A 57,650-nucleotide genomic window follows, 5' to 3' on the forward strand; every position below is an offset into this window, starting at 1 on the left:
CTACTCAATAGTCATCATTGTTCATCATGAGATAACCCTCCCAATGCCCAATTCTTAACCAGTGTATAAGGGTATTTTATAATAATGAAGTGTGAGGTACTGGTAAAAAGGATGTGTTGAGAAAGGCACACATGACACAGCATGTCACATGGTATTACTGACATGTAATGCAAATGCCGCTAAATGTCATCTGAAGTGCGCAATTTGATTGACTCCTCAGTGGAGCAGCTCTGGAGGCCTGCAGCCTGACTCTACTGAAGTTGCTAAGCTGAGATACCAAGAAGTGCATGACATCAGAGGTATATAGGTATAAAGATTAGCATTGGTACTTTACATCTACATTTATTTGCTTAGTGGACATTTTTATCCAAAGTGACTTACAAAAGAGGTCAACACAATTGAGTAAACATCTGTCTGGTGGATTGTGAGGGAACAAGGGTTACAGGGCAAGGTTACAAAAGTGATCTCCACAAGCGAAGAGCTCAGAACAACATACAAGCGAGTTACAATCTCTAAACTAGAAAAACCTAACAGATAGAAATTCATGAAACAGTCAGAATTTTGAAAGGAGATGGGCAGGCTTGTTCCACCAGCCAGGAGCTACACATGAAAATAGTATGGACTGATACAGACTCACTGTGGCATCACCAGACGCCATTCAACAGTAGACCTGAGTGGGACCTCACAAGAGTCTCCATATATTCATAGGAGCTGACTAATTGACTACTCTGTAGGCAAGCATCAAGGATCTGGACTTAATACGTGTTGCTACAAGGAGCCAATGTAGTGATCTAAAGAGAGGAATGACATGTATCCACCACATGGGTACTCCCGTTTATCTGAGTTTGTGGACAGAAACCTTAACAGTGACGTGAGCATTTTATTTATAAGACTTTCTGGTTATGGCTTAAACCTTTGATTTTCCTTTGACTGTGATTTTGGAATGTACATTGGCTTGACGACAAACCAGTTTTAAATTTTTCTGGTTAACGAGCCCTGCTAGGCTTTTACCTATGTTTCACCTCTGGATCCTTTTTCATTAAAGAATGGCTCATCTTGTCTGTAGCAGTACACATGAAATATTGAAAATTTGGTTTAAGTACCTTGGAATAAACGAGCATCAGTTGTTGCAAGAACTTCCAAGCAGGTATGCATTGCCCATCTTATTGAAAATACAAATAAAGCAGTAAAATGTTTACAGATGATCTCTGGCTATCTTGGTTATTTGTTATTTCAGACAGAGTGTTTACCAATTTGCTTTGTCCCCTGCAGAAAGATGATGACTACATAGCCTAAGTTGTTTTGTGGCAGACACTTACAGTTTAGGGATTGATGATATAGAGGTGTTATATGCCGAAAATATTTACTTTCCATCTAAAATTAGGAGGAGATAATGATGTTTTTCTTCTTATTGCTTTGCAACTGAGATTGTTTGCTCATATATTGTCTGATGAGCTTCATACTTTCTCAAGCCCTTGCATCCATATTATACCCCTAAACCTGGCTCTCTCTAGCATGACAAAACATTGATCTATGAGTGGAATTATGGTTAAAAGCAAATGGGAGTGATTTTCCCGTGTAGCAGTAGGGGGTGCTAGTGCTCCCTTGAACCCTCAGATACCACTCCAAAAACTGGGTAAAACTCCAATACTTATTTATTTTATAATTATAATGTGCACAAAGCACCCTCCACTCCACACTACTCATACAAATCAATAACCAATACAATAAACCAATCCTCCTCCCCCAGATGTGTTGCCACCCTTCCACCCAGCTCAGCTCACTCCTCTGGGGTTTCCCAGAGTCCTTTATAGTCCCTGACCTGGAAGTGGTTCCATCCAAACAATCCATAAGTCCTCATCACTTCCGGGTCAGATTAAAAGTCCTTTTCTTCAACCCGGAAGCACGTCGTTCCTTCCGATCATGTGATCATGATGCACTTCTGGGTTATAGGACACGTAGCACTCTGTGAGCCTCCCTACAGTGGCTCCTGGTGGTCCCCATGGTATCCAGCAGGGTTGTTTATAAAAACTCCAATGTCCATCACGCCCTGCTGGAATTTGGGGACCATCCCTGCTGCTGGGAGGGCTCCATCTGGCGGCCAGGAGGTGTGGACCGGAATATTTAGCTGGCCATCCCTCACACCTGGTAAATCCATTTCAACAGCAGTAATCACAATAATTATACATCACCTAAATTCAAGCATTTTCATATTTTGTAAAAGAGAGAATAAAATAGTCATTAACATCCTTAAAACTCAATAAATGTTTTTGCAAATTCACACATCTTTGATATTCTCTTTTGAAATTAGTGGCCTTTCACAGGTATGTTATGATCAGAATTTATAGTAATTACCAGAAGCTGAACTATAGCTTAGCTGACTATTTTTGCAAGTGATTAAGCAAAGATTAATATTTTTTCTGGAAGTAGAACAGTATTCATAGAAACTAAGAATGCTTACATGGTTGGGTATGTTTCAGATTGCCACAGAGGATGATTGCTGTAAGCTGAGTCTGATTCCCCAAGAGCAGATGGGCGATGTCACACACCCCTGCGAAGGCCAGCACCGTCACACTAGTGACAAGTCTACTGAAGATGAGCCCAGCAGGAAAGGTTAGGTTAGAATGCACAATTTCTGAACAAGCAATACAGAACAAAGTTAAAGGATGAATTTGGTATTTTTCAAGTTGAAGTCATTTCTTCACAGTCATGGTGTATAGTAATTTGCCATATGAAACTGCATTCTAAAGTGAAGCATATTTTATAAATTTAAAAAATGACTAGCCTGTTCTTGCATTTCATAATGGAGCTAATATTACTGAGAACTGATCCGCATCTTTGCAAATATTGCAAGACAGTCATTTTAAAAAGGAAGAAAGCAAAAAAGCAAAACATGTTTATGAGAGTCCACCATTTTAATAGGGGTCTGGTTGTGTACTTCACTTCACTGTTTGTCTTTGTGCCGAAGTGTGTAAGGCATCTATCGCAAGATTAGCGAGCCAGAGAAGGAGCAGGGTATTTTTAAAAACAGTACAGCTCAGACCTTATGAGTGTAGGTGTGTGCAGGTGAAACGGGCAGCTGCTTATCGCCTAATGGGGGCATTGCCTGGTTAGTCATTCACATGCTGGAGAGCAATCGGCAGAGCTATCCCTCATTGGTACTCCATTGACTGTTCAGTGTACCTACACTACTGGCCATTTTTGAACCCAGAACTGAACTTTCGGATTGCCAGTACCTTGTAACTCAAGTGAACAGAATAACAGGTTTCAGTAGTGCTAATGAAGTTACAAAGGGTTCTCTAATAACGGAGTAATGTGTAAACATGACTAATTAAGGATTAGCTAAAGAAGTTTACCATTAGGAGATGAAGGAGTTGCTCCTGAAAATGGGGCTTTGCACCCATATGCGAAGAATAAATAAAAAATTTGCCATTTTAAGCAGCAACTGCTATTAGAAACACTAGTAATGCCTTGGCTATATTTTGTAATCAATTTAATGGTATGTTGATAATAAAAGGTATCAATTTCTATCAAAAATGTGAAAATTTCATGGTCACCCCAAATTTTTGAATGGTAGTGTACAGTCACAGGAATAGTAAAGATCTGAGTTAGGATAGGAAAGTGCAGATTGAGATTGTAAATGAATGGAAGAAAAAAATGAGAGAGTGAAGAAAAGGGAGAGGATGAAAAAAAGTTGAGGAGGAAAGAACTGAGTAGAAGAGAACAGAATAGAGTTGGAGCCAGTGCAGATGGTCGGAGGTGAGTAGTTGGGGAAGCCCCACAGAGGAGCACAGGCAGATGCTTTCTAGGGGTGGATCACTTCCTGTTGAGATTACAACTAGGAGCCATTAGGGACTCTTTTGGACACTCATGGAGGTGGCAGGATGAGCGAGTCAGTCTTGGAGCATCCCGATTGGTTGGCTAGGACAGGAATCGTTATGTGGTCTGCATTTGTTTTAACTATTTATGGGAGTTTAATATTTATTGGATTTTAATATACTCACCCCAATACAATATTTTTATGCATTTTTTATTAATGACTCTTGATGCACTGCATTTTAGTTGTAGACATTGTGATTGTTTGCATAAAAGTAATTTGCACTCTTTGCACCATTAACTGTTGTTATGCCCTCATTCGCCCTAGTTCATCTTCAATTATGACTAGCAGTGTCCTGGAAAATGGTCGAGGTACATGGCTGCAAGCACCTGGGGAATCACAGCCTTCCTCCATGGCAAACTTTAGGGCCAAGGATGTGGACTCATTTCCGAAAGTTCTCACCAAGTGCCATCATTGACATGTTCGAATGTTAAAGCCCAGATGTGAATTGATCATGTTCATGTTCTGTAGATAACTAGGCAACGATAACCAAAAAAAATCAGACTTACAGTTGTTCACATTCTTTAACTATAAAGAAGCTTATTTTGTTATTTATCAAAGATATTGCCTGCTGCTATTGGTATTTTAATGTATGCTTGTGCTTCAGTGGCCTAGCAAGAGAAAAATTGACCATGCACCTAACATGCAATCAAGGGACAAGAACTGAACAAACATTATAGGTTCACATTTAGTGCTAATCTGGTTCACGCCTGGTAAGTTTAGCACAGATGTTTTAAGTAGTAATGCGGAGTTGTCATTCCTGTCTCACAATGCCAGGTTCTGCTTAGAGTTTGTATGTTCTCTGTATATTTACAGATTGATTGGTTTCAGCGAGTGTCAGTGAGTTTACTCATTTATAAGTGTTGATCTCAGTTCTTTTATTACCATATTCCTGGCAAGAGCAACTCATCAGGCAATAAAAAATTTCAAAGCAGTATTTGGCACTTGAATCTGCATCACACATGCTGCCCTTTTTTTCATTTTCAGAGTATTTTTTTTATCATGTGTGTGCATGGCGTGCCATGGACTTTGTGACATGCAGGTCTAAGGCTTTTATTAAAAACAGAGTGCAGTGTCATTAGTTCAGTTTAGATTTATTGCTTTTTGTACAAAGTACAATGAAACTCTTTATATGCATGTGACTCCCGTGTGACTGTTGATCTGTAGGCGATATAAAACAACATCACAGGATGTGACAGAAGAAAAATAGGTACTGTTTAGGTAAAAATGATCATATCATTTGAACACACATCTGTCTGTTGTTACAAGCCATGGCAGAACATAACAACTCTAACCACAATAATAATAAGTTTTATTTATGTAGCACATTTCATACACTCAAGGACACTTTACAATTCAACACAAACACATTAACAAGACAGTAGAAGTTACATACAAGAAAAAAAAAGAAAAATATTCAATGAAATGATGTGTTTTTAACAGGAGTTTGAAATGAATAATAGATTTTTCCTCGTGAAGACTGAGACGAAGAGCATTCAAAATTTTAGAGGTCATCATACTGAAAGCTCTGGAACCCATAGTTACTAACCTGTATTTAGGTACAGTGAATAAGTTAGCATCCGATGATCTTAATGCATGGGCAGGAGTGTGAGGAAGCAGTAGCTCAGACAGATAATGAGGGGCTAAACCATGAAGGGCTTTAAAGGTGAGAAGAATAATTTTATATTTGATTCTTGAAGAAACTAGTAACCAATGCAAATCATAGAGGACAGGAGTGATATGAGCAGATTTTTTAGTGTGTGTAAGTAAATGAGCAGCAGAATTCTGAACATATTGTAGTCTATTGATATATTTAGTCAGGAGGCCATAAAACAATGCATTGCAATAGTCCAGACGGTTAGTGATGAAAGTGTGAATGAGTGTTTCAGTATCTTTCACACTGAGAAAAGAATGCAGATGAGCAATGTTGTGAAGCTTAAAAAAATGCTGTCTGTACTACTGAGCTAATGTGTGATTGGAAGGTAAGGAGCTGATCAAAGATGACACCCAAATTATGGACTGATACTGAGGGTTCAACCAGGATCCCATCGACATCAATTTTTAGCCCAAGAAGGGTAGAGAGGACAGATTTGTTACCAACCAATAGGATTTCTGTTTTATCAAGATCAAGTTATAAAAAAATTATCTTCCATCCAACGATTGATTTCCCAAATGCAATCAATCAGTGCAACTAGTGAAGATGTTTCAGTTGCATCAACATCTATATAAAGTTGTGTGTCATCGGCATAGGAGTCATTCAATAGAATTGTACAAGAAAAAGTGGGCTTATAAACAGAATATAGCTTGATGAAGTGTGGAGGACATTGTCATAACTGCACCCATAATGGCTGCTGTGAGCAGATAAGCGAGCAGGAGACATACCTCGAGAAAATAGTACCTAAAATCTGTAATAAAATGTATTATTTTCAGTTTACTTTTGTTGTCACAAGCATACTTCAGAAACACGGAAGGCACTTTTGAATGGAAACCTTTGCTATTTCTAAGTAGTCATATTTAGTAAAATTTAAGGCTTTCCTTCACAATGGGTCCGGTAACCATTATCTCCATTATATAACGCAAGAGCACGCTCCTTATTTTTTAAAACAAATAAATTATGCTTCACTTTAGAATGTGGTTTCATGTGGCTAATTAATATAATACCATGATTGTGAAGAAATAACTTCAAAAGCACCAAACGTATTCTTGAAGCAATTAGTTAATCAAAGGTTTTTGTTGCTTTACAGAGTACAATGAAGTAACTGGCTTTAGTAGATTCATTTTATCTGCTTTGAATATTGTTATGACTTATTTGTTTTATTTATTATTATTACATTATTTTTACAGTATGGCCACTATGGCTTCTTGGAATCTTGTACTGGAATAAGTGGATTTAAGAAATGAATGAATAAATGAATGAAAGGATTTTGCTATACTGATCAATATGTATATTTGACACAATGTGTCACAATGTATATTCTTCTCAAAACTGTGAATAAATGTATATAATAACTGCGTAAAAATCAAGATTTTATGCTTGAAATATTTAGTAATACTACTTCTTCTATAGTCACTTTTCTGCTGTTTTGACCGTGGACCATATATTTTAATGATGGATCTGGAAGTTCAACATGAATTCATATCAGTTTCTATTCATTTTGCTACAGAATCCACTTGTACAGTTGCAGCTCCTGTGGATGTCCTTCTGACAAGCAACCCATATTGTAAAGTCAAAAAGAGACATGTGAGTAACTAATGGAGACTGTACCAGTCCGCAAACTTTATATGATGAAGTTTTCCTGATTTTCTGTCTGTCCTGCTTATGATTCTTACAGTGTGTGAGTAAGGAGGGACCAGGTGAGCTCTCTTGGACTCGTCAGCAGCCTCGGTTGTGTAAGCAGGCATGGGTCTCAGGAGAAACAGAGCAGACTGGAGGGACTTCTCTTACTCTTGGAGAGCAGGCAGATAATATCAAGGAGACTACTGCACAAGGTAAGCTTCACTTGCAGAGGTCCCATAAATGGGGTAGAAAATTGCAAAAAAAACGTATTGGAAGCATAATAATGCAGCTGGTTTTGGCTCCAGACAATTTGCAGCTTATTCTAGTATCCTTTTTTTGTGATGCATACAATATCAACTTCATATAAGGATCCCCCTAGGAATCCAGCATAGCCATGGACAAGTCAACTGACTATTACAGTAATATTAGCAGTTGGATGTTGAGAAATCTCCTGTAACTCAGTAACAGCAAAGTGGAACTGTTTGTGCTGGCTTGCCACAACAACAAAGAAAATCATGCATGAACTTGGCCTCCAATAGTTTTGCTTATTTAAATGAATGAACACATTGCAAACAGTTTAAATGCTTAAATGCAGTCCTGTGCATAGAGTCCTGATTATTACATTATCTTCAAAACTCTGCTACCAACTAACATAGCTCTTAATTCCAACATCTCAGACTTTCTGTCACCATTACAAATACCAAAAAAATCGGCAAGATGCCACAGGTCCTCTGAGGAGCGCATTCTTAAAGGCCATGGCTTGCAATCCCTGGTGAAGGCTCATTTAGCTTTGTCACTCCTACTCTTTACTAACCTCCCTTAGTTGGTTGGTAAGACTCTGTAAGTTATCAGTGCTGTTGACCAGCAAAATTTGACAAAGCATTTTTTGCAGCAAAAATGCTGTTTGCTGGTGATTTGTTTTGCCAAATATTTTCCTGGAAATTTGCCACATGGCCGTCTTAGACAGTCTTTTTTTCCCAGTGCCCCATGATTCTTGCAAGGCCAGCGTGACATCACAGAGCTGTAGCACCCAACATTTAAAGGGACAGCCGCCCCCCCAATTGTATAACATTTAACCTAGTAGTGGGGTAAAAATTAGTGCAAAACTTGCAAATATGTTCAAACACAATATGTGCAACCCATTGCCTTTAAACAGTATGGTATCCAAAGTCAAAGTTGAATTACCATATATACTCACGTTTAAGTTCTCTCACAGATAAGTCAGGGCTTGATTTTACTGTACAATTTCCAGTATTTTATAATGTTGGTTGTATAAATCGAATGCGAAAAGCCATGCTAAGAGATTATGATATGCTAACGCCCACCTGAGAGAGAGAGTGACCACGGCGCACACGGCCTTTTTTTCTATGTATTGTGCCTACATGACCACATGGTAATACCTGAACTATTCTGAAGCGATGTTTGCACTGTTTTGTGTTTTTTGTATCTCACACTCTCATACACCTTTATCGTAAGAGCATCCCTTATCTACAATGGAGTGTTCAATCAGAAGAAAACATGAAGCTGGTTTTAAATTAAAAGTCGTTGAAGTGGCGAAAAAAATTGGTAACTGCACTGCTTCAACAAAATTCGATGTGTCTGAGAAACTGGTGCGAGATTGGAAGAAGCAAGAAGATGTAAAAAAAAAATTAAGTGTCGTATTTTTGAATAGGCGTATAAGTCGGGGTCTGATTTTATGATTGATTTTTTTGGGTTTCAAGACCCGGCTTATACGCGAGTATATACGGTATATTACTGTGCAACATGAAGCATATTTTATTAATTTTTAAAAATAACTAGCCTACTTCTGTATTTAATAATGGACATTAAGGATACCAGGCTCCCATATACTGTATTAATCCGCATCTTGAGATTTTAAAAGGAGACCAGGTATGTGTTTCACTTCACTGCTTCTCTTCCTCTCTGGCATCCTTTCAGCCCCAAGGGTATGAAGTCATCACCAAGTGTCATTATTGGCATTGAATGATGATGCCCAGATGTGAATTACTGTTTCTGTTCTGTAGGCAACCAGACAATAATAACCAAAAAAAAAGTCACAGTTAATGATCGCATGAAATTCTTTCACTATATGGAAGCTTATTTCTCTATTTTGAAAAGGTGTTGCCTGCTACCACTGGTAATAATGTCTGTGTGTACTTCAGTGAGAGTTAATATTGAGCATGTAGGTGCTGCAATCAAGTGACAAGAACTGAACGGACATTATAGACATCCATCCATCTGTCTTTCTAACCCTGCAGCTGCAAACAGACAAGCGAGAGAGACATGTTATCCTTACCTTGACAAAAACTCTCACATATACTTTGAATAAAACTAGGGGGCTTTGCCCCCTGCTCACTTTGCTCACCCCCCCCCCCCCCCCAGGGGGCACGCTATGCGCCAGCCACTTTGTGTCTCTGATGCTCGTGTTCTGAAGAGGGGGGCTGAACACACGCTAAGGATATGCGGTCGGATCAACTGTTGGCTTGCTGCTGCCATGCTGCGTGATCTGCATGTCAGTCAGCGCTTCGAACATTTAAAAGCCTGTACAGCAGCTGTCCTTTTGTCTCACTGCCTTGTCTCGCGGGATGTTAAAGTGTCTCCGAGAAAATCACGTCTCATCTCCTTCCAAGATTTTTTTTCATAATAGAGAGATGTGTTTTTTCCAGTTTACTTTTTCATAAGCATACCTCAGAAACATGGAAGGCACATTTTCTTAAACCAAAACCTTTGCTTCTTCAAATTGGAAATATTTGGTAAGTTTTAAGGCTATTTCTTTGGAATAGTAATCCAATACGCATTTGCTCAATTATAAAATGCCAGTGTGGGCTAGCTATTTTTTAAACTTTATAAAGTTTGCTTCACATTTATATGGCAAATAAAAATGCTATGATTGCAAAGAAATAACTTTGACTTAAAGAACACCTTTTTCTTTAAAGAACCATGTAACACATGCTCTCACTTCATCAGTTTTACAGGAATGCATCCATAGTGACACAACATTGAAAAAAACAAAACAGTAAATATCTGAAACATAAAAAAATTAAACATTTCAAACTTAGCCATAAAGAAAGGCAATTATCACCTTATGTCACAGTCATAAATTTATCTATTTTTCATTTGAACAGCCATAGTGTTGAACTCTCTACTGATGCTCATTCAGTTTGAACATTCTAATGAACCATGAACACCTAATTCTGCTTTGCTGTGTCGGAAATTTCCATTCATGCTTCCATTTATTATCTACACCTGCTTTGTCCCTTTCAATGTCACAGGGGCTGGGGCTTGTCACAGTTCTAGACTTTTCGCTCACCCATCAGAGGTCACACTCATTGAACAAACCCACACTTACTCACATTGGTCCACATTAATGTTGCAAATTAATCTGATATACATGTTTTTAGGATGTGAAGAGAAAATTTGAGTACCTGGACAAAAACCACAAGACACAAGGAAAGTGGGCAAACTCTGCAACGAGAACAACCTGAAAGAGGGTTCAAACAAGGACCTCTTTCACTATGCTGCATTTTGAGCCTGGCTTCCACAATTGCAGTGTTACATAATACATTATATAAACTCAATTCTGTGCTTAAAAAGCTAGTTGCTCAATTAATTTTGAACTTAACATCTAAATATTGTCTTTCACATTTTATTATGATTAATATGATCACTGTATGAATACATACCATTTAATACAATAAAGTGTCTTGTAATTTTGTTTGCATCAAGAGGTTGTTTGTTATGATGAAAAATGATAATTAAAAAAGACTGACTCACTTTGTAATTCTGTTATTTGCTTTTTTAAGGGGTTGTCCCTCACTAGGAAATGCACTATATGACATTAAGATTGATTGATAGAGACATTCTTTCTAATCTATGTGTCAAGAGTAAGAAATACTCAACAGTATGTGCATTATTTGTTAAAAATACAAAGACGTACATTGTTGTCTTGTTAAACAGAAATGGATTTGTTCTCCACGTCTTCCATATTTATACATTATTACTGTATATGACTCAGTTTTCCCACTTGTTTCTTTAAATAATTAAGCAGCTAGTTAACAAAAGCTTTTAATTTAACAAAGACAGTAAGACCATAATATTTGCAATGTTGTGATGGTGTTATGGTATTTACGACGATGTTGTATATTGTGCTGTTTAATTGTGTTTACCTTCTTATGTGTATTGATGTAACATCGAGAGGAGTTCCTAGCAACTGCATTTCATGGAAATAAAGTTTAAGTTCATATGTGTTTAGAAAATTTAATTAAAATTGCCTTCATGTTCCCAAGAGTAAAGAATCTCAAATACTAGTGAGAGTTTTTTGTGATTGCAGAAACTTCTCTATTGAAAAGCCACAGGTAAAATGTTTTACCATTTTATTTTTAGATCAAAATCGGAATAATCCATACTGGGTGAAGTGTTGGGGTCTCCAGGGAGGTTCCCTTTAATTGCAATAATACAAATAAAAAAATGCAAAAGAAATTAACACAATTGTTCACTGATTGTTAACGATCACGGACGAGTTGTTCCTATGGGAAGTCAGTCTCTCACATTCGTGTCTACATTCTTCAGATTGGTCTTTTTCTTTTATGCCCAACGACCTGTCATCATCAGGTTTCAGAGGGCTGCTTCTTCAATCTAGGACTAGAAGTGGTAGAGAGGTTAGCACTGCTATTTGTCCCTCAGTTTATGCCATGAGCTGGGCCTTCTACATGATCCCATAGTGCGCTTGTGTGAGCAGCATTCGTTATTACAATAATACATAATAAATATTGATTAGAAAGTTAGAAATGTAATGGTGCTAAATAGGTAAATTTCTTGTATTTGTTTTTTGAAATTTTTAAAATAAAGCCACTATGCCACTGTAATAGACATTGTGCTAGAAATGTTTGACTGTAAAGCTTAAGGTTTTGATTTCAATCACACCATAGCTGCTTTGCCTCAGCTCCAATGATACAAATGTACTGTAAACAATTTGACCACTGTGATTTGTTAAGATGTTTTGAGTAAATTCATACTTTCATTCATTTTCTATCCTTACTTAGCACCTTTCTGCACGGTGATGCAGTGGTTAGTAGTGACACCTCACAGATCAATAATCCTGGGTTGGAATCTCATACCTGCTTGTTGTCTTTGTGGATTTTCTACTGTATACTCAGGTCTTTCTCCCACATCCCCAAAAATCTACCAATTAGGTGATTTATTGATTAGAAACTGGCCCTTTTCAGGACTGCTTTCCTCCCTTCTGTCCAATGCTGCTGAAAGAGGCCCCTGGCCCTCATGACCATTGATTGGATTAAGTGGATGTGAAAGTGTTATGCTGTTACTTAATGCTAAATTTGCTATGCTTTTAATGGTATGCTATTTGATGTAATTTAATGCTATGCTATGTTATTTAATTTTCTGGATTTTTCTGTTAGCTAAATCAATTCATGACCATAAATATAGAATGACGTGCAAAAAAGTATTCAATATCCTTGAATGTCATCATAATTTTCTGCATGACAAAAGATTTACACAATTTCAGAATTACTAGATGCTATGAACTCACTTCAGAGAGAGAAAACAGCAGGCCCTGATGGTAACCCTGCTGAATTTTATAAAAAATTCTCAAATAAGTTATCTCCCTTTTTATTAGCAACATTTACAGAAGCTAATGACAATACAATTGTACCTCAAACTTTTTTCTCATACAGACCAATCTCACTTCTGTATAACGATGTTAAGATACTCTCCAAAGTCCTTGCAAGTAGGATTGACAAAGTTCTTCCTTTGAGAATATCACAAGACCAAACTGGATTTATTAAAGGCAGAGAACGTAGCTTCCAATCTTTGTCACCTGTTTAACGTAATATATTCACCCACAAAGTATAACAGCCCGGAGATATTATTATTGTTGGACGCATTTGATATGGTTGAATGGAACGTTTTCACCAAATTGGAAAAATTTGGGTTTGGCCCGAACATATGTGCATGGATTAAACTGCTATACACCAGTCCAGAAGCTTCAGTTTGTACTAACTACATTATTTCAGACTACTTCAAACTAGAACATGATACTAGAAAAGGATGCCCCTTGTCACCACTGCTTTTCGCAATTGCCATAGAGCCACTGGCAGTTCACTGTCAAAATGCTTATGAGATAAAGGGGATTACCAGAGAAGGACTTGAACAAAAAATTTCTGTATATGCAGATGATATGATACTATATATATATCGGCTCCACAAAATACTGTGTCTGCAATCCTAACAGCACGAATTTCAAAAGATTTCCAGTCTCAGAATGAATTTGAATAAAAGTGTGCTCTTTCCAGTGAACTTTCCAGCACACAATATTAGATTGGACACCTTCCCTTTTATCATTGCAGATCAGTTTAAATACCTAGGGGTAAACATCACAAGTAAACATAAAGCACTTTATTAACAAAATTGATAAGCTTCTTTTTCAATTCAAAGCATTCCCATATACTGTACATTAACAAATATTTTTTAAGAAGTTATTCAATCATAACCTCATTTATTTGGAATTCAAAATATTCACAAATTCAAAGTAAACATAAAGGTCTTTATCAACAAAATTGTGCTGCCTGCTTGGAAAAATGTAAGCAAGACTTGCATAAATGGTCCACCCTTCATCTCACTATAGCTGGAAGAATTAACATTGTCAAGATAAATATCCTTCCTAAGCTTCTTTTTCTATTTCAAAACATTCCAATATACATCAACAAATTGTTTTTAAGAAGTTAGATTCAATGATAACCTCATTTATTTGGAATTCAAAACATCCATGCATCCAAAGGGCGAAACTACAAAGACCTAAGGCAGAAGGTGGCATGGCTCTACCTAACTTTCAGTTTTATTACTGGGCAGCAAATATACAAGCTATAAAAACCTGGACAGTGACACAAATAGATGAACACACACAGGCCTGGTCCTCAATAGAAATAAAATCCTGCAGCACTTTTTATATTCCTTGCATTGTACCCCACTAAATATGAGTTATCGTCAATATACAGTACTAATAACCCAATTGTTTTTCATTCACTCAGAATATGGAACCAATGTAGGAAGTACTTCAAAACAGAGAAGCTTTTATCTTATTTTCACCTCTGCATGATAACCACCTTTTTCCACCCTCTCAAATGTACACATTTTTTAATGTTTGGAAAACATCCAGGATTAAATCACTTAGAAATTTGTACATAGATAACATCTTTGCATCCTGTGAACAATCACTCTCCATTTTTAACTTTCCATCAACACAATTCTTCCACTACTTCCAAATTATTAACTTTGATAAACAAAATCTGCCCAATTTTCCTCACTTCCTACTTACTTCTATTCCGGAAGAAATATTGATCAGTCTTGAGGATTCAGATAGCATTTCTGTAATAAATAAAATCATTTTAATGCTCCTTCCTTTCAAAGATCTCAGAGCACAGTGGGAAAATTATCTCTTACTCAACATTTCAGAAAAGGAGTGAAAGGCAGCCATGCACATAATTCACTCAAGCTCCATATGCGCAAAGCATACAATTATTGAACTTAAAATCTTTTATCGAGCACATCTGTCTCATTTAAAATTGTCCAAAACGTTTCCAGGGCAAGATTCAACCTGTGAACGTTGCAACTGGGCTACAGCCTCACTGGGCCACATGTTTTGGGGATTTTTTCTCCTTTAGTTAAATATCTACAGAAAATGGTCTATTTTGACTTTGAAAATGTATTGTTACAGCACAAGAGTCAGTCAGTCATTGTCCAACCTGCTATATCCTAACACAGTGTCATGGGGGTCTGCTGGAGCCAATCCCAGCCAGCACAGGGCGGAAGGCAGGAACAAACCCTGGGCAGGGTGCCAGCCTACCGCAGAGCATACATACACCCACACACCAAGCACACACACTAGGGATAATTTAGGATCACCAATGCACCTAACCTGCATGTCTTTGGACTGTGGGAGGAAACTGGAACACCCGGAGGAAACCCACACAGACACGGGGAGAATACTTTTCCACACCACTGTAAGTTCAACTAGAAACACGTGGACCTCTGTTCCTCCTAAGAACAAGGCTCCAGTCCCAGTAGCTTATGAGTACAGTAGGTTGCAGTCACTGGATTCTGGGCCTGTCATTCTTCTTACTCTTATCACATAATTGGCTTCCGCAATTTGCTCCACATTCAGGAGATATCGCTGTTTTCCTTTCCCTCTTTTCCATGTCACCTTCTTGATCAGTTTGCCTATGCAGTTTGCTGTAACAAAGTCACAAACCCCAACAACCTAATCTATTGCGGTTACACATTATTTGCTTCACCAGTGTGCTATCATGTCATTCATTTTCAATTAAGGCTACGATCAAGGTTCTAGCTCTGATGGTTTGCAAGTAACTGCATGACAGACAGGCACAATCTCTTTAGCATTTTATATAAGTAGTTTGAGATCAGTTTGAGAATATTATTCCTAGTTATAATAAATTGATTAATACAAGTAGTTCTAAATAAATGTCTTCTAGAATGCAGTGTACAGGTGATGACCCCTTTGGAAGTGCTATCAGAATGCGGTGGCAACTCTGAAGGGAAACAACAGCAGGTATGAGCTGGAACAGGTGTTTTAAATAATATTTTTCAATATAGGATAAACAAGTTCATTATTAAAGTAATTAATTAGAATGTTTTCAATTGTCAATTACAATGAAATAGCCAGTGCAAAAATGGAAAGGTATGCAGAGTTGTACTATCCATTTATGAACATTACAGCATTGATATCTCTCAGGTTATTGAGGAGGAGTTATCTGAGCCCAAGAGGATTACTAACTACTGGCAAGACATGTGTGGAAGGTTGAAGAATGTTCTGCATCAGAAGGACAAACACATAGAGCGGTACTTTAATATTTCTAAATATATGCAAGCCTATGATACACATGATACGCATGCATTGTACGAGTCACACTCCCCCAAATACAATGTAAGCAGCGATTCAGTATATTAAAGTTAAGTTGTATGTTTGGCAGTCTGCAGGTTCACACAGCTAGATTGCCTTCTTTGTGGAATTTACTTGTTCTCTTTCTTCCTCCTTGAATTTTATCCCATATCACAAAGACACACTCTCAGCTGTGCAGCCCTTTATAATGAATAGGCAACTCATTAATTCCAATACAGCGAAACTGAAAAAAATGTACATTGTAATTTTTTTTTGTGCAGGCTTTATATTAAAAATGAAAGACTTGGAGCAAAACTGAGAAAGCAGGAATCGGAAATAAAACAGCTCCTAAAAGAAATTTCAAAATTTGCATCGGTAAGACCTAGTTGTTCATCCCATTGACTTTGTATATAGTGAACCTACAAATAAATAATAAAAAATGTAGACTGGTAAAACCTGTCACTGTTGATTACATCAATCTCAAATAATAAAATAAGAAATGATTGTAGAGGTTTTGGACCCAAATTAATGAATGCTCTGTGTTATATGAATTTTGGTTTGGAGTTATTCAGTTGATTTACTCAGCTCCTACAAATGACCCTTTTCTGGTGATTTTCAGTTTTGTACAAATAATCTGCAAATATGTTATGTGGAAGGTATAAAGAACGTTTATTAGTAATGGATATAGTGAAATCTATGAAAACACAAAAATCCTAATGCAACATAGTCGTACACCTGCGATATTATTCAAAACTGTATGCTTCATTTTTAAGGTGACTGGATTTTCAGTGTATATTATAATAGGATTTTTCTGTCTACTTTTACTTCTACTTCAGTACATCTTTAAATACAAATAGTTACTTTAATTCTGGTAAATTTTGATAAACTTACAGTATTTGCTACTTCAAGACTAAGGCTGGGCAAGTTAACACTTTATTATTGCGTTAAAGCATTAATTAATTAACACAGACAATTATTTTATCGCATGTTAATGCAATTTTTGTTATTATTTTGAAATCCTCAGTCTCGCTAGCGATTGATAGAGATCAGTGATCTTCTTGTTACAGCGCTTTTCAAAACATTTTTGCTAGAAGGAAAGTTAGCTTTGTTGATTTGACCTCGATTCCCTGCGCCGTGCATGAGTAGAAAAGAGCAAACAGCTTCTAAAATGGTAAGTGGAGGGATACCAAAGTGAATGCTCAATGCAAAATAATCCATGGATGACTTTTTTCATATTATCACTGAATCGGACTTGGATTTGTCGTACTCCGATTTTGATGCAAGTGACCTGGAGATGTAGATCGAAAATGAAAGTGAAGTACAGTACCAACATCAGCTGATCAGTCCCCAACTGATCATGGTGCTGAAAACGTTCGTGTGCCTGATGCACCTATGGCAGCTTTTGCCTGCAAGGACAGACCATATTGCATCTCACTGCAATTGCCACCCCCGTGCACCTGTCTCACAAAGACAGTCAGGCAGCCAGCCCACTGTGCAAACAGACGTTTTATGTTGATTTATGTGTGAAACATTTGCTTTGCGGTGGTGCAGTGGTAGCGCTGCTGCCTCGTGGTAAGGAGACCCGGATTCACTTCCCAGGTCCTCCCTGTGTGGAGTTTGCATGTTCTCCCTGTGTCTGCGTGGGTTTCCTCTGGGTGCTCCGGTTTCCTCCCAAAGTCCAGGTTAGATGTATTGGCGATCCCAAATTGTCCCTAGTGTGTCTGCTTGGTGTGTGTGTGTGTCCTGTGGTGGGTTGGTGCCCTGTGTTGGCTCCTGTGTTTGCTCCAGCAGACACCCGTGACCCTGCGTTAGGATATAGCGGGTTGGAGAATGACTGACTGAACTTTGCTTTGTGAGCTTTTCAGGAAACTGAGTTTTTTGGAAAAAATATTAGCCCTCAAAGAGTTGCTACTGAACCTAGACTGTTTATGCTGCTTGCTGCCTAATAAAATAAAATGTTTCTTCTGGTATCTGTTCAGGTAAAAAAGAAAACAGATTTAGAAATGTTAACCTGCTGTTGCTCGGAAGATGTTCCATAAAAACATTCCTGTGGGTATCTCTGGTAAATGTTTATATGACCTCGAATTGCAAGAAGGGTGATTTAGCTGTGTTTTGATGAAGGATTTCAAATAGTTAAAAAATATCTATCAGATAAATATTACATATATTCCGGCACTAGCATGACTCGCCATGCAAAAAATACTCCACGGTCCAAGTGTCTTCATTTTTTAAAGATTTTAGTGAAATTCAAAGCAAACAGGTCACACACAAAAATGGGAAAAAAGTTGATAATACACGCAAAAAAGAGGAACTTATGATATTCTGCTTAAATATCTAGTTGCATACAGTATATATATTTATATATATATATGATCGTTCATGTTTCTTTCTAGTTGTCTAACTTCAATCTATGGGCTATTCTCTCGCACAGAGTTAAGATTATGAACATTCCGAATCTTAATTTATAGAAAGTATGACTGAATCTTCCATTATCTACAGTATGTTAAGCTATGTTATATTCAAGTTCAAGCTAAGCAGACTAGAGAAAATGTACCATTAACATTTATTTAAAGGTTCTGGCTCTTACAGGTACAATTCCATGGTTTAAAATAATACTATGTCCAATTAAGGACAAATTACCCTTATAGCTGATAAAGTTCTGAAAGTGAAGGCTGACAATGTGAATGAAATTTCCTCAAAGGCCGTTCCACAGAAACCGCTGAACTTTGCGATCAAAAATATAGTATTGCATATTTTTATTTGTATTTTTTGTTTCATTGTCAATATGGAATTATTATTTTTATATATTTTTATGTATTTTTTATTATATTTGTGATTGTGTTCTGTGACTTTAAATGTGCCGCCATGTTCTGTGCTTTGTGGCTGGAGCCCCAGGAGGTGGGGCCACCCTGACTTCATTCCCGCGGGGTCCTCCTTCTGGCTTTATTTTGAGCCAAGAAGGAGAGATTCAGCAACAGAACACTGAAGTTATTTGGAGTTTTTGTGAGTAATATCATTTCTTTGTTATTGCTGATTCTTTGATCTTTAATCTCTATATATTGGATTCTGTTTTCTGGATTTGTATGCTGGGCCTTGTTTATCTTTTGGCAGCTACTTTTTTGTCTTTTGTATTTTTGATTTTTTTTTTGGAAAATCAACCCTCTCATTTATAATTTTCTTTTTGTCCTTGCTATTCACAAGGTGGGGATTTCGGTCATTCTCCTCTTGTAGGGTTTTGGATATATTTTTGGGCCAGCGATTCCTGACACAGACCAGTGAGCTGGGGTTAAGCCTGTTGGGGTGAGACTGTTTTCGGGCAGGTTAATAAGGCCTGGCTAGAGAAGCTTTTTGGAGACCTAACACCAATTTATGTTAAATTTGAGGCTCTATTCTATGACTCTGATTGTCTCTCTTCTGACCTCCAAAAAGCCTCCATTCTCCTTAGGGACCATATAATGATGCCCCAAAATGTGCTAAAAGAGGTGACTGTCTCTCATTGAACTCCCCATGACCATCTGAATGGCTCCACTTCTACTGATCTTTCATGCCATTTTTTAAGCACACCTCTTTATTGACCATTTTGGGACTGTTCAATGTTTCTAATCTTTTTTTTCTCCTACTAGATATCTAGAATTGGGACTACTTGTCTTGTGCTCTATTTAACTGGTGCATTTTGCTTTTTAACAGTGGCATTTTCTGTATGTAAAGATTTCTGTTGTAGATTGCAAAGGATAAAAGCATCTTCTAAATAAAAACATAAATATATTTTGATGAATTTCTTTTAAAAAGGAAAAGAGAGAGTTAGAAAGCAGATTACAGAGGATAATTGACCCAAAAGAATATTTGAAGACCACAGTTGAAGACTTGTTTAAAAATAACAATGAAGTAATAAAGGAGGTAAGAAGTCATTTGTATCATTCTATGTGTGAGTGTGCAGCAGTGCAAAACATTTCAGGGCTGTAATGTGAAGTCACGCAGGTCATGTCCAGCCCAAAAACGATATACTGGGGTCTTTAGATATTTCATTGAGCTCTCCTATGAATTCTAGCATGTATGAAGTATGTTTTTAAGATTCCAACATTTTTATGCTGTCTCATTAGGAAAACCATCAGCTTTCACACCAACTAACCTTTCTCACTGCGCCTAATTTTTGCATGCATGTACTGACTTCAGTAAATAAATCCTTAGCGGTTGTTTGTCCCTTTCACTGACTGCATAAAAGTCTTTCATTATTCCTTTTACAATGATCAGCAGCTGTGCTGTGTCACTAACATCACAACTCTCATCCAAGGGCAAGAAGAAAAAGTCATCATTTTCCACCATGCGTTTCAGCTGTAGTAGCAGATTTTCTGCAATTTCCTCAATTTCCTCAATCCGTCTTGTAGCCATTTGGCAATTTTGTGAGCTGATATAGAGCTGTTTTTACTGTTTGATTCTTTGCTGTATGAAGCTTTGTAAAAAGTACTCACTGTTTTTGCTGTTTAGCTAACAAGTCCTCTTCAGACCTCACCTTCTCCTCTTCAGATGTCTTTCCGAAATTTTTCAGGGTGCTTGTTCTCGATGTGATGGCTCAAGTTGTAGTCTTTAAATGCAGCAAGGTGCTATTTGCATACAAAACAGATTGCTTTACCACTGTGAAAAAATACTTAAGAGTCCATTATGTGTGGAATGATCTGTTTCCTGCATCAACTTTTCATTTTTTACCACTCATTTTTGTTATGTCTTTGCACAAAATGTAGATGTTATACAGAGCTTCCTTTATTCAATGTAACATGAACAATCACCCCTTTCTCTAATGCAATCCCTCGCAGTTTCCCATACAAATTTTGAGCTTTGTCTGCACGGTCACATTTAGCTGTGCCGCTGACTGACACAGCCAGGTAAGTACTGCTATCTGCACCATCCATGGGTCAGACAGAACTAGACCATGGGCCGTATTCGGCCTGCGGGCCATACAAAGCCTAGGTCTGCTGTATTGGCCTAAATTTTGTGTGCAACTGCCCATTTCACCTATATGAGGCTTTTGGTCATCCCATTCCAAAGCCATGGGCATTAATATGGAGTTGCCCCCAATTTGTAGCTTTAACAACTGTTCTGGTAGGGCTTTTCACAAAATTTTGCAGTTTGTCTGTAAGAATTTGTGCCCGTTCGGCCAAAAGAGCACCTGTGATGTCTGATACTGATGTTGAATGAGAAGACCTGGCTCACAATCAGTGTTCCAATTACTACACTACTACACTTGATCTTAGCCAAAAGGCTGTTCATCCCAATGGTGTTTAGTAAGGTTGAGGTCAGGGCTCTGTGCAGGCCACTTGTGTTCCTCCTTGTATTTTTGGACTTGGCTTTGTACACAGGGGTACAGTACTGAAGGAGCAGAAGTGGGCCTTCTCCAAACTGTTGCTACAAAGATGGGAGTGTACAACTGCCAAAAATGTCTTTTCCTGCTGTAGTATTAACAGTACCCTTCACTGGAACCATGGAGCCTAGCCCAAATCTGGAAAATAGCCATCGACCATTATCTCTCCTCCACTACACTTTACAGTGGGAACTATGCAGTTTGGAAGTGAGCATTCTCCTGGCATCTACCAGACTTTCAGACTTCCAAAAAGCGAAGCATGATCACTCCAGAGATCACATTTCCACTGCTCCAGAGTACAATGGTGACTTGCTTTAACCTACTTCAGCCATACTCCACTTCAGCTGACTTTTGGCATTGCACATAGTGATCTTAGGCTTATTTGCATCTGCTTGGTCGTGAAAATCCATTTCATGAAGGTCCTGATGCAAAGTTCTTGTGCTGATGTTACTTCCAGAACTCTTGTTGTGAGTGATGTGACAGAGGATAGGTGATTTTTACACACTGTGCATTTCAACACTTGGTTGTCCCACTCTGTGAGTTTGCATGGTCTGTATACTTTGTGGCTGAGCTGTTGTTTCTCCTAGAAGCTTCCATTTCACAACAGTTGACTAAGCAAATCTTGCAGAGTGGAAATTTCATGTACTAACTTGTTGCGAAGGTTGCATGTCAATGAGTTCTTCAGTGTGACCCAAATCTACTGCCAATGTTTGTCACTGGACATTTATTTCATGGTCATATGATTGATTACATGCACCTATTAACAAACAATGTGGTTGAAACATCTGAACTCAGTCATTTGAGGGGTGTCCACATTGTTTTGGCCATATAATGTACCTTTCTTGAGTGAGTGTTAAAGGAATTGTTTTTAAAGAGATCATTCATTTCAGGTTTTATTTGTGCTAACTACAAAATTTGAATTTGACTGATATAAGGGTGGATGTCTTAATAATAATAACAATACATTTATATGGTGCCGTATTCAAAACAATATTAAAGACTCATTTCTATTCACTTGCATTCCATGACCTTCAGTAATACTGATGGTTTCCTCTTTGTGATTATATTACATTACTTTTATTTTTATGTATATAACATTACTTCTATTTATAATGTATTTTTTTTTATGTTCATATATTTCATTTCTATTTGTTTTGTTAATTATTTTGTTTTTCTTTTATTCTATTATTGTAAAGCACTTTGGCCACAGCATTACTATGTTGTTTTAAATGTGCTATATAAATAAATTGACATTGACATTGACATTGTATTACATATTCATCAGTGTGTCCCATGGTGGAGAGATATCTGTTTAGACTAAACAAGTTCAGAAAATAGCACAACAGAACAATAAATTACTGAATTTAAAATTTTTAAAATACAAATTATATTAACTTTTAAGGTTTCTCTTCTGTTATTCCAAATCATAATATGAATTCTTGATCAAAGAAACATGTGGGGTGCATAGTAGAAATATGTTTAAGTAGGCAAAATTTGATCTTAAACACCAACAGCTGTATGTGTTTATAAAAATGATAGTCTACTGTAGATGGAGTTTATATTTTTCACAAAAATTGCTTTATCAAGACTGATTGTTCTTTTCTGAATATTCCAGATTGTAGAGCAGAAGCTATTTGAGCAGAGGCAGCATCTTGACCAAATAGAAATAAAGCACAGCTGCAAGTGTGCTGAAATAAAAAATATATTGGATCAGAAACACAGGTAGGTTACTTATCATCAGTTGTCCTGCCCAGTGATATTCTATGGACTATGAATATAGTTGATTACTATGTTGATTTAAGATGCTGTATATATCAGCAGCCTTAGCCAGACTTGAAGCTCGACCGTACAATAATTTACTGAAATTAACAGCAAAAGTAACGGAAGTAACGGTCGGTCAGGTGGAGACTCTTAAAGTATGAGAAAAACAGATTAAACCAGAATGAAACAAGAGGTTGTACTGCAGCCGGCCACTCTTTCAAACAGTGCTCAGTAGAATCAGTAAACTTGATTCTGTTTAGTCAGTGAGCCAGTAAGACAAGAACATGACCTCCTCATCTCTCCGTTAAAGAACAGTATGGGTGTAATGGCCCCAGTCAGCACTGAAATTGCACCAACAGAATTTCCCAAGACATTTTTATTTCAGGGTCACAACAAGAGCTTCAGACTCAACTCACGGAAAGTATCCGACAGAGACATACATTTCAAACTTATTCAAATGTATCTTTTCTCAGTAAATAAACATGTAAGTACATTCACTAACAAAAAATCTGCAGTCATTTTGCTTATTCTCATGATTCCTTGAACCTTATTCAAAATTCTTCACAAAAGGATTTTATTCAGTCATTGCGTTAAGTCTTGTGGAATTTAAAGCATTATATCTGTCTGTTGTCCTGCAGTGAACAAGAGGTGTTTCTTCCATACATCCGATTCAGTTATACAGAAGAACCATCATATCTTAAACTTTATTTTTAGAATTGGAAGTTTAGCAGTTTACCTGTATGAAAGTTGCAACAGTAAGGAAAATGCTAATAAAAACAAAAAAGATTGATTTGTAAATTGTATTCACCCTTTACTATATTGAAAATCCTACACCTACACATTATTTAATGTTTTACCTTGAAAATGTAATTGTTTTTTTCAGAATATGCACTCATGTCATATCTGATGACTGCAACATGCTCCAAAAAAGTTGGATGAGTCAAGTGTAACTTCACCATTTCTTTTAATAACACTCATTGAGAGTATGGACACTGAAGACACAAGTTGGTTTAGTTTAGCAAGTGAGGTTTTCCCCCCTCATCCATTATGTAGGTGTTCATCTGAGAAACTGTATGGGCCCTTTGTTGCCATGTTTTGCTCTTCATAATGTGCCACACATTCTCAGTCGGAGACTGGTCAGGACTATAGGCAGGCCAATTGAGCAACCACACACTTTCTACTTACGCAGCCATGTACTTTTAATCCGGACAGAACGTGGTTTGCCATTGTCCTGCTGGAAAATGCAGGTATGTCCCTGCATGGAAGCATATGTTTATACAGTACATATCTTTCTGCATTAATGGTGCCCTCACAGATTAGCAAGTTACCCAATGCCAAGGACGCTGACACATCCCCATACCAACACAGCATACACAACACAACTGGCTTTTTGACTTGATGCTGGTAACAGCTTAAGCGGTCCTTTACCTCTTTAGCCTGAAAAACACAACTGCTGTTTTTTTTTCTAAAAACTGTTTGAAATATTGACTCGTTGGACCATAAAATACGATTCCGCTGTGCTACTTTAAATTTTTTAGAAAATGTTGCAAGCATCAATTTCTGTGTAAATGTACATATTCAAAAATAATAGGTTTAACATGAAATACCTTGTCTAAATACTGCTTTTGATTGAATAAAAATTAAAGTTAATTTAAAAATCACTCCTTTTTTGTTTTTATTAGCATTTTCCATAGTCCCCCAACCCTTTTATAACCGGGCTTGTATAAACTGTATATAAATAAGACCCCAAAAAATCTTTTATTCATCACGCGGGATCATAGATATGGTGTAGAGTGGGGTCTTAATCTAAAATACTGCTAGGAATAGAATGAGAAGTGCATCAGTTTGGTAAAGAATGATACAGTACATTTAAAATTCAATTTAATATTTCAGAATAGACCAAAACTATAAAACAAGCTGTATATCCTACTTGCCAGAGGAATAAAAAGTACACATGTGGACTATTAAATAAGTATGTTTTGTTTGCAATGTTTGCATAAACCAAATTTGTAATAACAAAGGACTTCATAAGTCAACAATCATAACAAAGCAAGTCCAAAATGAAGTTTCATCATCCTCAAATTTGGATTTAGAGACGGAAATGTTTTTGTGATTTCCTTTCTTCTTGTTTACAGACATCATATTAAATTAATTCATGAGAAGGACAAGGACATAAAACAACTCCATAAAAAAATACTGAGGCACTCTTTGGTAAGATTCTTTTTTTTTTCCTTTTGCAAATAAATTAAATATTACCTCTGAATATTTTAGAATTTTTCAGAAGTTCTATTGCATTTCACACTTCAGTGGTCAGATTGTTAGTTATTTATTGTTTCTGCAGTACTGTCAACATTTAAAAGTAAAAGGCTCATTCTGTGTGTTTGTTCCTAAAAGGTAACTAAAGAGTTACAATGCAAACTTCAGATGGCAAAGAAGTTGGCAAAATTCCATCACAAAAAGTTTAGAGAGTTGCTCAAAAAGAACAAACAGCTGATGAAAGAGGTAAGTAACCAGCCCCACACAGAATATGTATTGTTGAAAAATAATGTGTATGGGCATACAGTGTATTTCAGCTATGACTCCATTATTATACAAAAAGCTGTATATACCAGGGTGGCAGCCAATTGCAGAGTGAGCACATATATACAGACTAGGGCCAACTTAACCAGAACAGGAGCAGTTTACCTAACCTGGATGTATTTGGACTGTGGGAGGAAATCCATATAGACCTGGGGAGAACATGCAAGCTTTACAGAGGGTCATAGGGTCCAGTGGCTGTGGGGCATCTTTTGGTGAAGAAAGATTCACTGAATCTTGACTTTGCTGATGATATTGGAGTCAATGGAGGCTCGGATCAGGGCTCTCGAGAGACTGAGTGAGGAGTCTGAGTGTCTGAGCTTGCGAGTGTCCTGGATAAAAACCAAGATCCAGGCTTTTAGTGACCTCTTGGGCACAGCCATCAGCAGTGTGAGTGTCTGCGGAGAGAGTGTCGACCAAGGTGAGAGGTTTACTTACTTTGCAGCAACATTCAGTGCTCTGGTGACACTTCCTATGAAGTCAGTAGATGGATTGGCAAAGCATGGGAGATCACGAGGTCGCTGGAAAGGAGTGTGTGGCACTCCTGATATCTTTGCAAAAGAACGAAGGTCTGTGTCTTTAGAGTTCTACTGCTCCCCATTTTACTTTATGGTTCCGAGACATGGATGCTATCCTGTGACCTGACACGAAGACTGGACTTCTTTTGTACTGTGTCTCTTTGGAGAATCCTTGGGTACTGCTGGTTTGACTTTGTGTTGAATGAGCAGTTGCTTATCGAGTCCCGAATGAGGCACATTACCTGCATTATGAGGCAGTGTCAGTTGTGGCACCATAGCCATGTAGCACGATTACCCAAGAGTGATCTGGCTTGCAGGATCCTCATTGTTGAGGACCCGAGTGGCTGGACCAGGCCAAGGGTATTCCCACGTATTACCTGGCAGTAGCAGATGGATGGTCATTTCCAGAGTGTGGGACTTCACTGTGTGTCTGCCTGGGGAGTTGCCAACCACATTCTTGAGCTGTCTCGTTGTGCGGCAACACGCTGTACAAGTTCATGCTCCCCAGACTGACCTGACCTTTCTGTAACAGTAGGAGGAGCTTTAAAATACTGGCATAACCATAAAGTACAGTAGTTACCCAACTAACATTTGTTAACTAGTTTTGGCATTCATAAATATTTACATTTAATGCAAGTCCTATATTTAATTTGATAGACATTTGGATTTATCCAGTGTAACAACAAATGAAAGGGAATGTTATAATCTTGAGGAGATTTCAGCATAGGGTTTATAAAGGATGATATCACCATGGACTATATGATCTACTGTATCTTAAAATGTGCATATTCCAAATTTTTGTATTTGACATTTTTTCTCCAGTAACTGAAAAACACTGTTTAAAATCAACATTTTAAATAAATGTTAACACATTATTACTACTGCTGAATTAGTGAATTTCAAGATACAGTATTTTAATTTAAACAAACATTCCGAAACTGTTTTCATAAGAACATGCTTTTAACATCTGTTTGGTCAGAGAATCCCTTTGTTAGGTTTGTAACATTTGCTGTTGTAATATTTATATTTGCATCATTATCTAGTAAAAAATGTAAAAAGTGTAAAAACCTGGTGCTTTCATTTTCCAAATCTCCCCCTCCTTTTTTTGCATTTTCTTAATTGTTAATTTCCTGTCTGAAATCAAACATATTAGTTTAGCATTAATCAATTGTTTCAGAACTGATAGTGCTGTTTTTAAGGTAACGTTTATGACTGCTCAGACTTTGTTATTGCAGTCTGTGTATTAATCCAGAATCTACAGCGCCTTCAGAAAGTATTCAACCCCCTTCACTTTTTTCACATTTTGGCACGCTGCAAACTTATGCTAAAATAATTTAAATTGATTTATTTCCCCAAACAGTCAAATAACACTCATTACCCCATTATGAAAAAGCTAAAACAGTACTTTAGAAGTTTTAGCAAATTATTTCAAAATGAAAAACCTGAAATATCATATTAACACAAGTATTCAGATCTTCTGCTTAGTACTTCATTGAAGCCCCTTTTGGCAGCTATTACAGCGTGGGTCTTCTTGGGTCTGACACGAGAAGTTTCACACACCTGGGTTTGTGGATTTTTTGCCATTCTTCTCTGCAGATCCTCTCAAGCCCTGTCGGGTTGGATGGAGACCAGTGTTGGACGACCATTTTCAGGTCCCACCAGAGATGTTTGATTGGATTCAAGTCTGGGCTGCAGCTGGCAACTTAAGAACATTCCCAGAGTTGTTCCTAAGCCACTCATGTGTGGTCTTTCCTTTGTGCCTAGGTTCATTGATTGCCCTGTTGGAAGGAAAACCTTTGGCCCAGTTTGAGGTTCAGAACAGTGTGGAACTTGTTTCCATTAAGGATATCTAAGTGCTTTGCTCTGTTCAGCTTGACCTTGACTAGCATCCCAGTTCCTGCCTCTGAAAAGCAATGGCATAGTGTGATGCTGCCACCACCATGTGTCACTGCTGGAATGGTATTACACATGAGCAGTGCCTGGTTTTCTCCAAGTACAAGACTCTATATATTTCTTGGTTTCATCACACCAGAGAATCTTGTTTGTCACAGTCTGAAAGTCCTTTAGGTCCCTTTTTTTAACTGAGCTTCCATATTTATGTCATGTCACTCTGTCATAAAGCAAAGATTGATGGAGGGTTGCAGAGATGGTTGTCCTTCTAGAAGTTTCTCCCATTTTAATAAAGGTTGTCTGGTGCTCAGCCAGAGTGATTATCATTTTTTTTGGTCATCTCTCTTACCAGGGCCCTTCCCCTATGATTACTTGGTTTGGCTAGCTCTAGGATGAGTCATCGTTCCAAAATTTCTTCAATTTAAGAATTATGTTGGTCACTGTTTTCATAGGAACCTTTAATACTCCTAGATCTGCCCCTATGCTCTGCAGGCAGTTCCTTCAGCCTCATGTCTTGGTTTTTGCTCTGACAGACATTGTCAGTTTTGGGTGCCTCATATATAGGCAGGTGTGTGCCTTTTCTATTCATGTTCAGCCAATTGAATTGACTACAGGTGAACTCCAAACAAGGGATAAAAACATCTCAGCGATGATCAATAGAATGGGATGCACCTGAGCCAAATTTCAAGTGGTAAGGGTCTGAATACTTGTGTCAGTGTGAAATTTCAATTTTTAATTTTTAATAAATTTGCAAAAATGTCTAAAATCCTGTTTTTGCTTTGCCATTCTAATATAGTGAGTGCTGTTTGCTGATGGGAAAATTAATGTAAATGGTTTATCACAAAGGCTGCAACATAACAAAATGTAAAAAAGTGAAGGGCTGTGAATACCTTTTGAATATAATGTACATTTTAAAAGTGGTAAATATGAGCAAACACATTAAACTAAACTCAAAACTGTTGCCACATTTCTAAAAAAAACAAATGGCTAATTATTTCCAGTTGGTCTAATAAGAAATAGCTAAACATAGTAATTACATGTATAATTAAGCTATAAATAAAGACAGCCGATTTATACATTGGTTGAAAGAAACACCAAAAGAGATGTGAGTCTCTCATACTTTATTCTGGAATCCCTTGTATTACACTTTCAATATATCTAATCACATTATAATTAACCTAAAATTAAATATTATTGCCAGAAAGAAAAAGAAGCTATGGATGAGAAGAATAATGAAGAATCTTATTATCCTACTATTTCTGAGATGAAGGAAGACCCTGGTATGTCATGCCACACTAACTTGACTACAAGTTTGTGTAAATCAGTCTGCTGAAGTGATCATTTATGACTGGTTTTGTCTTTTAGACCTTAAGCTGGTGTGTGAGAAATACAATCTTCTGGATATTTTTGGAGATGGGCGCTATAGTCAGGTTATGCGTGCTAACCGAAAGTCAGATGATGTTGCAGTAAGTGAATTCCTATTTTTTTCTAATACTTTTAATATTTAGCATGTTAATCTTTTTTGAATATTGAATATCATGTACTGAGAAAATGTGTTATTTCATAGAGTGCTGACCAAGCCTAGTAAAGATGAAACTTTCTGATCCTCCTTCAATTCTGTCTTTGCTGTAGGTTGCCATTAAAATGATTGCACTGCTTCCAGACAGCATGTGGTTAGAAGTGGTAAGTACATTTCAAGACACTTAATTGAATTTTTGTAGTAGATCTTGACCTTTTAATAGGGATCTAGCCCATTATGGACCTCTAGAAGAGTGTGAAAAATGACACATTTCTATTACAATTGAGAATTTTTAGATTTTAATCATTTAAATTGAACCCACTTTTTAATTAATATTTCAAATACTTGATGCAACTATTCTTGTTTATTATGTGTGTACCTCATGAAATAAATCTTTAAATTTCTTATAAACACACTGAATTAGGGCAGCATATGCTAATTGAGACTTTTTTTTTGTTACCAAATTTTAATGAAATAAAATGCAAATACGTTTTACAGCAAATCAAACATAACCATGAAAACATCGACACATGCAATTTAAGATTAAGGCCCCCATAGGCCCCTGGGTGATTTGGCTTCTTGACGGAGTGTTGATAATACTTTTAACAATACAGCAAGCAGACACCGGGTCATTTAACGCAGCAGGGTATTTTTTTTTATTTCATTACAAGGGTTGATGACTTTATTGGCATCACCATGGGTTTGGGGGATGAGAGTCACCATGGCATTTTGGAGTTCACCCTTGGTCCTTGTGACTTGTGGATACTCAACTGTTTCATCAAGTAGGGCAAAGAAATTGGTGAAAAGGCCGCTTGCCCTCACTGGCCCCAGAACGCCCTGATGGTATACATAAAAAAAAACACCCTCCCCATACCACACTTCCCCTCATCTCCATAATCATAGAGGAAAAAAGGCACAGCAGCACACATAAAAAAACAGAAGACAAAGCTATGTGGACATTAAGTCAACACTCTCATCCAAGTGATCTTAAACAACTTGTATATGGGATTGCCACTTGGAAGTATCTGAGCCAGGTGCGCCATTGATGCTAGCAGCAGACAGCCCAAGAACCATAGGGTTGCAGACATGGGATTTTCAGAAATAAAAAATAGTGAGTCGGGAGATTTACAACTTATACGTAGCTAAGGCTAAATTTGTAGAAATTGTGCCCAAAAAGAACACTCATTGCTGGTTAGAGCAAAATGAAAGACCAGTGGGGAGTGAAATACAGGCATGTTGATAATTGGGATTTCTAGAAGCAAAAGTGGTCTTACAATTCAGGTCCCAATCATGATCCCAAACTGACTCGATGAGCAAGGGCTTAAGGGCAGCCTTTGTGTAAAAAAGTGTTATTAACATAGAAACATTTCATCTTAGTGGATACAGAATGACAGGGAGTTAAAGGAGGATGAGAGGACAGCAGAGAAGACAAATACCACAAGACCTGATTGAAAACTACTGTGTTTATTTACATTGAAATTTACTTATTTGGCTGACACCTTTATTCAAGGCAACTTACAAAATTTACTGTACATTACAATTGGTTACATCACTTACGGTTTTCCAAATGGAGTACAGGCAGGTCAAGTGACTTGCTCAGGGTCTCACAGTGTCAGTAGTGGGATTTGAACCCACAACCTTAACAACCTTAAGTTTTGAGTTTGATTTTGGGTTCTCCTAACCTTGGCTAGCCCTCTGACTATTCCTTTTGTATATTCCTCTTAAACTACTTTCATTTTCTAGTCGTTTATAATTCATTTAGTCCATTTTGACTTTCAACATCACCAAACAACAATTCACAAAATTATTGTGGTAAATGGTTTTGAGTTTTCTTCACATCTGCTTTTCTCACCTTTTGTTACCAGCAAAACGAAGAAAAGCAAGTTCCCTATGAGGTGGGCCTCCTGCTGCAGGTTTGTGCTGAACCAAAGTGCCCAAATATTGTTCACATGTTGGATTACATCATAACAACCTCATTCAGCTTCATTATAATGGAACGACCAGAGTCTTACATTAACTTGAGTGACTTCATGAGTGATGAAATGGGACCCATGAAAGAAGAACAAGTACGAGGTGTCATCCGTCAGGTTGTGGAGGCAGTTCTGCACTGCCATTCTCGGGGGGTATTTCACAATGACATTAGGCCAGGAAACATCCTTTATGAGCCTGTAACTGGCCAGATAAAACTGATCGATTTTGACTCTGGGGATGTGCTACAGGAGAACATGCATTATACATTTCCTCCTGGTAAGTTATAGAGTGTCTTTAAGCAGATGTGTTTGGCCATGGCTGCTTGGAGACACATCTGCACTGATTATCTTTATAACTCTAGGGGCACCAGAATGTTATCCCCCAGAGTGGAAATTCTACAAGAAGTACAAAGCAGAACCAGCCACTGTGTGGTCACTGGGTAAAATGATGTTTCAGATGTTATCTGGGATTATAGAATTTGACGATGAAAAGGAATCTATCATGAATAGATTGAACTCTATATCCCCAGTCTCCAAAGGTCAGAGTCCCATAAATAAGCATTTAAAGAACATTTTTACTACCACAAAATTTGTCAATCACTGCTTTTTTCTTCTTTGAGCAGAAGGCATGGATCTAATTTTGAAATGTCTCAGCATACATCCCAAAGATCGCCCCTTTCTTAAGGACATCCAGATGCACTCCTGGCTCCAAGAGCCAGACAAGGCCATTAATTACTCATATTATGTGTAAGAGTTGGTATGTATGTGCAGAACAATGGAATCGACGAGTGCTAATGCAGATATGCAGGTGGGTTCCAACACTAGCTATTCTTGGAGATTAATAGAAAAATGAGTTCATCACCCTTTTAAAGACCATTGTATGTGGGCAAATGTATTTTTAAAGTTAGGTAAGAATTTTCAAATTTCAGTTATACAAATAGATACAAGATGGAGGCAGATAACACCACATCGGTGTGGAGAATCCAAATATAATCTACGTTTAACTCAGTATGCCACCTTATTCACTGTTGTCCCGTTCAGGAGGTACTCGGTTAAAGAATCAGGTTGTAGAACACCATTTATGTGGGATGAAATGGCTCTTCTGTAAATTGCTGATTAATAAGAAGACTTTATTTAATGTACAAATAGATTATTTTGTATTTTGACATTTTTGGTGTGCACTGAACAAAGCTAGACAAAACTCTCAGAAAGCTAAACCTGAAAAAAGAATGCTGAACGAAAATCCTTATGTTGAATGAAAACACAAACACTTAAAACTGATTGTTCATAAATTGTCCAGTCTGTAAATATTCCTTTGTAAGTTAGCCAGTGTTTAATGAAGTAACCTAAGCTCATTTCAGGCATTCTGATGATGGGAAGCCTAGAGCAGGGTTAAGGAAAACCCCTCCTGATGTGCCATAATGGCATGGCTTCATTTCAACCAGTTTTCTATTGGATTTGATGACTTGATCCTGGTTTTGTCCTGCCATGTAAGAAATTACTGCCATAGTATATTTTAATTTCTTGGGAATAACAACAAGATGCTCTGTGGGCCAGAGTGAATGGAATACTCTTAATCCATGATATTTCCCTCATTTGTTTGTAAAGAATGAAATAAGTTATCACATGGTAAACAGAGGTACACATAGTACCAAGTTAGGTGTTTGGCTGTTTGTTATCTTTATGTTTACACCTCTGTTAGCAAAAAAAAAGCAAAAAAGCTACCATTAAGGACTCACAAGCTTTCCAAGATAGTGACTTAAAATGGATCATAAGCTGGAAAATACTTACCAACGTTATGTAAAAATGAGCTAAAAACTTCAGCTGACAACATAGACTGGATTCATGTGAGTAAGTCAATTTGATTTTAAACCTTCAACCACTGGGGTACTTTACAACTAAATTGCCTTCAGGAAGTATTCAGACCCTAAACTTTTTTCTATTTTGTTTCACATGTTGCAGCCTTGTGCTAAATCATTTAAATTATTTTTTCCCGCATCAAACAACTTTAAAACTTGAGAATGACAATGGCAAAAACAAGGCAAAAAACAGAAATTTGCGCAAATTTATTAAAAATAACAAAACTGAAATGGTGACAACCTCTGTACTCCTGGATTTGGGCATTTGAAACACCTTACTTATCCTGAAAGAAACCCAGAGTTATTTTATGTCCACAGATAGTCAGGACCTTAGTTTTAAGTCTCTAACTGAGATAATGTTTTGCAATTCTATTCTGCAGATTATCCAAAGCTGTGTCAGGTGGGATGGAGTCTGTCAGTGGATAGCTATTTTCAGGTCCCACCAGAGATTTTTGATTAGGTTCAAGTCCGGGTTCTAGCTGGGCAACTTAAGAACATTCCAAGAGTGTTCCCTAAGCCACTCCTGTGCTGACTTTCCTTTGTGCTTACTTAAGTTCATTGTCCTATTGGTGCACCTTTGGTACAGTCAAAGGTACAGAGCCCTCCGTATGGATCAGGTTGTCTTTAAAGAAATCTCTGTACCTCCCTCTGTTCAGATTTTCCTCAACTCTTGTCTAGTCTCCTATTCCTAAAAATACCATAGCATGATGCTGCCATTACCATGCTTCACAGATGGAATTGTATTGTACAAGTATGAGCGATGCCTGGATTTCTCAAGACATGATCTTGGTTTCATCAAACCAGAGAAACTTATTTCTCACAGTCAGGGAGTCTTTTAGGCGCCTTTTTACAAACTCAAAGTGCATTTGCACTTATTATTTATTGAGGAGAAACTTCTGTCTAGTCATTCTGTTATATAAAGCCCAGATTGAAGGAATGTACTGGTCGTTGTCCTTATGGAAGTTTCTCCCATCCATTCAGAGGTTCTCTGGAATTCATCTAGAGGAACTTTTGGGTTCTTGGTCACCTCTCTTACCAAGGTCTTTCTTCCCCAATTTCTCAGTTTGGCCATAGAGCCAGCTCTAGGAAGAGCCATTTTTGATCCATACTTACTCCATTTAAGAATTATGGAAGCCACTATGCTCTTGGGAACCTTCACTGCTGCAGGAATTTTGTATAGACTTCCTTAGGTTTCTGTCTTGAAACAATCCACATTGCCAGTTGAGGGACCTTCTATAAACATGTGTGCACCTTTCCCAATCATGTCCAATCACTTAAAGGGTAGAAGGTGTAGATACATCTCAATCAAGGTCAATAGAATAGGATGCAGTGGAGCCAAATTTCAAGTGTCATAGCAAAAGGTCTGAATATTGGTGTCAATGTGACTTTTCAGTTTTTTAATACTTTTGCAAGAATTCCTACAATCCCGTTTTTGCTTCTCTCTCTGGTGTATTGAGTGCTGCTTGATGGGGAAAATGAAATGTAAATAATTTTACCACAAGGCTACATATTAGTCATACATAGCAAAATGTAAAAAAAAGTGAAGGAGTCAGAATTTATTGTATACCTTTGCAAGGGAGTCTGTTTTCCATTAATCTTATGGAGTTTTCCAAATGCTAACAACTTAACTCTTTCTACCATGTCTACATTTTTTAAAAGAGATTTAGCATTGCGTACTTCTTAAACACTCTTAGATAGTGATTGGAAATTAAATCTATACAGAGTTAACAAAAGGAAAAAAATGTAAAGATTATTCCCTGTTGAAAAAGAAGAGAAGATAAGAGACTTAATATTTTGGCTGTATAGCCTTCATCAGCCAAAACTTTGTGTGTGTTACCTTCATCTTGAGAATAACCTATTTTTTACCCTTGTAGATGCATGCTGATGCAGCTCTTCTCTAACGGCCCCTAAACGTTACACATTAATTTAACTTTTCACTAGCTGTGCTACCCATCCAAAGTGATTTCAAATCTAAAGTATTCAATCTAGGCCTCAGCATTAGTGTTTGCAGTGCACCATCAAAATACATGTATTTTGCAACGCATGTAGTAATAAAATACTTTGCCTTTTGTCATTCCAACAGATGCCGCATCACATACATTTTTAGTGAAAAAATGTATTGCTGCAAATGTTCGTGATGCGCCATCTGTTGGAAAGTCAGAGGTAGATCTACTGGACGGACACACAGATGCACAGACACACATAGACTTGTCCTTTTATTATGGTGGATAAGATGATTTCTGTCTGTTTGGCAGGTGCTCGATGTTGGATGTATTCAGTGTTAGTGTTTGCAATGCTGTGTGTCCATCTGGTTGCTATGTCTCTGTTACATTCCATTTGGTACAGGATTCGTAAAAGCAGTGCTAATGTTTGTGATGCACCTTCTTTGAATAACAGAGACATAGCAACCACACAAACTCAAAGACACTTATCCTTTTATTAAGGTGGATTATTTTTCTTGTTGACGCTACAAACCCTAATGCCTGTTCTTTCCCATCCCTTCCTTATTGTGTTCTGTGAGCATCTTGGCAGCAAATAGTAAGCTTACATCATTTATTGTTTCCATAAGCAGCCTGTGTATCTGTGAAGATCTAAGCAGATTCTAGTAACTATTGTTTATTTTTCTGACATCTTTATCCAAGACAACCTGCAATATCAGCATACATTTTAACTGTTTACAGATATTTTTTGCAGTTGGAGAGCAGGCAGGTTAGGTGGCTTATGCATAAGGCTCACAGTGAGGCAGAGACAAAAATTAAACATGTAGTCTTATTTAATAAAATCTTAATAGCGAATACACCACACTTCCTAGAAAGCAATCCATATTTTCCAGACCTTTTGTGTTTCTCACACACAGTCTACATGTAGGCACAAGGTAGTAAAAAACGCCTTCATCATTAGAGACAGTCAGACTCCCCTCTCACTTGTTCATGCTGAGACACTTTAGAATCTTCAGTGAATCTTGGATGCACATTACATTGGACAACAGAGATTTTGCTTCTTGAACACTTTTGAGTATTTTATGGATATTGGGATCCTGATCACAAGAATCACCATTACACTTTACTGTCACATATGGCTCTGTTGCAATTCACCTGTTTTTGTGATATACAGTGCAACAATTACAGCTGTAACATCTAAACGTGTGGGCACTGCAGCTGGGATATACAAAGTACTTTTGTTTCACTTACGAATGTACTGCTGAACTGCAGAGTCTCATTACATTTGAAAGAACTGGCTGCTTTGTAAGCATTCAGTACCAGCACTGTAAAATGTGGCCCATAAACCACTTGTTGATCCAACAAAGATAATTTTGCCTCCTCCTCATGTACTGTAAAACTTGGACAGATAAAAAAATTTGTGAAAGTTATGAACAAGGAAAGTGAAGGATTTTGATATCTGAGGCTCGTTTCCACAAATAATTGATACCAAGATAAAGGAAGACATTTTCTGTTAGTCCAAAATCTGACACATCAATGTCAAACAGTTTGAAGATCTACTAGTAGGGAGAGAGGAAATCGCATGGAAGGCATTCAAAGATGATGCTGAGAATTTGCTTGGCAACTACAGAGCACCAAACTACGTCCAGCTGGTTGGCATCATGTCTCAAGCATATACGACCATGAAGTGCAACGTGTTTCTGGAAATTCATTTTCTGCATTCACATTTGGACTTCCTTCCTGTTAATCTTGATGTATTCAGTGACGAGAATGGAGAAAGCTTTCATCAGGACACAGCAACAATGGAAAAGTGTCACCAGGACAAGTGAAATCCATCAATTCTGGTAAACTATAAACTATACCTACAAAAAATAAGAAATACAATTTCAACTTAGTTGAATGAATGCAATGTGTATGCATCATTGAGAGATTAAAACATGCTAACTTCAATAAAAGTTAGTTCCATGTTTCCCCAAATTCAGATGTAATACAGCCAATCTGAGATGATATTTATGTTCAGTTTGAATCACAAAAACCTTTTCCAGAAGCAACAATGTTGTTGTCCAGTGGAAATTGAAGGAAAATAGAGTACTTAAAAAAACTGTTGTAGATACCGGAAATACAATAATAATAATAATTATTTGCATTTATATAGAGCTTTTCTCACTACTCAAAACGCTTAGCAATTGCAGGTTAAGGGCCTTGCTCAAGGGCCCAACAGAGCAGAGTCCCTATTGGCATTTATGGGATTCAAACTGGCAACCTTCCGATTGCCAGTGCAGATCCCTATCCTCAGAGCCACTGCTCGGCCCATAAACCACTAATTATGAAAATATGAAAAAAATAAGAAATATGAAAAAACCCCACTGACATAGTAACCAAACTATAATTTAAACTTGGATTCTGGGATCAGTGAGGCAGCAGCACTATCTAAATAAATAATACACATACATTGCTAATGATTTTGCTCATAGTTGTATCATGCAATTCTTTCCAAGTAACATTACATTTAAAACTGAATATGTATTTGGCAATACGATCTACAATACTGTTTCTAATGTATAACTAGTGTTATGAGAGAACATGATCCACTTTTGGAGGAGGTTGCAGCTGTTGTTTTCTTATGGATTCTAAAGGTGAGTTCCTGTTGTGACAGATAGTTTGATGATTGTCTGAGTGCATTTCTTCATAATGTCAGTAACAAAGAAAGCAGCCATAAAACAATAACTTTTTTATTGTAATTTTGGGTGTGAACTTTATTCAAGGTGACTTACCAGATCAGGGCGTAGCATGATTTGTGTATATAGATTTTTTTTTTTTACAGTTAAGTATCTTACTTGGACACCACTTGAGTCAGGGGCCAGTACTGAATGACGACCTAGTCATTTAATGTTTAGTTTTGTAGTCACTAAACGGCACTTCCTTTCCTAGAATAATATCACTAATATTTTAATATCCTGTAATGTTTTCAAGCACATAATATCATTTAACAATCATATTTTACAAATACTGGTTTTGTTGTTCAGTTTGTAGTAAGTAATAAAATAAATGTATTAACAAATGGTAGTGCCCTATAGCCCTAAAGTTATAATGACCCCTCAAAATGAAAAAAAAAAAAAACAAATTACATGGAAATTAATACTGTATGCTAAAAATGTCAAGCTATTTTATCCTTTCAAGATTTTGTACAGAGATATAAGTGTAAGGTACTTTAGCATGCTGTATTCTGAGATGCCTGTAATTTAACACACAGTTTTTAGTACTTGAAGCTTTAATTATTTTTAATAACGAAGAAAGATGGCACAATTAAAACCTTAAGTCCAAATGCAGATGCCAGTTGACCCTATTATGAGGTGATTTCTTCCACACCCATAATTATCAGAATAATAATTTTTTTCATGCTATTCAGCACCGTCTAGTGCAATTCTCATTTTGTATATTTCATTTAATATGGACTAAATATGTTTATGGATTTACAAATCAATGATGGAACATCACAGAAGTATATAGAAGTCAACTGAATGCAGAAGTTGAGCACATATGAAGGCTCAGAACATGGCAGCCTAATGTGATGCACTCACTTGACAGTCCCATGGCTATAAGCCAACATAAATACATTATTAAAAGTTAAGTGGAGTTATATAAGAAGGGTTGTGGTTGCAGGTACAAAACCCCCATTTACAGTGGATACAGTAATTATTTAGACCCCTTCAACTTTCTGCACTCTTTATTGTGTTGGAGATTTTATTTTAAATGACAAAGTGAAAACGTTTTCAGAAAGGATTACAAATTTATTAAATATCAAAAACTGAAATCTCTAATTTATATCTGTATTGAGACCCTTAATTCTGTACTTTGTATAATCTAAATTGACAGAAATTACAGCTTCATTATTAAATAGGAAATGTCTGTAAATTGCCATTTTCAGAGTTCTCCATGGATGTTCTATGAGGTTTAAGTGTGGGTCACTCAAGGACAGTGTGAGGTGTGTCATGAAGCCACTCAGACATTGTCTTGGCAGTATGCTTTGGGTCATTGTCCCGCTGAAAGTTGAACCATTGCCCCAGTCTGAGGTCACATGCACTTTGGAGCAGATTTTCTTAAAGTAACACTGTATTTGGCTTGATTCATCCTCTCCTCAATTCTGACCAGTCTCTCAGTCTCTACCACTGAGAAGCACCCCGTAACAAGATGCAGCACCATGATGCTTCACCATAGAGATAGTATTAGAAAGGTGATGAGGAATGCTTGGTCTTCACAAGACATAGTGCTTGGAGTTCTGCCAAAGGAGTTACATTTTTGTCTCTTTGGACCCGAGAATTGTTCTCCTCTTGCCCTCAGATTTCTTGAAACTGTCATATGCCTTTTACTGCAAACTAGCTTCCATTTAGCCACTCTACCATTAATGCTTGATTGATGGAGTGTTGCTGAGTTGATTGTCCTTTCAACAATTTCTTTCATCTAAGCAGAGGACCTCTGAAGCCCTGTCTGACAATGGACATTCTTGCCCAGTTACTCAGTTTCAGCAGACAGCCAAATCTAAGAAGTCCTGGTGGTTCCAAACTCCCCACACTGCTCCTGGAGAACTCAAAGCTTTAGAAATGGTTTTGTTTCCTTGCCCTGATCTATTCCTCACAGCAATTTGATCAATTTGAGGTCTACAGAGAGACTTTCATGGCTTTGTGTTTGTGCTAACATGGAGTATGAATTGTTGGTCCTTATATACACAGGTGTGTGCCTTTCTAAATGATCCAGTCCAATCAGTTCATTTTGCCACAGGTGGATTCCAGTCAAGTTCTAAACGCATCTCAAGGAGAGGTAAACAGGGTGTCTATGATTTGGAGTGCCATACCAAAAATTCTGAATACTTACATGAATAAGAAAGTTCAATTTTTGGTTTTTAATAAACTTTGTAGATGCCACAGGTGCTTGATGGGCATCTCGGCCAGAAGATGGAGTGGTTTCTTACCTGGGTGGGACGCTTCTAATAGGCAAACAGGCATCCCGGCTGGGGAAATGAAAGGGATCAGAACCAAAAGAAACAGCCAAAAAGGATGGACGGACAACCCACCAGAACGGGAACATGTCTCTGGGGACTGCACATTACATGGCAGCGGCCCTGGATAATGGTGTCCAGTATAGAACCAGTAGGGTATGCAGGGAAGTGTAGTCCCACAACACAGCCCGGCTGGAGCCCCTGGGTGCCACAAGGGAGTGCTGCAGGGAAATGTGTCACCTAAAATGGGACTTCCGTATGACCTGGAAGTACTTCCATCGGGCAGTGGCCTGATTATAAAAGAGACTGATTGTTAATAAAAGGGACTGCACTCCCTTGTCCAGGTGAGTCAGAGTTGGGAGGAACAAGGGCCACACTCAACTGGAGAAGGGCAGTGCGGTGGTAAGAGTTGGAAGGAGAGAGATTTTTGTGTATTGGAGAGAGAAACCTGTCTTTTGTGCTACTTTGTGGTACTGTGGAAGGAATGCGGGTGAATAAACCATCTTTTATTTGCACCCAGAATTCTTAGTATGTTCAAGTTGGGGGTTTGGGCTGTTGACGCCCTGGTTTCCATCACAACTTGCAAACCCTTCTGAGAACATTTTCACTTTTTCATTATGGGTAATTGAGTGTATATTGAGTGGCAAAAATAGCAAATTTATCCATTTAAAAATAAATCCACAACACAATAAAGTGTGCAAAAGTTGAAGGGGTCTAAATAGTTTCTAAATCTACTGTATTCCTTTCAATGTGAGGGTGTGGATATGCAGGCATGGTGCTGGTGATGCATGTTGCACAGAAATATTGCAAAGAGTGAAGTGATGTTCCTATCAGGTTTGAAGACTGAGATAAAATGACTTTAGAGATCTTTTATACTCTTCAATGGGAAGGAGAAGGAGTGGATGGACTCAGGTTTGGATTTCTGTTTTTCTCAGTGGTTGGATCAGACATTCACTATTCTACTGACGCCCATCATTTAGGTTTCCAAGGCTTCTTTTAATTTAGCCTCCCTACACTCAAAAGAGTGATCACACCCTGGACAACATAGAGTGTCTATAGAAAGTCATCATACCCTTTAGAAATAGTTACTTTATATGTCATACAGCTTGAAATCAAAAACCATGCTCAAAAGAACTTTTACCAGCTTTATTTACAAATGTTGCCTTGTAAGATCAAACTATTGGAAATAAAAGTGACCTGCTCAGAAAATTAATTAAAAAATGAAATACAAGAATGACAGGGTTGGAAAAGTCATCATTCCCCCGATTTAATATATAGTAGAGCCACCCTATGCTGTAATTACAGCCATCAGTCTTTTTGGAAATGTATCTACTAGATTTGCACATCTAGATTGGGGAATGTTTTGTCCATTGTTCTTGCAGAATTGTTTGTGTTCAAGTCAAATTCCGTGGTGAGTGGTGATGGACTGGTCTCTTCAAGTCCATCCACAGATTTGTTTACTGGATTTAAGTCAGGGCTCTGATCTGGCCACTCATGGACATTCACCTTCCTATTCTTAAGCCACTGGGTTGTTCTTTTGGTAGTATGTTCAGGATCATTGTCATGCTGGAAGGGGAATGGCATACTCATTTTCAGCTGTATAGCAGAAGGATGAAGGTTTTTCTCAGGAATGTGGGTGCACTTGACAGCATCTATTTTCCCTTCAATCCTGCCCAATCGCCCAGTCCCTGCTGAAGAGAACCATCCCAACAATATAATGCTGATACCACCATACTTCACAGTGGGTATGGTGTGTTTTGGATGGTGTGCTGTGTTACTTTTCGCCAAACATATAACTTGGAGTTCAATCCAAAAGGGTCAATTTTTGTCTCATCTGACCATAGCACTTTATTCCACATGGCAGCAGAATTTCCCAGGTGTATTCTGCATAGATTGTAGCAGTTTTTCAGAAAATATTTGTTCATACCGGCCTGTTTTTTGTAAAGGTTAAGAGAATGTTGTCACATGCACAGATCAACCAGTCCCAGCCATGAAGCCTTGTAAGTCCTTCAACGTTACCTTTGGCCTCTTGGTAGCCTCTCTGCTTAATGCCCTTCTAGCTCAGTCATCCAGTCTGGAAGGATGACCTGATCTAGGCAATGTCTGGTGGAGCCATACACTTTCCACTTCTTAATGATGCTCTGACTATTACCCAGAGTGATAGCTAAATCCTTTGAAATCTTTTTGTAGCCTGCTCCGAACTTGTGTCTTTCTACAAGTTTACCTCGGATGCCTTTGGACAGCACTACTAGTAGTGAAATCTTCAAGAGACAGCTGGTTTTATTCTGAGGTAATCAAAACCACTACAAATGATATAAGGTGGGGCAGTTATCCTAGTGTTTGATCTGGCAGCGGATTGGTTGCATCTGATTGATACATTCTAAGGGTATGATCACTTTACAAAATTTTGGACTGTTATTGTCACTATTGACAATGAGGATTATAATGTGTACATTGTGACAGATAGGGGGCACTATCGCTCCCTTGAACCCTCCGATCAAACGCCAGACACCAGGTAAAATCCAAAATATTGAATTTATTATAATAATTACGTGCACAAAGCACCCTCCTCTCCACACTACTCATATACAATAACCAATAATAAACAATAACCAATCTTCCACACTCCCAGACACGTTGCCACCCTTCCACCCAGCTCAGCTCCACGTCTAGGATTTCCCACAGTCCTTTTATAGTCCTTGACCTGGAATTGTTTCGCTCTCTCTGTCCATGTGACTAGGAACACTTCCGGGTCAGATAAAAACTCTTCTTTTCATCCCGGAAGTACGTCATTCCTCTTTTCCATGTGACTCAGACGTACTTCCGGGGCGTAGTGCAAATAATCGCTGCTCCTCCCTACAGCGCCTTCTACAGCAGGGCTGTAAAGGAAAACTCCAATGTCCATAATTCCCTGCTGGCCTTCGGGGCACGTCCATGCTGCAGGGAGGGCTCCACCTGGCGGCCTGGGGGTATTGGCCGGGATGAACGGCCGGCCATATCTCACAACATACATACAGCTAAAAAATCGAGACTTATTTTTTTTTTATTTTCCAGGGTGTAATGTAACAAAAGCTATATATTTTCACAGGGTGTGATGACTTTCTCTAGGTACTGTATACAGGCTGTGAAAAACATGTACTTAATTGTCATTTTTTTAGATGAACCCAGCTACTTGGTCGTTCTTCTATTTGCTTTTAGAAGAACCTGGATTCATCAGGACATTCTGGGTTCATCAACAAGGTGTGGGACATGCTTCACAATCATATTGGGCCACATTGAGACCAATGTGTCTCACTGTAGTTGCATGTTTGCTGATTGTGGATGTCTCACTCCAAATGGCTTATTCCATTTCATCTCATGGAGGTTTGATTTAATTTAAACCTGGCAAATGAAGAATACACTACATTAAGGCAAATAGACATGTTCTTGGAAACATTACAGGACTTTCCAAGGAACATGCTGAGGTACTAATGAAAGTGCCCTTTTGCACATAGACTCCCATGAAGGGGTGTACCTACTTATATTAAACAGACAAAGGTGTGCCATAAAAACAGGCCTCTCACCATTACACTGCCACCACCAGTCTGTATTGTTAACACTCATTTGGTTCCAACAGTGCATGGGGCGTTTCCTCATAATCTGGTCCTCCTTATAATAAGACTCAGTAGAAAATACAATGTCTCTCAACTGGATGATGTTTTTCTAATCCAGTGTTTGTATTTCCTCATCCACTGATACTGCACCTTTCTTGTTTTATACCAACTGCGACTGCAAGTCAGTTGTTATGCACCATTTGGAAAAGGTAAGACAAACTGTACATTCCAATAAGTCAAATTCAGCACTTCTTTTCCAAGTCTGTTGAAAGGCTGACAGTAACACCTAAATTACTCCCATCTAAATCCCATGAGCCCCTTTCAGCACATTACATTTAATGGCTGTGTTCTAGTAGTGCGAATGTTTGTATGAGCCTGTATTAGATTCAGTCCCAATCCTGATAAAGCTGGAAAACTGTTGTGCACAAAAATTCCAGAATGGTGAACTGCTTCTGATACATTTATGCTGGTGCATCTGGTCATTACTGGTATGTAATGTTGTTCCAAGACACTAAAATCTTTGCTCCCACTCATTCTCCCTCCCATTTTTACATACCTGTAATGTTTTTGTTTAACACACATTTGATTATGTTGCTGAGCAATTAATGTTGTCAGAGAATTGGGGTACATAATATTGTGCCCCTTCATCCTAATCCAATGCTTAGGATATTTTTATAACCCACAAAGTGCATGGTGTGATAAATTCATTCCACTGTCTCTGAAAATGCGAGAATAAACATGAAGTTAACATTAAATTTGACCCAAATATTTGGGATTTATAATAGTATAAGGCAAATTTCTTAACTACCAACAGTATGGTCATTTGTAAAGTGGATGACAATTTTGTGCTAAAAAGGTGAATCCAAATGGCTGTACCCTCTGTACACAGGAGAATAAATTTGGACTTTGACCTTGAACTTTATCCAAATAATTGGGTATCATACTCTTTAAAACAAATATATTATTTCTGACTCATACAGCAATTTTTAAAGTGAATGACAATTTTAGCTTCATACTTTGTAAAGCAAATTCTTCATTTCTTGGCAATACATTAATTTTTAAAGTGCCAAAGGGGTTAATGTGACAAAGTTGAAGAATGACTTAGTGTAATAATTTTCATGCTAGAAACACTAGGTAAGAACTGCCTGTGAATAAGTCCTTCAGAATTCTCTGGTTCGCCAATGACCCGTATTACTGACCTCCTAAGCATGTGAACATGCAAGGCAAATAAAAACTGCCAGTCAATACAAACTTCAAACAAAATGCTTATTTTCTCTTTTTTATTTTCTAATATTCTGCTGATGTGTTATTTGCACTAGTATATCTTATCATTTTCTACACTGAACATAGGGGATTCATCCAGGAGGTCCCTGGTGCTTAAGCCATCCCAGGTAAGCAGATGTTAATTCTGATTCAAAAAATGAAAACAAAGGCACAATTGTATACATTGTAGGCAATGCCTTTTCAATCAAGGTCCGAGTCTGACTATTTCTAAAATATGCCTATGCAATGCAGGTACAGTGTAGCATCATGGGCATTATGCTGAGTACTGCAGGATTAGCAAGTCAAACATGTTTCCTAAAATATTGTTTGTAACATTGTCATCTGATGATATAAATCTTTTCTCAGCATATCTGAAAGGCCGTACGTACTGTAAATGTATTAACATGGTGTATTTGAAACAAAAACTAATGAAATATAAAAGTAAAATATATATAAATATGTCTTTGTTATCTTGTAATAATAATAATTGTAATAATAATATGTACTAACCATATGTTTTGATTACTTTGAACTGGTATATCAGAACCTTCTTTCTTTTGTTCGGTTTGCTCATTAAAATCATCATTGAAGATTTCTGAAACACTCACTGGACACCACTGGTTGCAGCAGGAAATTTTCAATATACTATTTGTCAGCAGTTTGCTGCCATAATTCTCTCCTGCATGAGGGCAGACTATGCCCTCCAGGTGGGCACGACCCATTTGCCTTATAGATGAATGCCTGAAAGATTTCTGGTTCCTGTCCATTAGAGACCACAATGCGAATGCACAAGAGCTGCTGGCTTTACATCAACATTTATTTCTATTGCACATTTTATACAAAGGATGTAGCTTAAAGTGCTTTACGAGATTTCAAAGAAAAAAAAAATTCAATTAGATAAAAAAATTAAACTAACTTAGATAGGTTTTGAAGGTTTTAAATACTTGAATGGGATCATCTGCCTAGCATCCATATATCTGTCCACCGTTTCTTCTTCTAACTCACCTATGCACTTTTGATAGTCGAGGTGTATCTGACTTGGTCAAATGCTCCTTGCAACTGTGTTCTTTCTGAATTGCAGCTCATACTTGAACCTGTACATATCCCTTCCTGATATACAGTATCTTCGGAGATATTAAGACAAGAAATATGGTACAAATGAAACTTTAAAGTGCAGCTTATACTCCTAAATATATATTACAGTGTAATATATACTCGCAAACATACAGTGAAGTGAAGTCATTGGAACACATCTGTGCCAATGGGGCTTCTGGCTCTTTGAAACCCTAGCAGGCTTTTATACCCACACTTTCCACTGTCCAGTAAGTGTATGGATAAGTGTGAGTTAAGCACACTCAGTGAGCTAGTTGCAGGTTCTGCTGGCCAATGCTTTGTGTAGATTAGGTTCTCGAGGACCCCAATATAGCACACCCCTTCATTATATGCACCTACTCTAATCAATAAAAGCCTTTTTCATCTCCATCTGAAAGATTTGTCTGCTTGGCTTCAGTAGCAAATGAATATATGTATGCTAAATAGCTTCACAAATCATTGTATTGCAGTTACTTCATAAGTCTGGTTACAGGGGAGCTGGTGTTTATCTCTTCAGCATCAGGCAGATGGTGAGAATAAACCCAATGTAGGCCAGCAGCCCATTATTAAAGCACAGTCAATGGTTTAGATTTACCAAGTAACCTAAACTTTGCAGGGAGCACATGCTTCTTTTTATTTTGCAGACTAATGGTAGCCACAAGCACCCCCACACAAAACTTCAAATCTGGAGGTGGAGAAACAAAAGAACTGGAACATTAGAGGAAAAATGGTACTTTACTAGACTTTTAGCATTGGTTTAGCTTGGAACATTTAAGCAGCAGTATAGTTAAGAAGCATATTTTCAACTTACACCATCCAAAGAACTAAAGTCTCTAGTCCAACAGGAACATGGGCAAGTTTTTTGTCTGTGGTTGAAGGTCTTACCTCTTTAGCTGGACCCAGGTAAAAGGTCCACAAGGGTTGATGGCTTAAGGACTTCCAAAAAGAAAGCAAGGTGTGGTTGATGGTCCTTTAATAATCTTATTTAAGTATTACTTGCATGTTTGTAATACAATTCAATTTACACCCCTTCTTCTCTCTCTCAGTTAGCAGAATATTCCAGGATGTTCTTGGCTAAGTGAGAGACTCTATGCCTAATCTTTAGCTCTGATCTTGTTTTCTGTTTTTTCTCTCAATTCTTTAACTTCAAATTGGCTTTTTTCACAGACATATAATGTCTGATATTCTCAGTACAGGCTAAAATACCTTTGTATGAGTATATGTATGTAAACTAAATCTTTATGAAAATACATAAATATAGCACAAAGCAATATGTATATGTTTAAACATTTGAAGCATAAATTGCAGTGTTCTAAAAAATCCTGGTAACTTTTGTTGCACAATTGTTGTATTTGGGATGGAGGAAAACCAGAATTCCTGGAGAAAAAAATCATGCAGTTATGGGAAGAACAGTGAAACTCTATCTTGACATGGATTAATGAGTGTTTATTTGAATTTTATTGTTATTTTTGTTGTCTTTGTATTTATGTTTGTCGATTGTACTTATTATTTACTTATTGTGTACTGTTCCTTTAAATTGTTTTTATGTTTCTTGTGGACTGAACCCCAGGAGGCGGGTACACCCTGATATCATGAGTAATGAGTCCTCCCTCTGACTATAGTAGTCTGCTGGGAAGACTCTGGAGCCACAGATCATTTATAGTGGGGTTTATGCAAGTATTGTGTTCTGTTAGAATTCACTAATTCATTGATTACTCTTCTGGTTTGTGGATCTGGACTTGTTTGCTGTGGATTGCCTTTTAGGTAAATCCTTTTTGATTTTTTTGCTCTGTTTAGAATTTTTACCTTATCTACTGTTTTATTTTTTTATTTGTTAATAAATTGTTCATTAGTAAAGATTCATTGTTTGCCCTTTTTTATACAAGCTGAGGGTTTACAGCCATCCCTCCCATTGTGGGTTTTTTGTTAACATTTGTTCTTTTTTTTTAACAATATTTTTTATTTTAGAGGCATAATCCATGTTTTGGGCCTGCAAAGCTTTAGGCACATCAGTAGAGCTAGGATTAAACCCACTGAGGGTGAAACATTTTCCAGGCAGGCAAAGGAGATCTGCCCTGGCCAGTGAAGCCTTTTGGAACCCTCATATGCCTTTTGCAATGTGGAAAGGTCCACTTCATAACACACCTAGGGAGTGCCCGGGCTAGATTTTCAATCCAGGACTTTTGTGCCTAGCAATGGAGTCATATTAGCTTCTTGAGTCTCACCATTAATGTTATTTTAGAAGCACTGTTTGAAAAGGCTGCGGTGGGTTGGCACCCTGCCCAGGATTGTTTCCTGCCTTGTGCCCTGTGTTGGCTGGGATTGGCTCCAGCAGACCCCCGTGACCCTGTGTTCGGATTCAGCGGGTTGGAAAATGGATGGATGGATGTTTGAAAAGGATTTAATTAGCTATGATTAGCTTAATGACTTTTTATCTCCATCTTATCAGCTGGGATCACAAACCCTGCCAATCCTATATCTATTTTTTATTTGTCAATCATTAACAATAAACACCTAACTCAAATGCTCCTGATAATCAAGCACATTTCAACTCATCTACTCATCATTTTTTGAGAATCAGTATTTAGTGTATGCAATTACATCTGACTAAATTTCTGTATTTGTTAAATACTCTTTCATGCCCCTGGTAGAGATATTCTGTTTTTCCTTGCACAGATTAATTAAATGATAAATCTCTGCTCTTGAAACACACAACAAATGTACTGCTATTAGTCAAAAACAAATTATCCAATTACAACTAATTCCTCAGACCTAGAATTGACTTTAACAGGGTGATGGTTTTGTGAATAGTTTTTGTTAGAATTCATTAAATGCCCTTTAATTTGTCCATCTCTTTTTGTAGGTGCATTTGCATATAATGTAATAAGCACCTACTGCAGTAGCCATGTCTGTCTGTCTTTCTGTCTAAAACAATGCAGCTCCCAGTGGACCCATTTTGCTGAAATTTGGCTCACTTATTCTTCAAGGAAATTTGTCATGACTGTTCAATTTTCATTGATGTATCTTTAATGCGGTACAAAGTACACATGATGTCCTATAGTAAGTTGACAGTTGCTCATGATGGTAGAACACTAAAACACCTGCAGTTCTGCGTGCTGAAACAAATACATCTCACTGCAGGACACAGGTTGGGTAGGTTTGGGGTTGGTTTGGTCAAATGTAGGTGTGGCTGGATGTTAGATGTTAATTTATTCAGTTTGCTAATAATCCATCCATCCATTTTCCAACCCGCTGAATCCAAACACAGGGTCACGGGGGTCTGCTGGAGCCAATCCCAGCCAACACAGGGCACAAGGCAGGAACCAATCCCGGGCAGGGTGCCAACCCACCGCAGGACACACACAAACACATCCACACACCAAGCACACACTAGGGCCAATTTTAGAATCGCCAATCCACCTAACCAGCATGTCTTTGGACTGTGGGAGGAAACCGGAGCGCCCGGAGTTAAAAAAAAAAATAAAACAAACTTAACTTATGTTGAAATATATGAAAGAAAGCAGAGTGACATACACCCTCCATCAACTAACATCAGCACATGTACCAAACACAATAATGATAACAAACTCTTTCACGAAGTGACTGTATAGAAAAGCCAAGCAAAAAGACACCTTTTATTGGTTTGTAAAGGATTACATCTTTCCGGAAGAAGGGGCCTGAGTTGCCTCGAAAGCTTGCATATTGTAATCTTTTTAGTTAGCCAATAAAAGGTGTCATTTTGTTTGGCTTTTCTCTACATTCATAATGGCTAACACGGTACAACACCCTAGTACTACAAAGTGACTGGAAAGTTTCAAATGCTCCAACTTTCAAACCAACTAACGCAGTCACTGAATACACCTGAATATGCCATGTGTACAGTTTCCTACTTGCATCAGTTTGCTTAGTTACTAAATACACAATACACAAAGGAGCTGGGGACTGTCCTTCCAGCATCTAAAGCATAGTAGGATCCAAACCAGGGCATCACTAGCGGCCATTCTTGGAGACACTCAAGCACATATTCGCCATCACTAATGCCATGTCAGTTTTTAAAGTTAGAAATGAACATAACATCAGTATTATTAATAATAACTGTTATACTGTACGTGCTACTGAAATAATAGTAACAGTATTTCATCTTCAGACCTGCTTAATCCAAATCAGGATTTCAGATGGCTGGTAGCACTGGTGTGCAAGGCAAGAAACAACCCAGGACAGGGCACCAATCCCACAGGTGGGTCCTGGGTCTGCTGCACGGTCTCCGGCCAATGGAATGTGCACAGGGCAGTCTAGGGAGAGCCAATCAGGTGTATACATATGACATGTTGCAACAATGTTATTACGTTACAACTCAACTAGCTCCTTTTGGTTGTTGGAGAAATGACTCTACTCTGTGGCTCTCCCAAATTGCTGAGTCTCACCATGTCGTCCCAGTCACCCTAAGAAGAAATCTCATTGCTATTGCTTTTATTCACAATTCTGTTGTTTCACTTATTGAGAAGACTCTGTCAATTGTCAAGCCAAAGATATGGGAGTAACAATTTGGATTCTTTCCCAGCTATGAAACTATGAAACAGTAGACAAGCTCTTCAACCTGATGCAGTTACTGGAGGGTGAATGGGAGTATGATTACCTAGTCTACATGTGTTTTGTACATTAGGAAAAAATATATGACCATGTCCCTCAGCTTGTGTTGTTGGAGGTGCTGCATGAATATGGGATAACAGGGTCACTCTGGCGTGCTACTCATTCCCTATATAATTGCAGCACTTGGCTTTAAGTGGAATTTGTTCTCTGTGGGTGCTGGGCTCCATTAAGGCTGTATCTTGTCACCAAAACTCCTGTTTGTGGCTTACATGGATAGGTTATGAAGGTGAATCAAACTAAGGATGTGAAGGTGTCTTGAATGGTGACTGGACACTGAGGATCTTTGGTGCACCAGAAGTCAATAATCAGTTTTTTGGTTTTGCTTATGTTAAGTTGCAGACAATTATCTTTGCCCCAAAAAACAAAGTTCTCCCTTTGACTAATACCCCCTCTCTCATCCCTCTTGTCAATACACCTTATTAGTGCAGAATCATCATAGAATTTCTGCAATTGACATGATGTTATATTTATAATCCAAGGTGGACAGGATGAAGAGAAAAAAGAGACAGAACTGTTCCTTGTGGTGCTCCAGCGTTGCACACATCCATAACAGAGACACAGTCCTTGAGACTCAATTTACAGTCTGGTATCTGGGACACCATAGGATAATCCACCTGTATATCTCTGAACTTACCCTTTAACAGAGATAGCTGGATGGTGTTGAAGGTACCGGAGAAATCAAAAAGCATAATCCTCATAATGCTGCCAGCTTTGTCTAGATGGGAATAAACCTTATAGAGCTGGTAGATGATTGCATCTTCCAATCCAATCTTTGTCCTATTGGCAAACTGCATTAGACCCAAGTGGTCTTTCACAAGAGGACTCATATAGTTCAGGAAAACCCTCTTGGAGCTCATTATGATCTTGGAAATAATGGCTACTGGTCTGTAGTCAGTATGGTTTTGAAACCAAAAGGATATATGCACAAATATATGAGTAACTTATGAAAAATTAATTCTCATATGCTGCATTTAGAATAAGAAAGTTATTACCGTATGTACTTACGTATAAGTTGGGTCTTGAAACCTAAAAAATCTATCACAAAATCAGACCCTGACTTATACATCCGTTCAAAAATGTGACACTTAATTTTTTTTTTTATATCTTCTAGCCTCCTCCAATCTCACAGCAGTTTCTCAGACACATTGAATTTTGTTGCAGCAGGGCAATTACCAATTTCTTTCGCTACTTCAACGACGTTTAATTTAAAACCAGCTTCATATTTTCTTCTGATTGAACGCTCCATCATAGATAAGGGATGCTCTTACAATAAAGGTGTATGAGGGTGTGAAATACAAAAACACAAATCAGTGCAAGTGCCGCTTTTGAATAGTTTGGGTATTACCTTGTGGTCATGTAGGCACAATACATAGAAAAGAAAGGAAGTGTGCTCCGTGGTTACTCTCTCAGTTGGGGTTAGCATATCAATCTCTTGGATCAATAGCGTGAGTTTTCCGCATTCGACTTATATGACCGACATTATAAAATACCAGAAATTATATGATAAAATCAAGTCCCGACTTATCCGCTGGAGAACTTACCTGCGAGTATATACGGTAATTCAGTGCAATATTTTATGTGGCTTTAAGTTAATCAAACATTCAGCAGCATTTGTGCTAGTTCCTGTATGACAGTTGTGTGCAGTGGTAATCTGTGGTACTACTTTTGCCCCTGGCAGAAATAATTCACCCCCACCACATAAGATTACCACATACTCTTTCCACTTCTCAATGACTGATTTAACTGGACTTCAAGGAATAGTCATTGACATGGATATTTTCTTGTTTCCATCCTGACTTGTGCTTTTCAATTTCCTTTTCAAGGCATTGCTTGGAGTTTCTTTTGTCTTTATTGTGTAAATTAGCCCGACATACTGACTCACCACAAGTTGTACCTTCCACATTCAGGTGCATTTATGCTACAACCAACTAAAACAACAGGCAGGTGACCTCCATTAAACTAAACATGTATTTTTATAAATCAACTGAATAAACCAGTGATTATCTAATTTTGTCATAATAAAGAGGGTGAATTGTTATCCATTTTTTTGTTTTATATTTGTAATTAATTTATTCCACTTTACAAAGATCTGCTTTCACTTTGACATCAAAGGCTTTTTCTGTTGAGTGGTGCCAAAATATCTACTGTGATTCAATGTTTTAAATCAATAAAATATGAAGATTTCCAAGGTGTAAATATTTTTATAGGCACTGGGGTAAGGTGCAAACATCAGACAATATTCACATATTAAAATACTATCTAATGTTTTTGAAAGTAAGAATTATTAGTTCAGATTAGAAGCTTCTAATTCTTGTATAAGATTATAAGCAGGCCAGCTGTGTATAGGCGTTCTTTGAATATGCAGGCAGGTTGGTATACTCTGAAGGGATTTGGCCAAGTAGCCACACAGTTACCTCAGATGAGTGGCTGTGCTTTAGAATGATAATTCTCCAGGAAATCAGCTGTATTAGATAAAGAAATATGAATGGAAACCAAAAGAAGTATCTTTCAGTTGACTTCAATTCTTAATTATTGTATCATTAATATAAGACTGAATTCTGGATCAAGAAATGAAATACTAAATAAAAACAAATAACTAAAATTATTTAGAGCAATTCAAATATTTAAGTCTTGGTTATCAACCTAGAGTGATCTGAAGCACCCAAATAAAGCTGTCTAGATTATATTCTTTCCTTTGTTACACTGTACCTTGCCTTTATTGTTATAGTTCTTTAAGAAACATGAAAGTTCTTGGTCTCTTTAATGAAACTGCAAAAAAATATTTTTATACTTTTTACAATTTGAACAGATGTTTACTGAAGTAACAGCAGATGGCACCAAATGCTAAGGTCATTGTGTTTTGCAATTTACAACCAAGTGAAAGTCGGAGACCTGTTTGTTTTCTTTGCATAAACATTCAATAATCCAACAAGGAAACTCCTTCTAAATGAGGTAAATTGCATCCCACTCAGTGAAACACGCAATGTGGCTGTCATTTTACAAGATGTCCTAACTGCAATATGTAGAATTTCATTCCATGAGTTTCAAATGTAGATTGACTGGATACTACTGTTGATGGGAGCTTTCTTTCACAACCTGCGTCAGCTTAAGGCACCATTGCACTTACAATATGAGAACTTCAAGGAAAGTTCCTTTTGAATGTTGTGTTTGCACTCTTGAGCTTTTAAATTTCCATTTACTAAAACTAGGGGGTTTCGCCCCCTGCTCGCTTCGCTCGCCAACCCCCATATTTGGTTTTCCGGATACATACTTTTAAGATTGTTTTTTCTTTGAATTGTTGCTATTTCATTAGTTTCACTTTTATTTCAGAACTTCTGTAAAAACAATATTTGTAATCTTGCGAGTCCCAATATGCTGAATCTTTTTAATGAGGTTAGGATAGGTTTCTCTATTTGGAATTTCAGCATAGACAAAACAATCTACATCATCAGCATTTAATCATTTTTTTTTACAAAGTAACAAAGTAAGTAGAGTTCTGCATTGGACTCCTGTCTGTAAAGTCGTGCTGTTTTCCTCTCACAGTTCCAAAAGTACATGGGGTTACCAAGGTGATACCCCAGCTTTTGTGTAGGTTTTTGTACAAGGGCTAGACAGAAGGTTTTTGACTCCTGGGGTAAATTTATGTTTTTAAATAAGCAGACAGATAAATATATATAGGCCTACATTAACAAAGTAACCAATAAATGCATGTGCGGTAAACTCTGTTTTTGAAATTCTCAAGATTCTTTATTTGTCACATGCATAGTTATACAGGACAACACGCAGTGAAATGTATCCTGATCCGCTTATCAAAAACTGTGCAAAGTTAGAAGAATATCAGTTAGATTAACAAAAAGTCATAGATCGAAAGATAACAGTATAGTAGAACTTAATAAATAAGTAAAATTATGTGAATAAAGTAAAATTAAGTGTTAAGGTGCAATAATGTGGTAATTATTGTTTAAAACCAACGTTAGACTGGTACATAGTGAAATGAGGCAGTCTGTTTGTTTGCGCTACTGCGATCTTTACTTTTTTATATTTTCTAATTTTTCTACTTTCATATCCTTAAACTTTCTCCGCATGTGTATAGCGCCAACGTTTTTTTTTTTTTTTTTTGAGCCTTTCTAATTTCCCTGGTTTCATAGTCTCTAACCTGCTCTGCATGTGTTTAGCGCCAACGTTTGTAAACATCTCTATGAAGTTCTACTTTGTCTTTTACTCACTGTCATTTATTTAAGAGCTGGATTGGACATGCTTTTTTTTCAATTCCTCTTGTTCCGGGCTGATGATTACTTTCCTTATTTTCTGAATTTGCACCTCTATTATTCTTTTTTGCTCTTTTTTCTGTCCAACGCATTTGAGTCTCTTTTCTCAGCGCTTTTCTTTCTTCTTCGTTTAATCGTTGATGTTTCATTTCTACCCTATTCATTTCATTTCTACCGTATTGACCTTATACACTTTATATGCACTGAGAGCCCTGGAGCTGTGTGTGCTGTGTGACTGCCTTTACACTACTGATTTGTTTTTTTTTTTGATATGGCTTGTAAGTAGGGTGTGTCTCGCAAGACTCTCGTTCTATGTTCCCGTGAGATGCACCGTGGCAGTTCTCTTTTGTCTCGCGGGTCTTTAAATTATCTTCTGAGAAAAATCACGTATCGTAGACTATCAGGACAGGGGACAGGATTTCTTTTTATAATAGAGAGATATACAAAATGATTTCCATCTTGCATAAATAGACTCTGGGTACTACCACATACTGTGATATTGAGCATTCTCAGCCAAAAATGGACTAAATTGTGTTTGTTCTTGTTACTTTATATGAAGAAGGACTTATACATTCCACCATTTGACTGGGGAACTCCCAACTGGAGCCTGATCTGCCAAAAGCCTTACTTTAAGAAAAAGGCTCTATGCCAGATTAATCCACATTGGCCATGTTATTAAGTATGTATTGACTTTGTAACTACTACACTTCAGGATGTCTGGTCGTCTCTCTGCTGTTGTGGAATTTCAACATAACTGGGAACTCCAATATTTGTCTCAGTGGGAAAGAAGGACCCGTCAAGGTAATTTTGCATTCCACAAAGGGAATGTAGCTTTTATTGGCTGTTATGCATCTTGCAATATAGAATGTCTGCACTTTGACAAAGATGCATGGGACAAAAGTAGGCAGAGAAAAATACATAATGACAAATGCATATATGGGAAAATGTGTATGGTGCCAAAGTGCTCAATAATGTTTCAATATTTAAGATAAGGAAAACTCCCATTGGTAAAAATATATATTTAAAGTAAATGTACCTTGATGTACCTCCATTCATCCATCCATTATCCAAACCGCTATATCCTAAGTATAGGGTCACAGGGGTCTACTGGAGCCAATTCCAGCCAACACAGGGCGCAAGGCAGGAAACAAACCACAGGCAGGGCGCCAGCCCACCGCAGGGCACGCACACACACACACCAAGCACACACTAGGGACAATTTAGGATCGCCAATGCACCTAACCTTCATGTCTTTGGACTGTGGAAGGAAACCGGAGTACCCGGAGGAAACCCACGCAGACACGGGGAGAACATGCAAATTCCATGCAGGGAGGACCTGGGAAGTGAACCCGGGTCTCCTAACTGCGAGGCTACCCACTGTGCCACTGTGCCGCCCTACCTTGAGCATAATCTATCAATTACATATATAGTACACATGTAAATATCATTTCAGTCATTCTATATAAACCTCTTGTGAATTGTGATTTAACTGCTGAAAATGTAATTTTACTTACCAGAAAGATATTATTTTTCAAAAATAAAAATTAAAATGAAAACAGATGATGAGGCAAAACAAAGCTTATAATTTCAGGAGAAACACTGCATATACGGAGATAAAACACAAAAGCGTCAAAATAAAAGGTTTGCTGTAGTGTGCAATTTATACTGCCGCTTTATGTGAAATTCATGGCAAAAAGTCAAAAAGCAGCACCCATCCTTATTTCATTTTTAACTGTTGCAGACAGTGATTAGGATGAAAATATCTTAATTTGGACACCTCTAGCTCTAGGGGAAGTATCCACAAGCCCTTAAAAAACAGTGGGCACATCATCACAAGGTGAAAAATCTTTTTATTATTTTTATATATGTCCACTAAATTAAATTCCTGCATTATTCTCCTGAGTGCCTGTCCTAGAGGGAAAAAGCAACACACTAGCTGCACCAATGGGAAAACGTTTGCATTCTGGCAAACATGAATTGTGAGTATCAAGCAGAAAAGCTGCTGTCACTGTGTGCTTTTTTCCTTAGTTCTTTTGTCCCTCTGTGCTTTAGTAGTATCACCAAGAAATCTGTACATAGTTTGCTTCATAAGGCTGGACCAGTACCACAGAAAAAAATAATTATGATTTAAAACTTATGGTTTATGTATTCTTATTTAAGGTATATTAAAGCCTAACTCTCTCTATATATGTTTCTTTTAGTAATGCTCGGGATTCCTTGTTACTAGAGTCCATGTGTGAGAATATGCCGTGCTGTTAAATAACATGGCATCTCAAAGAAATATTATACTCCTCAAACACGTCTTTAAAAGCGATTTGAACAATATAAGA

At 37.6% G+C, this 57,650-nt stretch overlaps 2 protein-coding genes across 2 annotated transcripts; both read left to right on the forward strand.

Annotated features, from left to right (window-relative positions):
• Positions 1 to 6,986: 6,986 nt before the first annotated feature.
• Positions 6,987 to 25,507, forward strand: LOC127525925 (uncharacterized). Its single transcript, XM_051919246.1, has 9 exons — positions 6,987 to 7,118; positions 7,210 to 7,366; positions 15,662 to 15,738; positions 15,922 to 16,028; positions 16,350 to 16,443; positions 19,858 to 19,965; positions 23,040 to 23,146; positions 25,321 to 25,396; positions 25,493 to 25,507. The coding sequence occupies exons 1-9, from the start codon at positions 6,987 to 6,989 to the stop codon at positions 25,505 to 25,507; spliced, it is 873 nt and encodes a 290-aa protein (XP_051775206.1).
• Positions 25,508 to 25,584: 77 nt separating this feature from the next.
• On the forward strand, positions 25,585 to 32,719 carry LOC127525944 (serine/threonine-protein kinase pim-1-like). Its single transcript, XM_051919321.1, has 5 exons — positions 25,585 to 25,687; positions 29,372 to 29,450; positions 29,536 to 29,636; positions 29,803 to 29,853; positions 31,555 to 32,719. The coding sequence occupies exons 1-5, from the start codon at positions 25,610 to 25,612 to the stop codon at positions 31,945 to 31,947; spliced, it is 702 nt and encodes a 233-aa protein (XP_051775281.1). The 5' UTR covers positions 25,585 to 25,609; the 3' UTR covers positions 31,948 to 32,719.
• Positions 32,720 to 57,650: the final 24,931 nt, after the last annotated feature.

Source organism: Erpetoichthys calabaricus, chromosome 15 (assembly GCF_900747795.2).
Source record: "Erpetoichthys calabaricus chromosome 15, fErpCal1.3, whole genome shotgun sequence".
NCBI lineage: Eukaryota > Metazoa > Chordata > Cladistia > Polypteriformes > Polypteridae > Erpetoichthys > Erpetoichthys calabaricus.

Coding starts and splice junctions, on each gene's coding strand:
- LOC127525944 (XM_051919321.1), top strand. CDS start 25,610: ATGGCAAAGAAGTTGGCAAAATTCCATCACAAAAAGTTTAGAGAGTTG. Junction 25,688..29,371: donor ACAAACAGCTGATGAAAGAG/GTAAGTAACCAG, acceptor TATTATTGCCAG/AAAGAAAAAGAAGCTATGGA. Junction 29,451..29,535: donor TGAGATGAAGGAAGACCCTG/GTATGTCATGCC, acceptor TTTGTCTTTTAG/ACCTTAAGCTGGTGTGTGAG.
- LOC127525925 (XM_051919246.1), top strand. CDS start 6,987: ATGGATCTGGAAGTTCAACATGAATTCATATCAGTTTCTATTCATTTT. Junction 7,119..7,209: donor GTAAAGTCAAAAAGAGACAT/GTGAGTAACTAA, acceptor TGATTCTTACAG/TGTGTGAGTAAGGAGGGACC. Junction 23,147..25,320: donor ATATTGGATCAGAAACACAG/GTAGGTTACTTA, acceptor TCTTGTTTACAG/ACATCATATTAAATTAATTC.